Below are 72089 nucleotides of genomic sequence, written 5' to 3' on the forward strand. Positions count from 1 at the left end.
CCAGAGGTCAGCATCCCAGCCTCCGGATGCCGCGGATGGCGATGGGACTCGTCGCTCAGAGGCAGGGCAATGAGATCAGCACCACCTGGGCAAAGGAAGAGCCCCGAGCCCCTCTCCCCCTCTATGGGGAGCAACTCAAGGCAGCCCTTCAAACAAAGGATGGGTCCTCTTGCATAAAGAAGCAGGAGGAGAACAGAACAAGCCGATCTGTGGCCAGGACGGGGTGTTCATTCCAGCTTTCTGGCCCAGCACTCTTAAGGTGTTTGTCCCTTGGGAACGAAGAAAGGACAGATCTCTAAAGGCTTGGGAGGGAAGCGCACACAGTGCCCTGTGGTGAGACCAGGAGACCACTTGTAGCCCCAGAACTTGTCACACAGGAAGTCCCAAGGGCAGCTGCTGGACTCAGTTTGTCCTTACAGTTCTACCGATGTCACCATTTTTTCTCCTCCATCTTCGCCCCTGCGGTGTCAACTCCACCGTATAGTCAGAAGGGCGCTTGGGCTCCGGGATCAAACTGAACCGGACCAAACAAGGCCAGAGCCCTGCCATGTAACATCTCTGTGGCCTTGAGAAAGTGATTCGATCTCTCTGGTCCTCACCTCTAACATGAGGACAAGAACACTTCACTCAGAAGGTTCTTGCCTGGACTGTATGAAGTATTAGCTACAAAGCACCGGCTCAGAACCAGACACTTAGTAGACTCTCAGAAAATGAGGAGTCTGTTGTTACAATCAGGTAGAATTCGTGAGCATTTAAAAACAAAGACAAAAACAAAAATGCAGAAGGCGATAACCTCCGGAATGACTAAAATCAAAAAGACCAACAATGCCTAACAGTGGTGAGAATGAGAGCAGCCAGAATTCTCATAAACCCTGGTGCAAGAGTGAATTTGTCCCAACAACCTTGGGAAGCTGCTCGGCAGAATCTACGAAAGCTGAACAACGCACCCCCTGTAGCTCAATGATCGCGCTCCCAGGCAGACCATATACCCGACAGAATACACACTTGCGTGCCCCCAAAATATAGGAATGGTTGTAGCAGCATTTTTCATCATACCCAGAAACTGGAAGTTAACCAAATATCCATCAGCAATAGAACAAATAAATAAAAGCAGGCAAGCCTCGTCCGTGGAGTTCGTTGGTAGTCAGGAAACTTTAGTTATTCCTGGGGCGGAGGCAATGGGTTGGTGGCTGGGAAGGGATAACAGGGAGACTTCTGGAGGTCTGCAATATTTTACTTTTTGATCTGGGTAATGGTAACAGGGGTGGTTTCTGGATTGCTCAATTTGTGGTAACTCAGTAAGCTACACAGTTCTTATACGTACATTTTTCTAGGGGTACTGTACTTCATTTTTGACTAAAGATTAAAAAGAAAGAAGGGCTCAAAAGTCAAGCAATTAGATCCTAATGCACCCTGAGTTATAAGCTCCATCCCATATAATCAACTGTGCATCTTTTCCTAAAGTCTCCAGGAAGATTCTATCGCTTCTTAACGGTAATAACTAGTCTTTACTGAGCACTAATGTGTGTCAGGCATGCCTCTAAGTAAGTTACATGCATTAATTTCTTTAATCCTTTTAACACTTCATGAGTAGAATGACCTACCTCTTCCTGTGTGGGGTGTAGTACCAATTTACTCCTATTATCCCAGCAAAAATTATTGATAGTTCCCCCACGCTTTGTTCTCAAAAGTGTCTAGGGTGAAATAATAAATTACATATTCACCCTGCCTATGATGTGGGTGCCATTATTATCCTCTTTCTCTCTCCTTTATTTTTTTATAACGTTTATTTATTTATTTTTGGGAGAGACAGAGAGAGAGGCAAAGTGTGAGCAGGGGAAGGGCAGAGAGCAAGGGAGACACAGAATCCAAAGCAGGCTCTAGGCTCTGAGCTGTCAGTGCAGAACCCGATATGGGGCTTGAACCCACAAACCATGAGATCATGACCTGAGCTGAAGTAGGACGCTTAACCAACTGAGCCACCCAGGAGCCTCTCTCTCTCTCTCTCTCTCTCTCTCTCTCTCTCTCTCTCTCTCTCTCCCTCTCTCTCTTTTAATGACACACAGAGAAGATAGGTAATTTGCCCAAGGTCACAGAGCTAGTAAGCAGTAAAGTAAGACTTTGAACCCAATGTCTGACTCCTCACCACTAGGACATGCTGCCTTTCTTGTCCAAATTTCATTATTCTCGAAATTCAGAAAATTGTTCATGTCCAACTTTTCTTCTTTTTATGCAGTTGTAACCCATCTTCCAACACCTGGCATTTCTGGAAAAGGGGAGAGCTGCTCATCTCCTACAGTGAACCCCACAGCTGGCCCAACTCGCGTACAACGGCCTCTCAACATGTTCAGGCAATGAGTGGAACCCATCTTCTCCCTTCTTTTTAAAAATGACATAAACATGCTCCGCTTCACATTTACATTTGCCTCATTCAATATGTTTTCCACCATTTCAATAGTATCCAGGGGCCTTCTTTCCATTTTTTCCATTTACTCATTCAGCAGATTATTCAGCGAAGCCCTACTCTGTGCTGGGCACTGCAGGCCTAGCTGGCAATAAAGTGGTAATCAACAGGACGAGCACAGCCCATGATCTCAGGAGCTTACGGTCTGGTGGGAAAAACGACCCTAAAGAAATGAGGACGGGAACAGCTACCCATCCACAACACGGTAGGGGCTGGGAAGGGAGCCTGGTCTGAGGAGCCAGCCAAGGCTTCTCCGAAAGAGTGACATTTGAGTCCAGCCTTGTAGGATGATGACTGGCGCCGGACTGGTAAAGCTGGCAGGGCAGGGTGTTCCAGGCAGGGGGAGGAGTGTATGCCGACAGCCTTGAGGATGAACGGAGTCTGGGCAGTTGTTGGCGCCAAGGAATAGCCCACGTGGCCGAAGCCTAGTGAACAGGGAAGTGACTGTGGCGGGGAAGGCAGGTAAAAAGGTGGGGACAGCTGGACCGTGCAGCTCACAGGAGCCCAAGTAAGGCACTCTACCTGCAATGGGAAGCATTTGGACTCATTTGGCAGGAGAATGTCCCGATCCTGTCCCCCTGCCGTGTTCCAATTCCTGGCTTTCAAGTCATCGAATACTCTAAGCTAAGTGAAGAAGGAGGCCACCTCCATTCATCCATGTATCCCGAGAGTGTAGAACATTTTTGGAATGTTTTAAGAACAGTTTTACAAATGAACAGCCTACCCCAAATGCCCTTGGTTACTAGAAACTTCTTCATCATTTTTCGGTAACGCATTGCCAACTAGTCTACAGAGACTAAATTTGTCCAAAGTCCTGGACCACAGCCACCGTTGCATAATTTCACTATTCACCTTGTGCTCTGTTGGTGCTCAAAGAGCACTATTTACATAAACAATAAGAATAGCATCCCCCACAGTTGTGCAATGCAATGGCCCCCACGTAGGTTTAGCCTGTGCCTACTGAGATTTATATTTACTTGCTTTCATAGTTAGGTCTTTATTTATGAATCTGTGCCCTACCCTATTCTAAAAATGGTTTTAAAAGGCTTATAAGGATAGAGAAAACAGAACAAGATAACATAACAGAGAGAGAACACAGATTCAAAGAAAGGGGGAAATAGAAGGAAAAAACGAGAGCAGGACCATAGAAATGATCCAGGAACAAGGTTATTACAAAAACGCACTCTTAGACTTTCATACGCTTGGCTGTATGTTTCCCAACAATCAGCATTGTTAGGATTTGAGGGGACTAATTAATTAAATCCTTCTTCAGAAATTGTGGAACCAATTAAGAAATAGGGCCGGGAAAAAAATTAAATTGCTATTTCCGTTCTGATGCTGGTGAAGCTGGCTTGGAGAACTGGACTTGGGTCTAAGATCCAAAATATTCCTCCGTGCGAAGCATACTAACGTGCCCCCTGTCACAGGTGAAACAGTAGACAACTTCCCACTAACCCCTTTCAAGGAACAGAACCCGCCTGTCAATCCACCCATCACCTGGGGGAGGCAAGTAAAGAGAATAAAACACCCGCCCAAGGGCGGGTGATCCCAAGGGGAGACCGAGAAGCTATACATACCAGCAGTAGCCATTGTCCAATGTCACCAATCAATGAAATTATCCCCCACCCTGGGGTGGAAGTTACAAAAAGCAGAGAGAACGGTAGGAAACACACCTACAATCATACCTTTTTGATACTGATCAACTACTCAGCTCTTAGCTGGTCTGACCCAAGCAGGCTTGGTCAAGTTTTTGTTTTGCCTTGCCTCTCAAATCATTATGTGCACACAGATTACCCGGAGATCTTGTTGAAGAACAGACTGCGATGCGTGGGTCTGGGGTGGGGGTGACATTCTCTTTCGACAAGCTTCCAGGTGATGCTGATTCTGCTGGTCCACATCTAGAGTGTCCAGAACCGCGGTCCTTGACCTGGAGTCCACACAGAGTTCTTGAATTTAGAGGAGACCTGTGTATTTGGATGATAGAAAATATACATTCTCATTTTTACTAATTTCTCACTGCAATTTGCCCTTTCCTTCTAGTATGAACGCAGACAACAACCCATAACCGTGCGAGAAGTGCCTGTGACTTTGTCACCAACAGAAATCTCAGGCATCTTCAGTATCGCTTTATCGTTATTGCGAATGTCTCCAAATTTCACTTCGTGATCTCTCCAAATACTACTGATGACTGGGAACCACAGTAGCTATTAAACCTACTGCTAGCTCTTGTCATTTCACATGTTAATAAAGAGGTGCGTATATTATCATCTTGCAAATGAACACATTAGGATATTTTTAATATCTCAATAGCTGTATTTCACTATAATTGGTTTCCTTTGTAATCCTACGCATTTTATGTTTTTAACGTCGTTAAAAGCGGCATTCCAGGAAAGAGCACATAGACGTCACCAGAATGCAGGAGGTTATATAAAAGGTTAAGAATCCTCGGTGAGAAAGGGAAGCATTGCCAAAAGTGACCACTGACCCCAGGGTGGCGACAGGATGTCCTGTGGCTGAATTCTGGAGCCAGATAGCCTGGGTCTGAATCCTCCTTCCGAGGAGGCATGAGGCCCTGGGTAAGCGCTGACCCTCCCGTGCCTTGAGAGCAGGGACTTCAAAGGGGGCAGTTAGAGAATTAAATGAGTTATTATTCTTTTTTAATGTTTATTTTTGAGAGAGAGACACAGCATGAGCAGGGGAGGGGCAGAGAGAGAGGGAGACACAGAATCGGAAACAGGCTCCGGGCTCCGAGCTGTCAGCCCAGAGCCCAATGCGGGGCTCGAACTCACAGACCGCGAGATCGTGACCTGAGCCAAAGTCGGACGTTCAACCGACGGAGCCACCCAGGCGCCCCAATGAGTTACTAACTTTGAGGTGCACAGAACAGGGCCCGGCTCAGAGTGAACAAACATCTTAGAGTTAAGTGTTGGCTAATAGTATGAGACCTGTATTCAGAAACTCAAACGAACAAGCATGTATTCAGCACCCCCAAGGAGACGGAGACGGAAACTGCAAATCCCCTGCCGTCACGGCGTCCGCAGGTCCAGTGGGACAGACGGCCAGCAAGCCCAGTGAAACGTGAGCTCCGTCTCACAACCCAGGGAGGCACCGTCTGTGGGAGGAGGGAGCCCCTGGCTGGCTGGGAAGAAGGAAAGGAAGCTTCGCGAGAGGCTCGCGGAACACCTCCCCAAAGCGTTCCGAGGTAGGCAAACGCATCCCATTGCCTCCCGTCTACGGCCTCCGCTGGTGTCTTACTTACATTACCCCCAGGAGCTCAGAATGCCTCCTAGAAGCTCAGTGACCAGATTCCTTGCTAGCACCTTCCCACTTGGTCGGAGTTTTTCGCATCTGGGCACCACTCCCCAGATGCCGGCCGTCCACAGCACCGTAAATAACCTGACAGGCTTGCGCACGGCACCAGCTCTCTACCAGGACAGAGAGAGTCGCTCTGCTTCTCAATACCAAGCGCTGCCCCCTCTGCCTGTGCCCACAGACACCCCCCCCCCCCACCAGCCTTCAGGGCACAGCGGGAGAACGATCCCTGCAGGAAAGCAGCCCCGAGCCAGACGTGAAACACCACGATCTCCTCTCGGCCACCGCGATGAGTACTCGGGGCTTCCTGCATATTCTGTTCAAACAGTTAGTATAACAACAATGCTGACTCCCGTTTGCGGGGCTCAGCTGTGTGCCAGGCACTAGGCGCAGCGTCCCCGTCTCCATTAGTTGGCCGGGCCTGCCGTCACAAAGCCCACAGCCTGCGCGGCTTAGCCCACAGGAATGTATTTTCCCACAATTCCGGGGGCTAGCAAGTCCAAATTCAAGATGTTGGCAGGGCTGGCCTCTTCTGAGACCCCTGTCTTTGACTTGGGTTAGGGCCGCCTTCTCTCTGTGGCCTCCCATGGCCTCTCCTCTGTGCACACATCTGTGTGCTCTCCCCTCGTCTTCTCAGGAGGACACCAGTCACATGGGCTTCGGGCCCATCCCGGTGGCCTCATTTTAACTCGATCACCTCTTTAAAGATCTTACCTCCAAATAGGGTTGCATGCTGAGGTACTGGGGGTTAGGACTTCAAAACAGGAAGTGGCGGAGGGGGCTCACAATTCAGCCCCTCACGCTGTCTAACCCACAGGGAGCTATTGTCCATGACGACTAATGACTTGCCTGAGGGTCACACAGACAGGGGAGCCACGCTTGGAGCCAGGGCACTTTAGCCCACAGCCAGCCCTCTGCCCAGTCTACCAGCGTCCTCCTGGCACAGCCCCTGGCCGCACCCCAGGGGCATGGAGATGCCCCGACTCAGTCCCAGGGAAGGGGCCTTGGGGTGCTGTACTTTGACAAATCCCTGAGGCAGCACCGAGAAGAACCTCTTCGTGACACCGCGTGGACTCCCTTTCGTGTCCCAGTCCTTGGAACGGCTGTCAAGGAGCATGGGCACTCGTGCGTGGTCTCCATTGCCAGGGGCACGAGCGCTCCCCCGGGGGAGCTTATCTGACACAGGATGCGATGCCGATGTTTGGTTCCGAGGCAGGTTGTAGGGGACCCCCCACCACGCCCTTCCCTGGCCCTCTTCTTCCTTTCCCTTGGGTGCAACCTCCCCGGGGGAAACCAAGCCCCACCAGTGACCGAGGTCAGTGGAAGGAGAGCTGGAGGCTGAGCTCGACCCACGTGATTCCCACCCCACCCGCCCCGACCACTGCCCTCAGCCTCCAGCCCCGGGGTCCCCTCAATGCACAGTTTAGAAAGCACTGGTAGGAGCTCTGCACAAGCTGGATTGATCCTGGATTAGTCTGTTTTGCTGGCGGACAGTTCGATCCAAGTATGAACGAAATGCCACCCACTGCATAAAGAGGGCAGTTTGCTAAGTTTTGACATATGTAGACACTTATGGAACCATCACCACAATCGAGGGAACGAACATGTCTGTCTCATCCAAAGGTTCCTCCTGCCCCCTTGTAACCCCTCTCTTGCCCCTCTCAGCCCATACCCACCCCCCATGAGATGGGAATTAATGTTCTCGTCTAATAAGTAAGAAGTAAGAAAACTAAGGCTTAAGGAGGCTAAGTGATGGGAGAGAGGGTCTGGCTTCCAAGCCTTGCCCTTAACCTTGCGCCGTTTCCCGGGCAGTGTCGTCCAGTGGTCAGGAGCGCAGACCCGCAAGTTTGTCCACGCGGTTTCAGTCCTGGCTCCACCATCAGCTGTGTGATCCGGCACAGGTCACCAATTACCTATGTTCCCAGGCCCTCCTCTGTAAAACGAGGGTAATGAAATCTGCCCCCTATGGTGGTTGTAGGATTGAATGAGTTAAAAGACACGAGGCATCCACGACGGTGCCTGGCACACAGCTGGGTCTGATACGTGTTTCCTATTTTGTACCCTGTTCCTCATTCCCACCCTGAACTCTTTTGTGCCACACCCCAGCGTCACAGACACAGAAGCATATGTCCTGAATAATTCGACATTTCCTCCTTGCCTTAGCCCTTCTCTCAACATCTCCCGAGCCCCCTTGACGCACAGGACTCTCTGGGCTCTGCGCTGTATCCCATACAACGGTGAATGAGGTCCCCGTGGTTTCAGACTTGAAATTTCTGCTCAGACTTTTCCCTAGCGGTCCGTAAGTCACTTCCTCTTCTTTTTAAAGTGAAGACGAGATTATTTGACGAAACGGAAGCACAGAATCGTTTTTGCACTCCAGTGGATTTTTGCGAGAGTTAAATGGTGCCAGATTCATAATTTGTTCCTATTCTTCCCGTGCCTTTCTTCACTGTCTTTGAATGCTTCGTGTCCCAGTCAGAGCAAGAAAGCAGGGGCTTTCTCAAGGAAACTCGAATAACATATTATCACTGTAAGGATCATCATGACAGATGATGGTCGCAAGAATCATTAAGTCTTGGTGTAAAAATCCATTCAGGGAAACTTAGTTTGGGAAGAATAGACTCACAGAGGAATACAGACTTTGCCAGATGGAAGAATGCCTTTCTTAATAGACAAGACAGTAGGACCCATTCTCGGGGCTCTTTTGTCTGCTAGGGAACAATCTCTCTTCCTTTTCATCTCCACTCGCAGCCCCTTGCCCACACTCAACAGACTACAGAACCGGACAAGGAGTCCTTCTGGGCCTCGACCAGTATTGCAAGACATCAGACCACATTCTACAGCCAGAAAAAGCTCTGACAACACACATACGTAAGCACGTACGTGTACGTATGTCCACACTTGTGCATACATACAGACACTTCTTCAACTTACTTTCAAATTAGGTAGTTTCTATTCCAAAGTGACACAATTTTTACCCACCCTGACAATGTTAAGGACCCCTTCCTGGGGCGCCTGGTGGCTCAGTCAGTTAAGCTTCTGACATCAGCTCAAGTCACGACCTCACGGTTTGTGAGTTCGAGCCCCCGTCGGGCTCTGTGCTGACAGCTCAGAGCCTGGAGCCTGCTTCGGATTCTGTGTCTCCCTCTCTCTCTGCCCCTCCCCTGCTCTCGTTCTGTCTGTCTCTCTCTCAAAAATAAATAAACATTAAAAAAAAAAAAAAAAAGGACCCCTTCCTAATGACCCAAACAAACATTTTTGAATGTGAAAGCGAGAGAGACAGAGCATGACCGGGGGAAGGGCAGAGAGAGAGAGGGAGACACAGACCCCGAAGCAGGCTCTAGGCTCTGAGCTGTCAGCACATGAGATGGTGACCTGAGCTGAAGCCGGACGCTAACCCAGGCGTCCCCAAACCAACATTTTTTTTAATGGATAAGGTTTAGATCAGTCAAATCTTAGAATCTATCCCATGAGTATGGAAAAGTTTTCCTTAGGTACATATTGATCCTCAGAAACACAGTTTGATTTTCTCGGACAATTAAAGGGAGATTATGCCACTGGGCCTAAAAAGATGCTATCGTTTCTTATCACTTGGCATCCAGCAGATAGCTGTCTTAATTTAAAAGACCCTTAAGGTCAATGCTTATTTAGTTCCTTGCAATAATCTGTTTTGCCATAATTCTGCTTTCCTACTTATTTCCCTTATCTAAAGCAGCATTTTCCAATTTGTGTTTTGCAGGACAATAGATGCATGAGGTGTTAATAAGCATCCCTGGGGTGCTGAGAAATAAGTGGCTCTGTAAGCAAATAAATTTGGGGAATGCTGGGCTAAAGAAAATTAAACAAGTTTCTTTACTGCAGGACTTCTCAGGGCCTTTAATATGTTACTGTGTGTTATAACTGGGTGGGACAAACAGGATTAAAGAGGTGAGTTTGTAACGCATATGGCACGGAGGCTGACACCCAGTAACAACCAATCAATGTCAATTTTTATAATTATTAGCTGTCATGATTTGAGTTCGTCCCAAACTGATACGTTAAGAGTGCCCTCCTTCCATAGAGCAGCTCCCTGGATTTAATGTTCCATGGAATGCATGCCAGGAAAGGCCAACCTAGCTCATTCCCTATTAATATTTAATAAGTATTTTACTCATTTCTGTGAGCAAAGAAATAAGGTAAAATGTAGTGCCATGGAGAAGTGCACAGTATAAAAAAGAATGTTACTACTGATTTGGAAGCAGTTAGTCCTATTACTTTATATCTCCTGAAAAGTGGTCACATCCATGCACATGGATTATTTATTAAGGGAAGAATTTTTGTAACACAGAAAAAAAATCCGCAGGTTACATTTAGTAACCCATTCATCTATTAAAATACACACACACACACACACACACACACACACACACACACACATATATATAACATAACAGGAGGGTTTGTTCTGTATTACATATTGTTCTAAGTCCTAAGGATAAAACCAAGTATCACCTAGACTACATCCCTGCCCTCAGCGTGTTCTGCATTCTAGTGGAGAAGAGAGATAATACACAGATAAATAGGTAAGTACATAGTATATCAGTATTAGTGCCCTAGAGAAAAATTGCTCAGGGTAAGGGGACTAGGGAGTGCCAGACAAACCATGCAGGGGATGGAATGTGCCCGGAGCCTCTGGGTAATATTGAGAAGACTTTGGCTACAGTGGGGCCAGTGGCGGGGAAAGTTGGAGAAGATCCAGTTGGAACAGTAATGGGGCAGGAAAAGAGCAGGAGGGCAGATCATCTGGGGCCTTGGAGGCCTTTGTCAGATTTGGGTTTTTACTCTGAAGATCCTCTACAGGACCTTGAACAGAGGAATGATACCTTGATTTGTTTCGAAAGGATCACACTCTCTGCTGGATTGAGAAGGCAAAGGTGGGAGCAGGGACCCTAATCCAGGCACAAAGCACCATGGTGGCTGGGACCCAGTAGGTATTGGCAGAGGAGGCTCCAGGAATGAAACTCATTATGGGAAAAGTAACACCTGTCAGGCTGCTCATCCTTCAATATCCTGCAGAGAGGAGGGCTGACACATGAAGGAAGGCTATCTGTCTTTCTAGGATTGAGATGTTCAGCAGCCATGGTTGATCTTTGTTCACTGGATAAGTCAAACTTCAGCTCGTTAGCAACCTGCCATCTTCTTCCTATCCAAAGAGATTTGTGCAATCAAGATCTAAATCAAGATGCCTAGTGGATTACCATAGCTACAGGTGCCTGGCAACCAGGATTAGACTGATGGCCATTGATCTATGGGCTCCAGATTCTCCCCGGGGATGTAATGCACTGTAAAGGGCATCCAAATTCCCGAAATAGTCTGAAACAGAGAGAAAAACATTCAGTCATCATCTCGTTCTGATTGGCCTTTGCCTCCCACAGACAAGTGGCCAGCTCACAAACCCCACACCAGATTAAGGCTTTAGGGGTCATTCCTCAAATAGGGGGACTACTGGAACTAACCAGTAGCAGAAAGTTTCAAAAAATAGAGACAAAGAAACTGGTTGTAAGGACAAAGGAAATGAAGGTAATCAAAAAGATATTTGACAGACCAACGCTGGAGCAGAGAAGGGAGCAAAGAGTGAGCAAGAAACTGAGGGACAGGGTGTAATTCGGGGGTCAGCAGACCATGATCCATGGGCCAGATTGGCCTACTACCCATTTTTCGTAAATAATTTTCAGTGGAAAAGAACCATGCTCCATTCATTTCCATATGGTCTACAGCTGCTTTCAAGGTGTGATGGCAGAGTTGAGTAGTTACAAGAGACTACGTGGCTCATAGATACTTACATACCTACTATGTGGCCATTGGCAAAACTTCGTGTCTAGGTTGTTCCCATATGGGCTGGAGGACTTAAGGTTGCTCTCTTTTTGCTCACCAGAGTACTTGGCCTGGCTTATGGCACTGAACTCTGGTGGGCCATGCTAAAGAAACACTGAGACGTTTCAAAGAGATAGCCAACATCGCTTTCATAATGAGGAAAGATGAGAAGTCATACAGCAACAGCCTCAGTGTTTTACCTTAGCTAACAAGGTACCAGACAGTATCTATGCCTCGGGACCTAACACCACACACAGAAGAACAAAAAACAGACGGGAAATGTGGGAGAGAAGGAAGGATGAGAAATGGAGCATGGCATCAGGACCTCGAACTTGTTTCAATCAATTTCACTGCTGTGGACTGAGTTGTGTCCAAAATTCATGTCAAAGCCCTAACCCCCAGTGTGATGGTATTTGGAGACGGGCCTTGGGGAGGGGGCGTACATAATTAGGCTCAGAGGATGTCATTAGGGCGGGGCCCTCATGATGGAATTAGATCCCCTATAAGAAAAGACGCCAGAGAGCTCCTCCCACCTCCCTCTCCCATGTGAGGACACAGTGAGAAGACAGCCATCCGCAAACCAGGAAGAGGGCTCTCACCGGAATCTGACCATTCTGGCACCCTGATCTCAGACTTCCAGCCTTCAAAACAGGAAGAGAATAAGTTTCTAGGTTTTGGGGTTTTTTTTAATTTTATTTCTTTGTTTTGAGAGGGAGAGAGTGAGAGAATCCCAAACAGGCATCACACTGTCAGCACAGAGCCTGACACAGGGCTTGAACTCACGAACCGTGAGATCACGATCTGAGCCAAAATCAAGAGTCAGAGGCTTAACTGACTGGGCCACCCAGGCGCCCCAAGTTTCTATTGTTTAAGCTACCTAGTCTATGATATTTGTTATGGTGGCTCAAGCAGACTAAGACACTGAACTGCCTGACCCTGTAGAATGTGACTCTGGGAGCAGCCGAACAACCATGGCTGCTGAGAGAAGATCACAGAAATACCATATTTCTTCTCCCATTCCATGACTAGTGCTCTCCCTTCCCAATCTCCAGGAAAGCCAAATTTCAATTTTTTCTCTTCCAAGCACCCAACCGGGAGACAACCAGGAAAATGGAACAGGTACAAGAGGCTGGTTCCAGTTTTCCAAGAAACTCTTCCTAGTTAATTGTCCATGGACATCATCCAATGTCCTCCAGGCTTTCCTGCAGTGTTTCCATTTGCTGCTAATTATTTTCTGGAAACAGAGCCCTTAGAAACAGGCTCCAAAAGGCTTAAAATAACCAAGGTACAAAACTTCAAGGATTCTGGTTTCTTTCTTTCTTGCAACCTAGCTTATTAGAGAATAATAGTGACCACCTAAGCTGCATCTCTGTTGGGTTGGGAGGGTTTTGAGAGCTATTAGACCTTCAATAACTCCAAGAGCTGCCCAAGGTTCGGGGCGGGGGGTAGGTAAAATAAGAACCATATTGTACCCTCTCCCGCTGCCATATTGCATTGACTGTGAGACACCTGCTATTCCCATGACCTTTCTTATCCTTTGTTGAGAGAGGGAGTTGAGCTTGGTTTGATGGCAAAATAATGTCAGATCTTTCTCTAAAAGTGTTGGGCCAGGGCCGGAAAATGCTGTTGACAATGCTAAAATTGTTTCTTTGATGCCCTGAGGTGATACGAATAATTCACCCCTAAAAGGCTGGAGCAGTGGGCTCTGGGGTCCACAGAATGACCATCTGTCCCACCTCCGCTCCTAAGGCCACAATGCAAAAGGATGAGCAGATCCCACAGGCAGCTGGGTGACGGTGGTATTTTTGTATTATAGGTTTTGCTTTTTTTCTTGAGAGCTTTCTGTCTGTAGATTGTTTATTTCTCACACTTACTGTTGTTCTGTTACACCTGAAAAGGGTCTAGCGGGAGGAGAATGTTCATGGGCTCTGATTTCCCTGTGGGAAAAGTATATGCAGGGCTCACAAGGTTGTCCTTTTGCTGAGCTGTAAATCAGTGCTGTTTGGAACATTGCCTCTCCTTTTGAAGACTGGAACAGGTGAAAACATATATTTAAATTTAACTGGTCTGAAAGTGGCTAATAGAAAACTTGGCAAACCACAAAGAGGTCAAGAGCCAAGGGAGAACTACAGTGGTCAGTAAACATCCTAATAAATGTTAAATTTCACAATAACCAAAATTACAAATGCAAAATCAAATAGTAAAATACCAGTTTTTGACTATCACATTAGCAAATCCTTTTTTTTTTTTAAAGATAGTACCTAAGGTTCATAAAAATAATATCCAGGGGTCATGAAGGTATGGAGAATTGTAGAATCATGTAGTCTCATACAGTAGAGTGAATTTGTAAATTTTCTTTTTTAAAGAAAACTTCCTAGGAGGTACTTGGGCTTTATATTTAAAGATCTTATAATTTTACATAAACTTTTCACTTTAGAAACGTGTCCTATGAGATTTCACTTCCATAAATGTAACCTAAAGCAATAATATGGATACACAGGACTCAGAGTAGTGTGATGGTTAATTCTGTGTCAACTTGACTGGGCCATGGTGCCCAGATATTTGCTCAAACAACATTCTGAATGTTTCTGTGAGGGTGTTTCGGGGTGAGATTGACATTTAAATCAGTGGAATTTGAGTAACGCAGATATCCCTCCATAACGTGGGTGGGCCTCATCTAATCAGTCAAAGGGGGTTGACGGAAATAGAAAAGCTGATCTTCCCAGAGCAAGAAGTTCTGCCAGCAGATGTCCTTTAGACTTGAGCTGCAATATCAGCTCTTCCCTGGGTCTCCAGGCTGCCAGCCCACCCTGAAGATTTTGGACTTGCCAGCCTCTATAATCATGAGAACCAATTTATTTTAAAATCACAATAGATGGTAGATGATAGATAGATAGATAGATAGATGACAAATAGGTATCCTATTGGTTCTATTTCTCTAGAGAACCCTGACTAATTCAGGGGGCAATGAGAAAAGAGCTTTATCCTCTCCTTCAACGCTGCACCTTTCAAACCACTTTATGGGGCTGATTCATCCCGTCCTTCCAAGGAAACTTGAGTGAATTCCATGATATCTGTGGTCATTTTCACATAATAAAAAGTCCTCCCATCACTCCTAGTCACCAAATAGACTAACTTCCATTTTGTGTTGACTCTCACGTCAGAAGAATAAAAGCTCAGATTTCGTCTAAAATTCCAATTCCTTTCCTCCTCCACCTGGCCCGCTACGGTCTCGAAACCTGTAGTGTGTCGGGGCTGTGGTCGGCTTTTTCTGTCTTCCCGGTCCAGGTATTCTCACCTCCTCCCCTCTCGCGAGGCTATCTCCTCCTCCGGAGTTGGTGTGGGAGGAAGGGGAAGGAGAGGTGGGGTGAGCGAAAGAGCTCAGCTGCTGGGCCTGGGCACAATGGCGCATCGTTTCCACGTTATGGAAGCTATTGAGATCGTCTTCCTCGTGGAGGCAAGTTCGTGGATTCTTCAGGAACTGGACCACCACTCCTTCACCCCAGCCCGTCACCGGGATCATGTGCCCTCTTTTCCTCAGCATGGACCGTGCTTCCCCGCCTCACCCCCTCCCCGCGTGACCCCTACAGCTCCCTAGCCTTCCGCAGGCCATTCCACGTGGACTTCCTCTTTCCCTTGCTGCTGCCCCCTCCCTCCCTCCCCACACAGCCTTTGGCTGCTTCTTTGAGGCACAGGAGGCCGACATCATTCCTGCCCCCAGAGCAGCTAGGCAGCCTTCACCTCTGACCTTTAGGTGTCTCCAGGTGAGGTTCTGCGGGAGGCACACACATTTCTAAGCTCACTCTCTTGGGTAGATCTGCATCTCCTTGAAAGTCCCGCTTAGGCCGCCTAGCTAGTACCTCCCTCTGGAACGCACCCACCTCAGCTGAAACGCAGAGAAGACCAGCATAGGAGCCCTGGGAGAGCAGAGCTCCAGTGCAGCCCAGAAGCCCCCAGCTCAGCAGTTCCCCATCGTCTCAGAGCCGCGAATGGCACAGTCCACACACTTCGCTCTCCCGATGGATGCAAGGGAAGCACAGCGTGAGCACCGAACGTTAGTACGCGTCTATGAAAGTCATTATCAACATCACGGGGAAGGAGAGAAAAACAAAGCATCTCTATTTACAGTGAGGGAAAGACAAAAAAAAAACACTCTTCCAAGCACATGCTTAATCACACTTCTGTACAGGGAGGGGGAAATTACCTGAAATCTTTCCTCCTGATGGATCTTCCCTTTGAGGGTGGATGCTTCTAACTCCCTAATGGCTGCAGGAGAGAGCGGGCCACGCATTCAGGTGCCAGCCTGCTGGGGAGCACATCAAAGCACCTTTGTTTTTTAAGTGGGACACACCCGCCCAGCTGACCCAACCCCACGCCCTTCTGGATCCTCTTTCTTTTCTTTGTGGAATCTGCAGTAAGCTCTGCAGCTGACCCCAGAGGTCACCCCGCAAGCACTTTCCTGTTTGAAACTTGTTCCGCTGGCTGGCCGCATTTCCACTGGCTCTGAGTCATTATCCGCCCCCCCCGCCCCCCCCCCCCCACATCTACACCCCCATGAGATGAAAGAGCTCTACTCTCCGCCATCCGAAGCACAAAGGCAGCAGGGTGCTGCTGTTGTTGTTGTTGTTGTTTAGATTTGCCTTCAGTTTTTAAAAATAAAAACCCATGTTGCACTTTTTTCTTATTACAAAAGCAATACACGCTTGTCATGAAAATATTCAGTGCCGAGAAGCAGAACGAAGAAATAAAAAGCACCCGTTATCCCACCGAACAAAGAACAAGCATGGTGAGTCTTGTTGGAATACATCTTTCCAGACTTTTTCTCTGCAGAGAGCTATCCGTTTCGTGTTGCAAAAGGAGACCACACTGAACACCCTGGTCGTGAACTTGCTTTTTCCATTTGGCACTACGTTGACATTTTTTTGTTCCGTCACTAAATATTCTGCACGATTTTAAAAATATTTTGCAAGATGAATAATGTTTAGCAGTTTTTGTCTGAATATACAAGCAATTCACACTTAAAATTTCACATCCTTTGCTCCTCCACTGGTCCCCTGGGGGCACTGCAGAAATATTATGGGTCAATCAGAACAATGCACCCTTGATTTTTGTCCATTGGAAAAACAGGGACATTGCTAATGTTCTCTTAAACACCTCCTAGAGGTTATGACTGTTACTGGTTTGGAGAGCTTCATAACACTCAAGTCCAAATAATTTTCCCATCTCTCTTCTGTCTTCAAGTCCAATTAGAAGAGGCCCAAGCCCTTGCCACCCTCCCCGCCTGCCCCCACTACCACATCGGAAGCGATTCTGATTATCTCCTCCCGCCCCCACCTCGAGAACCTGCCTCCCCGTGAACTATTATACAAAACACAAACCCCGAGGTCAGAAACCTTAGACGACAAGAGCGAGCCCAACTTTCGTACCAACCCAGAGAGCACGAGGGTCTACCCACCCATCTACCACCCCTGGTATCTTACCTCTTCACCATGACCTTCGGTACTCCAGCGCCAATAGATGCTACTGGCCAATTGGTGGTGACACCACCCTGAGGCATGGGCTAGCTCCCAGCACGGCGGCTTCCAAGAAAGGAAGCCTCTGTTCTCCGTCCTGCACCTCCACCTCCAGACGCCCCTCCTGCACCCTTTGACTCCTGTAGGGAACCGTTCCTCCCGTGACTCCGGCCAGGGGAACCAGGTCAGAAATGGCTTCAGGCACCCATCACTTGCCAACCAGAACCATCATTGATTCCATTTTCTTCCTGCAAGGAGCCACAGCTACACATCCGGAATCCCCCGTCATCTTTCTTTTCGACACTGGAGGTACAAAAATTATACTCCGCTCCCCTTCTGTTCAACAGGACACAGGGGTAGTGACTGAGGGATTCAGGCCCCCAAAACAAAGAACTCCACAGGCAGCTTCGCCTCTTTGACCCTGGAATATGAACTTGCTGGCTTTCTGCCTTCAAAACAATAGGGAATGCTAACCTCGAAGGAGAGACCAGACCTCCTTTAAGAGTCTGGGAGGAAGAAAAGGCTGTCTATTCACGATGGAGAAAGGAATAATTACCCCACCTCACTTTTGATTCTGCAACCCAAACACAAGGAAGGGAACCACTTAAAGCTTCTTGCTAAAACAGTGAAAACCAAAACCCTAGCTGAAGTTTTAAATGGGTCACCCTGCTGTAGAGCAAAATTAATCTTCAATGGACCGCTCCTCCTTGCTTTAAATGAACAATTACTGATTGTCTTTAGAAAAACAACCTGGTTCCATGAAAAATCCCCCCCGGGGTTGGAGTCAGAAAACCCAAGTTATTCTTTCCCTGTCCCTTACCACCCGCATGACTGCAAGCCAAGTACTAAACTCTCTGAAACCTGATTTCTCTCTCTGCCTAAGATTGGACTTGACAGTGAACCTCAATATCCAAAGTCCGTTGGCCAAGAGTCTCTGCTTCCCTGGATGGTGCTTAACAGTTTACTACCAACACTGACCAGATCAATTTATTTTTCTGTGCATTTTTATTTTATAATTTCCAGGAAAACCTGAATATCCCACACTTGCTCAATAATGTGGGACTCGGAAAAGTACCCTAGTTAGGTGACACAGTTGATATACTATAATTTACTAATCGCGTGACTCTGGGGAAGCCGTTAGCCTCGCTGAAATTCAGCTTCCTCCACTATAATAATAGCTAGCCCAAATTCTATAGGCCAGGCACTCGCCTGAATGTTTAGGTATATTCACTCATTAAAACTTCACAGTTGTTGGAGCTCAGTCTTTTCAGCATCCGACTTTGGCTCAGGTCATGATCTTATAGCTCGTGAGTTCAAGCCCTGCATGGGGCTCTGTGCTGACAGCTCAGAGCCTGGAGCCGGCTTCGGATTTCGTGTCTCCCACTCTCTCCACTCCTCCCCCACTCACGCTGTGTCTCTCTCTCAAAAATAAATGAACATCAAAAAAAAAAAAAAAAAACACTTCACAGTTGCAAACCTATAAGGTACATACTATTATTATCATCAGTCTTACAGGTGAAGAAACGGGCATGAAAAGTTCAGTGACTTTCCCAAGGTCACTCAGCCAAGAAGTGGAAGAGACAGGATTCAGCCCAGGCATCTGGTCTCAGAGTTCATCTTCCTAAATGTGTGTCACAGCACCTGTGGCTTTGAGACAAGGGGTGGGAAGTTAGGCTGACCTTGTAGGATTGTTGAAAGGGTTAAATGTATATAAGATATTGTACCTGACACACAATATATAAGTTAATATTACTCAATGTACAAGTTAATATTACTATATTGTTATTTTCTAGATGAATCTGCTAAAGTATCTGGCTGCCAGGTGAAATTTATTAAAACTCTGTGTCAACATAGAGAAACCCAACGATGATACAACGTGCAGTGAATTAAAGGTGAATATAAAGTGGTATTACGTTCAGACCGTGCCTACGTACAAATTATGCTCACATTTCCTTCCGTTGGCTATTGCTGTGCAGTAGATAATAAGTACATATTTCTCATGTGTTTGTTACTTGGCTACGAATCCTCACGTTGAGACAGGGCTGACCTGGGCACTTTGCCATCAGGCCGCAATCCACAGACGCAGATCGGACACAGGTCTGCCCCACGCGTGCCCATTCTGAGGCCCAGGTTGGAAGGGGAGCGGGGCTCTTCTCGTGCCAATGACGGTGGCACGAGTGGGCAAGCCCCACTGCACGAGAGGCTGCCAGCCTCAGGACAACCCATCAGTTGAAGTCATCATATGGCTGAGCCCAAAGGAAAAGAATGAGAAAGAAGACTCCGGGGGCGCCGGGGTGGCTCAGTCGGTTAAGCTTCTGAGCTTGGCTCAGGTCTTGATCTCATGAGTTCGAGCCCTGCATCAGGCTCTCTGCTGTCAGCACAGAGCCTGCTTCAGATCCTCTGTCCTGCTCTCTCTGACCCTCCCCTGCTTGTGTGCTCTCTCTCTCTCTCAAAAATAATCGTTAAAAAAAATAATAATAAAAATTTTTTTTTAAAGGAAGAAGCCTCCACACCCTGTGAGGTCTGCTGTCTTTAAGATCAAAGGAGGAAGACAAAAGGGAACATCAAGAATCTGTCCAAAAAGAAAAGGCTAGAAGGAAAGACTATACTAAGTAGCATCTGTTCACTCATTCAGCAAGCATTTCGGCACCTGCTGTGCTCCGGGTAAGTCAGGGCCCCAGTCCTCAAGCAGCTCACGGTCCAGTCAATGAGGGAAGATGGTAATGACCATGATGTTAATTGTAATAATAGGCAACATTTATTAAGTGTGCCATATCCCAGGTGCTGGGCTAAGTCATTTACACAGTGTAACCTCTTGTAATCCCATTACAAAAAGTCTATTAAAGGAGCACCTGGGGGGCTCAGTCAGTTAAGCATAACATTCTTGGTTTCAGCTCTGGTCACCATCTCATGGTTTGTGAGTTTCGAGCCCCGCATCGGGCTCTGTGCTGACAGCTCAGCCTGCTTTGGATCCTCTGTCTTTCTCTCTCTCTCTCTCTCTCAAAAATAGACACTTTTTAAAAAGTCAGTTAAAAATTCTGTTATCATCCCTTTTGTTGCACAGAGGCACGGAGGCACAGAGAGGTCAATAATTTAGGCAAGGTCGCCCAGCTAGCAGCTGGGCAGCCCAGCTGCAGACCTTGCACCTAACTTACCTCTCTGCTCATTCACACACATTGCCCTGACCCGCCCCGGCGAGCCCCCTCCCTGGCCTCGAATTAGAAGATTACTGACACCAAGCGTCCCTCCTCTGGGAGGGTCGGCAAACACAAAGCCTCCCCTTTGAAATGTGTACCTAACGAATCAGGTCTCCCAGGCAGACGTGGGCAAAGGATGCCAGGCTTCAGTAAAGAAAACTGGGAAGCTTGGAGAAGACGACAACGTTCATTTTCTAAGGGAGGCTGAGTAAATGCTCCGTGAGGGCGATGATGAGCGTTCCTCCACCTCAAACGGAACCAGTAAAAATAAGGGTCTGCGCCACCGCACGGGGGAACTGAGGCAAAAGTTAACCTCTCCAGGTAACAGAGACTTTTGCGTGGAAAGAGCCTACCAAGGGGGGCAGCGGGGCCACAGATCCCTTTCACGGAGGCAGCGTGGGGAAGCAGGTCAACCAGGGGGGCAAGGGGCAGATGGATGAGACACCCTCTCAAGATAACGGAATTCCAAAACTATTTTACTCAGGTTCTTCACCCACCTCACTTCCACCAAGCAGCAGAGGTCTGAGCAAACCACCGTTCAGAGCACCAAATTATGCCTTCCTTCTTGACTTCCCAACTCTGCCCAGACCACCCTGGAGTCTGCTTCTGCAAGGCCTTGATCTGTGGCGGCAGTTTCTCCCACCCCTACCCCCCAGAACCAAAACAAAACCCCGGAAAACGGGGAGCCATATAAACACTGGCGTTGAACTCAGCTATTTCAAACACAGTGAGAATATTTCATCGCTCGGTAGCTAAGACTGGCAATGCAAATAAAAACCAACGGCCAGCAAGGAGAGTGTTTGATGAAGCAAGGAGGAAAGAGCTTATTTGTTTGTTAAGAGTCCGATTCAACTCCTCGCAAATGACCTGACAAGTAACTCATGAAAGAAATGGCCACATTTAAGCTGCAGACAGCCCTTCCAGAGACATCCTACGACGAGGCGGCCAGCAGTACCTTTCTCTTAGAAATAATGGCCAATCATATCGAGGACAGTAACAGAAAAATCAGAGTCCAACTCTCCCATTAAAACTGGGTCACTCTTAGCCTGAGCAGGCCCCTCGAAACAGCTCTCTCCCAGCCAGCGCACCTGATTAACCACCCGTAGGGGCTGGCAAAAATCCCATTTAGCCCCGGACCGGTGGGTTTCCAGCTCTATCAGCCCTCGCATTACTGACGGGAAGAAAACGAAGAGATTAAAGAAGTAATATTTGTAATAGAGTTTTCTAATGCTTCTCCCCCCGCACCGGCTCAGGGCCTACACGCAGCCGGCTCCAGCCGCTCGCTCCCCCATCCTTCCTGCTGTTTTCCCCTAAAGACCTCAGGAAGGCACCGATATTTCTGCGGCTCTGGTTCTGTTGTTTCCTGATGTGGGAAGCCCTGGCCAATTCCGCAAAGGTAGGAAAGGAACGCTCGCTGGCTCTGGGAGGTGGGAGAGGCGTCAGAGGGACCCCCCCCCCCCCCCGGCCCCCATGGTACCTGGCATATGGGAGGTCGAATGGAGCCCTGGAAAGGGCTGCGGGAGGGGGCGCCCTAAAGACATCAGGTTTCAATTAAAGTCAGGGGGTGGCCCTGGGACTACCTTCCTCTTGTCTCCTAGTCTCTTTGTTTTACAGCCTCCTCTCTTCTTTCTTGATCATCTTGTCATAACTCCTGTCAGGATGTGACCTTGCAGTCAATTCTTGCGAAGGTACCACTTGGAAAGAATGTGATCTGGGGTCCCGGCTCTAGGCTAAGGGTCCGGTGGAAGATGGCGACCACTTTCTGCCACTGGTTTAAGGGTCTGGTTTACCTGAGAAGGAGGGTCACGGACAGCACATGGAACAAGGAGTAGGGGTGGTGGGGGGGGGGGGAGGGGAGAGGGGTGAGAGGGGAGGGCGCTGAGCCCGTGGCAACGGGAACAAAAACTAAAGAGGCACACGTGCCCCTTGAAGACACCATGCGAAGTGAGGTGAGCCAGTTACAAGAGGACAAGCACCGTAGATGCAATTTCCTGTTACGTACATCTTATCACACATGCAATTTTTTAAGGCATGGTGTGTGTGTGGGGGGGGGGGGGGTAGTTTGCTTGTGTGGAAGACCTAGTCTGACAGGAAGCAGATTCAGGGTCACTCTGAAATTCAGGGGCCAGAGGACAGGAGGCAGAAGGGGGAGGGTGCCCTGGGCCACCAGGACGGCCCGGGAAATGCCCTTCTCAGTGGTATCCAAACTCGGGAAACTGGAATCGTCCCCGACTGACTGAGGGAGGATGAGGCCTTTACTCTGAACCATCCTGAGTGTGCAAAAGACCGCCTCCATGCCTTCTCACCCCGGAGGAGGGATCAGGAACAAGTGGGAGTCCCCTTCCCTAGAAGAACCGCCTCCAGGCCATTCTAGGAATTCTGGGAGTAAACACGGAAAGCGTTAAGGGTCAGTTGTGGTTACGCTCAGTCTCTCAGATCAGGAGTGAGATGGCTCGCAAACCTGACCCACGGAGGTCACTGAAACTCGGCAAGAAAGCCGACCAGATCGTGGTCCCCAGCACCCCAGCTGCGGACGAACCGTGATGGGTTAGGCCAGGCAGGGTGTGCGGGGCGGTCGGCCGGGCCTGCCCCGTTCTGGCGTCGTTCGAGAGGGAAACCTTCCCAGACTTAGCCTGGGAACCCCTGTCCAGGGAGGCCCAGCCTCGAAAAGCACTCCGGGCTCGCGGCTCACCGTGGCATCCTGTTTGCTACGGGCAAGCATCTCTTCTGTGGGTTATTTTTGTCTCCGGCCTTGGCTTGTTTTTTCCCAGTGCTGTTCCTTGGCTCGTAGCATTTCTTCCCTGGTTTGTTAAAAACTGAGATAGATCGCCTAATAAATCTCTGCTCGGTTTTTCCCTTCACAGCTCTTCAACAATTGCCAAAGTCACAGAGTTGCGTCTTTCCCACAGCGGGAGGCTAACACAATAGCTGGTGTGTTCGTGGAAACGTATAGATCAAGGAAACAAAGAGAAAAGCCTTTAATTATTCAGAAGCCTCCCACCCCTGGTACTAGATTTACTTGCCTGGGTTTGACTTAAAGAGCCAGAGCAACACCTGAGAAACCAGCAAGCTGCGACCACAGCCGGCCACGCGGGAAGGCGGGCCTGCCTCGCTTTGCTGGATGAACGTGGACCGGACGGTTGCTGGGGGCACTCCTAGCGCCTCATTTTTTAACGAATTTTTAAAGCGTATTTATTTATTTTGAGGGGAGGGGGAGGGGCAGAGAGAGAGGGAGAGAGAGAGAGAATCCCAAGCAGGCGTATACCTTAAACTTACACAGGGTTGTAGATCATTTGTATCTCAGTAAGCTGGAAAAAAAGTGAGTCCTTCCAATAAATAAATAAATCAACAAACATTTGAGAAATACATACATATATATACATATATGGATTATAATTATATAGTTATAATCTTTAAATCGAATTAGAAACCGTGGCCCCTCGTTTTTTTTCCATTTTGTGAGTTTGGGTGTGCTGCATTTCATTTGGTTGAAACGCAGTCCATTTGTACACATGCTCTGAAAGCTTTACAAATTCTTAGAGACAGAAGATTCATTCATTCCTCCTCCTCCACTGCCCATGTTATTGGAAGGTCAGAACACTGAAATGTTCTCTTTCAGGAGTGTTTTGTTTCAAACATCTGGCAATGGCTGCCTTGTTAGACCAGAAAATGAAATCAAACACAAAAAGCCCCCTCCCTCTCCAGGGAGCGTTTTGGAGCGGGAATGGCCCTTCAGAGCAGTCCCAAGTATGGATAAAGGGCCCAGGCTTTTAGACTCCCATGTGATCAGTCGTTAGACGTGCCCCAGCCCTAGGGGAGAGAATGTCCTTGGGCAAGGTGGCCCTCTTCAGTAGAGGTAATTCCAGCTGGAGGCCATCTGCCAGTGACGTTCCCAGAAGCTGGAGGAATAGTCCTTCATTCCTGAAGGGGGTCCTGCTCATCAGAGGCGTTTTGCCTGAAATGACAGGCAGGTTTTCTCCCCAGCTTGACCAGATGCTACCCCTAATCCTGGCTCCTTTCCATTTGGGACAGACCATGGCAGTACTTTAAGATGTTAACCCTAAAGTGACAACAGCTGCATACCCTCCCGCCACACCTCTTCCGGGCTCCAGGTGGAGCATTCGCCCTGCTTCCAGGGCACAGACAGCCAACAAAGAGATGCGGCATCCAAAGCAGTGGACGAGCTATAGGAAATCGCGCCTGGAGATCAAGCTTCAATCCATGGCTGCAGCTTTAAGGTGGTACCATGTCAAAAGCCAAAGAACAACGTGGCCATGTGGGGAAACGGCCACCCAGACGTTCAATCTCCCCATCACAGGACTCTGAGAGTGGCAGATAGTGTCCCATGTCCTCCGAGAGCTGGCCGTTCCCAAAACAAACACTCCCATAAAACAGGCCACCTGGCCTTGATTCTGGGCCAGACGTGGTGCCCAAGCGTGGAAGGACTATGCTAGAAGGACAGGGTGGGGAGATGTCTAGGAGAGTACAGCCCCTATCAACTTAGACTCGCGAGCGAGAAATCTTCGTACAAGATGGCTCTCAAAATCATTTTTTCTTTGTTTTATTTGGAGTCTGTTGCTGTCACTGTTGTTCTAACCATGTAATGATGGGAAGATAAGTATTTAACCGCACCCCGGGAAGGAGCCAGAGCCCCACCTCAGGCTTCCATGGAGAGGGTTTAAGTGGGTGCTCAAAGTCGCCTCTGTCTTCCTGTGTTCCCGAGGATTATCTCAAAGCTCTTGACCAGACTGACCCACACATGAATTTAGCCTCCCCCTCGATGTCCATAAGTTAAAAATCTCACACGAGACCTTGTAGCTTCTTACAAACAAGACAAACTCTGGGAGAAAGATGAGGGGAAAGATGACATTTCAGGGACCCAAACGATTTGATGGAACCCCGTGAAAGTGTGCTAGGGCCACCATAACAAAACACCACAGACCGGATGGTGTTAAGCAACAGAAATTTGTTTTCTCCTAATTGTGGAGGCCAGGAGTCCAAGATCAAGGTGTCAGCAGGGTTTGCCTCTCCCGAGCCTCTCTCCTTGACTTGCGGACGACTGACTCCTCTGTGCGTCCTCACAGGGTCTCCCTCTGTCTGTGTGTCTGTGTTCTTATGTCCTTATAGGACACCGGTTGTATTGGATTAGGGGCCACCCTAGTGACCACATTTTCCACTTAATTACCTCTTTAAAGGACCTATCTCCAGATACAGTCACACTCGGAGGTACCAAGGGTCTGCGCTTCAACATATGAATTTGGGGGGACACCAGTCAGTCCAGGACAAACCCTGAGCTTGTCCATTTTTATTTTTTTTTTTATTTTTTTTAACGTTTATTTATTTTTGAGACAGAGAGAGACAGAGCATGAACGGGGGAGGGGCAGAGAGAGAGGGAGACACAGAATCGGAAGCAGGCTCCAGGCTCTGCGCCATCAGCCCAGAGCCCGACACGGGGCTCGAAATCACGGACCACGAGATCGTGACCTGAGCTGAAGTCGGACGCTTAACCGACTGAGCCACCCAGGCGCCCCGAGCTTGTCCATTTTTAAACGGTCCTCTGGCCACTCCAGCACCAGGGGACGGCTGCCCCTCCCACACTCTTCAGCCTGACCACATCTCGCTTTTTTCCAAGGTCACGAACTTTGTCTATAAAAGGCCAGACAATAAATATTTTAAGCTCACAGGCCATACGGTCTCTGCCCAACTGCTCAAATCTGCCATCACAGCAGAAAAGAAACCCTAGAGAATATGAATAGATGGATGTGGCTGCATTCCAATAAAACTTTATTTATGAACACTGGAATTTGAATTTCATAGAATTTTCACAAGTCATGAAATATTATTATTTTGATTTTTTTCAACATTCAGAAAGTTTAAAACCATTCTTGGCTCACAGGCCCTAGAAAAAACAGACAAGGGGCCGTATACTTTTGGCCAGCAGGCGGTGGCCAACTGCTTCATTTGGTGGCCCCAGGAGCTCATAGGTGGCCCGCCCAATGCTCTCTGTTCCCACATCACTCTTCTCCAAGGTCTTCTGCAGGGCCTCACTCTCCAGATGCACCCGGGCCCCCACCGGGCTCAGCAAGTTCGTTTCCGGCACAAAGAAAGTTTCCTTCCGACTAGGAATTCTGGTGCCAGCTGCTAGTAATCAATTCTCTAGGTCTGATACCCCCTCTTGGTCAAAAACATGTCTTTTTCTCACCATTGTGGAACGAGACTATGACCCACATTTTGCCACTCAATAAGTCACTTCATGCACTTTTCCAGAGACCTTTCTCGAGTGATTGCTGGGTGCCACGCACTGGGCTAAGGGCTCTGCAGAGCCACTAAATTTGCACCGAAACCCCGAGATATGAAATTTTATCCTCCACGTTTTGTGGAGAAGAAAACCTGGGCTCAATACAGTTGAGTAAATTCTTCGAGGTCACATGGACAGTAGGTGATGGAGGCAAATCTGAAACCAGGGCTCTCTGTCTCCAGATCCAGACTCTTAGCCAGGGATGCTACCCTGTTTCCAAATGATACGTCTCTCCTCCGAGGACTGGGTGTGGTGACATGGGGGCATCAGAGCACAAGAAGCCAATGGCAGAGACAACAAACTGCCCACCCCCTCCTGTCCATTGCTAATAGAACCCCAATTCTGTTTAGAGTCAATAATATGTGCCAGAAAGTCACATCTACCAGCCCTCCTTGTCCGGGGACAGAAGTCATTAGATGGTGTTTTCTGAGAAATTCCTTAAAGGGGAATGACTCCGCTGGTAAGCACCCTCTCCCATTCTTCCTGCTTGAGATACCGACACGATGGCTGGTATCCTGGCAACTAGCTTGAGCTCCAATGCAAAGCGGGAGAAGCATCACACCAGAACGATAGATAAAGTGGATTTCTAGGAGTCTGAGTCTCTGTTCATGGAATTACCACATCAGCCCTCAACTGCCCACCTTTGCACTTCTCTTCGGGTGAGAAAAATAAAACCTTTAACAATGATATACGCCACTACTTTTCAATTCTACGTTGCTCATGGACAAAGGCCATTCCTATCTGACATAAGCCCTCTCTAAATATCACTCCCATAACTACCCTTAGAGGACTCATCAACACTGCTCTCTATTGGTCTTACTTCAGAAGAGTCAGGGAACCATGCTAGCTATTATCCTGCCCCATACCCTAATATTTCCACTACATGGACTCCACATCTCTACCTGCCAGCCTCATATGGTCAGGCCAGTGGTTACTGGTTCCCGACCGGGCCTGAGAATTTATTTCTCAGTAAACCACCTGACCACGGGCTTGAGCTAACTTCTTATCTCCTCCTGGCCTTTCCTAAAAGAAAGTTCAATATCTTAGCACCGGTCATTACTCCTCTGCTCTTGTACGGTTCTTTACATTTTGCAAAGCATGTCCACGAGCAGTATTTCTTTTGACTATCACAACTTTGACCAATGAACAGGGATGGTATTTGTTGTGTCCTCATTTAAGAGCTCAGGAGACTTGAGCTTGGAGAGGCTGAGTAATTCACTTACTGCACCGAGCCAGGATACAAACTCGGCTCTTTGACTCCAAGGTTCCCATTTTTTCCATTACGCCAATCGCTCCCAGGAGACTTCTCAGATGCTGATGAGAGAAGCCGGAGACACAGCTCGGTTCAGATAACCTCCTTTAAAGCAAGTTTGTCTGGCCACCAACTGCCTGTCTCCACCCAATATCTGAATTGTTCGTCATCATCAAAAGGCTGATGTACTCACCTGAATCAAGCGAACGACTACGTGCTGTTCGAAAAATCAATTAAATCAACACCATCTGTGTCCACCGTGCACTCGGGCTCTATAGTAGGCGATATTGACACGAACAAACACTGACAACTCTGTAAACCCCTGACAGATGAATCACCTATGTGAGAACAGCGGCAGTTGTCCCGCTGCTGCTCTGAGGATGGTGGAAGGCAGTGACAAGTAAGGCTGAGAAGTTGCTGGCACCCGAGATAGGAGAAGAAATTGGCACTTCCCAATTAGTCAGGAGAGGCTTTTCGAGGAAGACGGAGTGTCAGACGCTATTTAATTTGTGAATGAAACAAGTTTAGGAAGATAAGTGCCAGTTCAAACAGAAACAGAAATGGGAGAATAATAATAAGAGCCAGCACTACACTTGCACCCTACTAGACAGAGTTCTTAAGTGTAGGAACCAGAAATGGGCTGTGGCTGATGCAGGCACAAAGGGAATTTGCTGAGAAGGTCCTGGGTAACTCTCATAATTGCCAAGAATTCTGGAGGACCAGGCTCTGAAAATAGACACGGACAAAGATGGCGGACGGAACTACTCAAACTCCCACCACACAACTAGTCTAGCACTGGACACAGTGTATCAGTTAGCTGTGTCTGCAGTAAGGCTAACAAACAACCCCGAACACCCAGGCACGTATGACAACGTATGTTCGTTGCACACGTGCCTGGCGTCATTCGGAGGCTCATAGGCAGCGTTGTAATCTTGGCAGGGCCACTGGTGAGGCTCCACATTGGCCAACTATTGGCTTTCCTAGGCTGGCCTCACCAGGAACGACTGTGGTGACTCTGCTCGGCTCCACATGTCCCTCATCCTCCACCATGTCTAGACCAGGTGGGTTCTCATGGAGAGGAGCAAAGGAATTGCAAGGCATGTAATGTCTCTTGAGACCGAGGCTCAGAACTGGGAGCACCATCAAAAATTCGGCCAAAGCAAATCACAAGACCAGCCTCAGTTTAAGGAGTAGGGAAATAGATTCTGCCTCTTTGGTAAGGGAACTGCAAAACCACACAATAAACGCCCTGATACTGGGGCGGGGGGGGGGGGGGGGGAGGGTGACAAATTAGGACCATTGATGCAATCATTCTGCCATCACTCATAGGAAACCACCACTAACACATCTGTCCTGAAACTGTATGTGGCCTCCACCACCACCACCTTCCTTGTATCCCAGCTCCAGATTCAGGGCTCCAGACAAAGATACCGGGGTAGCTGGGACTAGATCATGGAGTTGTGCACTAAAGGCCAGAAACACTGGGAAACCAGGTATCTCCAGTTGTTTTCATTTCCTTCAGAGGAGAGGGTTCTGCCTCTCACCAAGACCTATATACCAATACCCCACACGTAGGGAAGAAGTTCAGGTGCTGGATAGCACCTTTCTTTTTTAAAGTTTTATTTATTATTTTGAGAGCAAGAGGGTGTGAGTGGGGGAGGGGCAGAGAGAGAGAGGGAGAGAGAGAATCCCAAGCAGGCTCCACACTGTCAGCGCAGAGCCCAATCGGGGCTCGACCCCACAAACCATGAGATCATGACCCGACTCACTCAACCGACTGAGCCACCCAGGTGCCCCTGCCAGCTGTTCTTTAAAACCATCCAGTGTTTGTTGGGGTATATTACAGAATGTCCCTAAATCTTTACCCCTCATTGTATCCATGCCTCTTGCCATATAGCTCGCTTGGGAGCCTTTGCCTTCCTCCGTGGGCAGGGTGACCCATCTCACTCTTTGATGCTAAACTCAATCAAAATCATCCACGTGCTCATGTTGGCTCTTGCCTTATGGGATGTTAGCAGATGTCTCATAAGCAGACACTTGCAATGGGCTTGCACATTAAAGCTTGTTCTCTTGTACCTCTGCTGCCTCCACGGGAATGTGCCCAAGCTGGCCAGACAGAGAAAGAGAGACATGCGGGCTCGAGCGGAAGTTCCCCGGATGTCTCAGCCTAGATCGGCCAGCTGACAGCTAGGCAAGCCGCGGAAATGTGCTCAAGCCCAGCCTAGATCAGCCAAACCATCTCGCCAACCCCCAGCGGACCCAAACACATGAACAATAAACACTTACTGTCACATGCCCTTGAGGTTTTGTGGTCACTTGTTACAAGGCATTATTTTGACAACGGAGAACGGATACCATCTGCCAGCAGTGTGCAGATTAATAAACTCGTTTCACTCTCAACTGCCAAGTTAGATACCAGAATTTTCACTTACGTGGAGAGGTTAGGTAACTGTGTAAACTTACTCAGGATGGACGTGATATTGGTTTTCTTACAACAGAAGCCACTCACTGGATAACTTTAGCCTGGAACATATTAGAAAGAAGAAAGTCCATGACCCTGTGCTGAACTTCTGGGGCAGGGCTTGTCCTCACCTTGCATGGGCCAAACGCCACTCTAAAATGAGCCAGGAAGGCTTGGATAATAACCAAGAAACTATTCCAAGGCTAATCCCATTAGCATGGACCCTGGGAACAATGCAAGGTCATTCCCTGCCCTGGAAAGTTCTTGAAATAAAGGAACCACCAAGAAGCACCTAGAAATACTTCAATTGTGTGTGGTTTCTCCTTCTAACTGGCTTAACCGTAATGGGATTTGGTCTGTTCCTGGTTTTTAAAGGTCTACGAGTATTTAATGAATACAGATAACTCCGTAGACCCTGAGCCAGCACCACAGACATAGTGTGGCATCACTACAACAATCAGAATGCCCGGCACACAGAAGGTGCTTACGAGACAGTGGGGCCCTCCCTTGTCTTCTCATTCCTCATATTTAAGGAATCATACCCCCAAGACTTTTCACTTCTGTAAGTCACAATTCTTGGGGCCTGACAGACCTATATATACTGTAGGCCTACTATGTGCTAGATGCCAGGAAGACAGAGACCTGGGGCTGACCTTGAGAAACTTAGAATCTAGTGAGAACCTAAATTTCTCAGAACCAGATTTAATTACTAACCGAAGGTAATATCCTCTTAGTGCCAAGTGAACTGTCACAAGCACCACATTTAGAGAAAAATAATGAAAGTGTCAAATTTATGTTATGTTAGAAGCTTATTTTATTTATTTAATCTCTATTACAAGATATAATGACTGGTTTTCAATTTTTATAAAGATAAAGATACCATTTTAATTTCCCAAGTTGATGAATATGTTATAAATTTTCCATTTTTAATACATAAAAGCTGAAATCTATATTAGCTTGGATGCACATCTACTTTTGCCTAAGTCCACAAAACCATAAAAATCCCACTTTACAGCTGAAATTATAAACTCCAAATAACATAAATGCTAAATCTATTCATTCATTTAAACTCTATTAAAGCTATCACAAATTATTATTTTAGTGTCTTCGAAGATAAGTAGCCTTAAAAGGTAAAGGATCTTTTTCCAGGCAACTCCCATCTGTGATGCCACATTCTGAGGAAACACTTGGCAGAAAGTTCAAGGAAAACGTGAGAAGGCCAAATCTAGGGAAAGAGTTGTTATAATCACAAAGTTGGATTGCCAGGAAGACCTTAACATTATTGCTTACATGCACCAACCAGCATTTAACAGTGAGACGCAGTCATATGATCCCTATCATCTCTTTCCAGGGGCAATTTTGAAACCATTTGAAGAGCTATCCAACTTCATTCTTGCTTTCAAAGTCTTTTCTTTGAAGAGGGAGTTCTGTTTGTACAGGCATGTGCTCCCAACACACACCTTACCTTAGAGATTCATGGATTGGCATCCACAGGACCGATTCTTCATCAAAATGGCCATCTTCTCTACAGCGAAAAGGAAGCAGGGTTCAGAGGGAATGAAACAGGAAAAACTAATTTTGAATTAAAGAAAAGTTCTGAGCAAGAAGGAGAGTGAATATGGGACAATGGAGCGGGGAAGGAGGCCCTGAATGCGATTCCATCCATCAGCTGGGGATGTGCCCTCGGGTACTCATAGGACTCATAGGTCCTGAGTGTGCATGAACTGGGAGTCGGGGTAAGAAGGAGACCATGTCTGGCCCATCACGAGGGCTCATCAGATGACCAGGCAATGAAAGGCCCGTTTTACTGCAGTGGACTAACAGCTTTCTCTTTGACTTTTCTGTCCATAAGGTGAAACTCACAAAGTCAAAATTAGCCTTAAATTTTCATCAAATTGCCCATAAACTATAGGAGTTTTTCTCTCTTGCATCTCGATGGCTAGATTTGTTGCGGCCAAGTTTACTTGCTCCATATTGGAAATCAACAAACTGGTACCTCTCACTGAGCCCATCACAGGCAGATTTTCCTCCAGTGATAGAACTCATGAGTATTTTTCAAATGAATGCCATATGAAGCAGCTGGCTTGCGTTAGAGGTTATGCTGTAAGAAATAATAAATATCTTTAAGCGCTAGGAACACACTAAATGTAGCATGACAAGCATATCATAAGAGGCAGATGGGGACTCAGGTCAGGTAGGAGAGAGCAAATTTACCTCTGTGAAAGCACACCCAGGATAGAAACTTACAGAGCAGAATGTTGGGGCACCTGGGTGGCTCAGTCAGTTAAGCATCCGACTTTGATCTCGGCTCAGGTCATGATCTCATTGTTCAAGAGATAGAGCCCCACACCAGGCTCTATGCTGACAGCGTGGAGCCTACTTGGGATTCGATCTCTCTCTCTCTCTCTCTCTCTCTCTCTCTCTCTCTCTCTGTCCCCTCCTGCTTATTCTCTGTCTCTCAAAATAAATAAAACTTGAAAGAAAGAAAGAAAGAAAGAAAGAAAGAAAGAAAGAAAGAAAGAAAGAAAGAAAGAAACTCACAGAGCGGAATATAAACTGAGCAGTCCACACTACTTAAATGACTTGTTCTTTTTTCTAGGGAAATGGGGAGCGGATGCTCATACATTTGAATTTGCGTAAGTTAAATTGGCATATGATGCCATTGAGCTATGTTTTTTCAAATACCTGGATGTGTGCTGTCCAATACTACAAACTGGAATATGCTATAAACCTCAAAAATACACACTGGATTCAAAGACTTCATCCACAAACGTAAAACACCTCGTTAACAACTTTTCTTATTGATGACATTTGGAAATTATATTTTAGGTATATTGGATTAAATTTTATCTTGGTAAAAGTAATTTCACCTGTTTCTTCTCACTTTGTTTAAACATGGCTACTAGAAAATTTTAAGTGACCTATGGCTCCTATTATATTGCCATTGGATAGCACTGGCCTTGACAAAAGGCCTAGATTGAATGGAATTACACTAGACTGAAATTTTGAATTGCTAACACACGTTAAACTTGATAACGTTATTTGAAAACTGTCCCTTTCTTTAACAATCCTACAAGATTTGGCTTCAACTATTGTCTACATGTAAGCTGATAATCCAGGACTCCCCAGTCAATCTTGTTTTAGCAGGATTGGGCCAAGTCCCAGAAGTTATCTGTAAACCTACATACAGCATTTATGCTGCATTTATATAATCCTCTATTGATCTTTAAGTCTGAACCCTTTGAGTTCAATAGAATTACATTAATTTTTAAAGTTTTAATTCCTTTTTTTTTGCTAGATGAAATATATTTTATTCATATATGTAGAAATTACTTTTGCCCCAACATTTTATTACTTAAAAAAATCAGAAACATACAATTAACATGCACGCAATAAGAAGAGGAAAGACCTAGACGTTGGGCTCTGACCAATTGGTTATATCATTTGAAGTGAAGACAGGGAGGTCCAAACCATAGACTGGCCCCTCTGCTTCCTTGTCCCATTGTTCAAATACAAGGTGTACAGAGTAGAATATGCAGCGAGGAGGAAAGGCTAGAAGAGAGGTTGGGGGTATCCAGTGCCAGTTCCTACTCACCCTACACAAAGCACCTTGAATCTTCATTGTGTTACTTCTCAACAAGCAAAGGAAGGGTTCCTGGCTGATATGTGAGCCATATCTCCTGGGAAAAAAACAGTAAGTTGAAAAATATTAGATAGATGAAACAAACAATTCATCAGATAACCTTAACCAATGTGTTGTTGAACCACCTCTATAACGCAGTTTTCATTAAGGTTTTTATAAGTGAGTTAATAATAGAATTTTTATCTGGCAACTTTATTATAGGAATTAAGATAAACTCATGAAAAGTTTTCAGTTCTTAAATACAAAGGAGAGAACATTATTTTGAGAGGAAAGATACGATCAAAGGCCGTTGGGAGGAAAAATATAGGTTCTAGCAAAAAAGATTTACTGGGGGCCATTGGGTCAGCTATGCCAGCTGGACAACATTGTGTCAGTTCCCTTGTCCCCAACACGGCCTTTCCAGAAAGATGTCTTTTGATTCCAAACTTCATTATAGCAGACACCATTAGTGTCCCCCCCAAACCAGGTCTCTTCAAATCAGATCCATTTTTACCACTTGATAATCTTGCCTTCAATGTGTTTTTTTGTTTAGTTTGTTTTGTGTGTGTTTGTTTGTTTTTTTCCCCAAACGGCAGCACCTGGAAACCGTTTTTTTTGGAAGACTGCCCTCAGGCTACTGGAGTCTACTTTGTCCCTGTGCACAGAAAGTTGGAAGCTCCTGGAAATTTATGTGCCCCCATCTTTGGCTCCTACCCAACGACTCTGGGGCGTGGGAGCCTTGGCTAAGGACAGCTCTGGGACAGAACTTCTGTCCCGGAGCTTCCTGCAGGACTAGCCTGAACTCCACTCTGCGGGCCTCTGTCCGATTCTCCCCTGTCCCCTCATCCTCACCCCCTGGCTGATTTCTCCGTGGAGCATTTCCTTATTCATCACTTGGCGGCCAGATCCGCAGCTCAGGATCTGCTTCTGGAAAACCTGAGCTACTTATCAGCCTGGGTCCTCTCACCACAGCGGCCCTTAAATCATAAACTAATTTCCCACTCATCCTCGTATTCTTCCTAAACTCCAACTACACCCTGAAGTACTCATACCTATCCCAAACTCCATCCATCTTTTCCCATCTTCTTGCTGTTGCAACTATTGTCTTCGCCATGTAGAATTCTCAGAGCCTGAGGTCTCCCTTTTTTTTTTTTTTTTAAGTTTAATTATGTATTTTGAGTGAGAGAGGGAGCACGCGCACTCACACGTGCAAACAGGGGAGTGGCAGAGAAAGAGGGAGAGAGAGAGAGACGGACTCCACACTGTCAGCACAGAGCCCGACACGGGGCTTAATCCCACAAACTGCAAGATCATGACCTGAGACAAAATCAAGAGCTGGACGCTTGGGGCAGCTGGGTGGCTCAGTCGGTTAAGCGCCCAACTTCAGCTCGGGTCACGATCTCACGGTTCATGAGTTCGAGCCCGGCATCCGGCTCTGTGCTGACAGCTCGGCGCCTGGGTCCTGCTTCAGATTCTGTGTCTCCCTCTCTCTCTGCTCCTCCCCAACTTACACTCTTATCTCTCTCTCTCTCTCTCTCTCAAAAATAAATAAAAAATTTTAAAAAAATCATTCAAAAGAGTTCGACACTTAACTGACTGAAGGCACCCAAGCACTCCTGAGCGCCCCCCTTTCTGAGCAGGCCTTCCTCGGCTCTCCCAATTTGTCCTTGAGTCACCTGTTCTCTCCTGGGCCTGTGCATACTTTGCTACTAGAACCCGGCTTCAAAGCTCCAGTGTCTGGGTTCTGAATCCTGGCTGCACCAAAGCCAGCTGGGTTACTTCATCTCTCTCTCTCTCAGTTTCCACATCTGTAGAATGGATACAAAAGTCAAATCCACTTCCAATCATTCCTGTGAAACCGGATGAGATGATTGGCAGGCAAAGCACCTGCAGATGACTGGTTTATAGTAAATGTTAGCTGTTGTTTCTGAACCGTGATCATTCGTTTATGAGCCTGTTTTTACTGTAAGTTCCTCAAGGGCAAAAGTCGTATCACACTCATCTTGATAAATGTGTGCTAAATAAACACACGCGCTCCATCGAAGAGCGGTTCTCTTGAAAAGGGGAACATTTTAGACTGAGTGTTGAATCCCTTAGGACTCCGCAATTTGCATACCACCCTTGTGATACTTTTCCCTCACAGCCTATACTCCCATTTACTCGTGATGCGTCTCTAAGTTGACTTTCCATCAATCATTTGGTTTTAACCTGGATGACCTTATACTAAGAAATAGAACCTGGCAGGTCTCAAGTTGCATATGTTCATTGTGGGTTTTTTTTTTCTAACATTCATTACAATAAAGACGTAACCCCTAAAATAAAGCCTGTGCCTCTGCATGCGCTTCTGAATGATCTCAGATACCCCTGTGGGTATCCCCGGCTCACTTGGGAAAACAGCCTCAGGAAATTGGCAACAAGTCAACAGACGCCCAAGAATGTCCATGGCGTTTGGATAAATATCAGAACAGCAATAAATCACTTACCCAGACCTTGGACCAGACAGCTCTCTGTTCTGAACCTATATTCACTCACTCTGTGATCTTTGACACTCAGCTTCTTTTAGCTGTTCTCGGGCACAGGAGACATTTTCTACATTCTGCCTCACACAGCAAAGGAGGGCCCCTGTACCCCAAAAACCCAGGACCCCAAACACTGAAAAGTGAGTCAAAACACAGGTAGATGGGCCTCAGGATAAGCACATTAGAACATGAGTCCACACCTATCCCTACCTTGCCTGAACATGTTTCCTGAAGGAGGTGAGTTTGAAACTGAAGCAAGAAAGAATTTACCAGATAGAGAAAGAACACCAGGCATTTCAGTAGCACAGGGACCGGGCCTGGTGAAGCCTAAATATGGAAGACGCAGGCACCATTCCTCCCTCCAATGTAGGAATGTCGGTCATGAGCATACACTGAACTTGTCTTTCCATTGCTCTAAGATGACTGCACATCCTAGCATTCTCCTGGGATATTTGTCTCTGGAAAAATTCCAGGAAGGTTCCCCTGGGGTTTTCTTACCACCACCATCGCCCCCCACCCCACCCCCAACAAAGCCCCACTATCTAAGCTATGTGGAGTTCAATTACATTTAAAATTAGCTAAACTTAGGGCGCCTGGGTGGCTGAGTCGGTTGAGCATCCAACCTCGGCTCAGGTCATCATCTCACGGCTCTTGAGTTCGAGCCCTGCATCAGGCTCTGCGCTGACAGCTCAGAGCCTGGAGCCTGCTTCGGATTCTGTGTCTCCCTCTCTTTCTGCCCCTCCCCCGCTCACACTCTGTCTCTCTCTCTCCTTCAAAAATAATTAAACAGGGGCGCCTGGGTGGCTCAGTCAGTTAAGCGTCCGACTTCAGCTCGGGTCATGATCTCACGGTTTGTGGGTTCGAGCCCTGCATCGGGCTCTGTGCTGACAGCTCAGAGCCCGGAGCCTGTTTCAGATTCTGTGTCTCCCTCTCTCTATGCCCCTCCCCAACTCATGTTCTGTCTCCCTCTGTCTCAAAAATATATAAACATTTAAAAAATTTTTTAAAAAAAACAAAAATAATTAAACATTAAAAAAATTTTTTCTAAGTAAAAGAAAATCAGATTTGCTAAGCTTTAACAAAAAGAGATTTCAGAACTTCGGTCACCAACTGCACTTGGGGCCAGAGATGAGTAAAACTAAGATAAACTAAGAATGTTTAAGCCTGAGAAAGTACAGTTACCCTTCCGAAGGGAAGAATGGCTGTGTGATTTATGTTCCAAACAACCTGGACTGGGGACTGGGCGATCAGGAGTTGAGAGGGAAAGGAGAATTGACAGATTTGGCCTTTGTATGTGCTGTGTTTTCTGTCTAGAGCACTGTTCAGTTGGCTAACACACCTCTTCCACCCGGTCTCAGAGATGTTTTTCCCACCCCTCAATCTAACGCAGATCCCCTTCCATTCTTTCTGTGGCGCACGGTTCTTCTTCTACATAGTAGTCACTACGATTATAATTACAAATGAGTTGCTGTTGTTCAGGGAGGACCGTGTAGATTTGTTCACTGCTATGCACCCAGCGCCTCTACAAAGCCTGAGTCAGAATAGGTGGTCAATAAACGCTGTTTGAATAAATAAATAATTGAAATCAGTTTCTTTACTGCAAGACTCTTGGATTCTAATGAGCATCATCAGTCTCTAAAAGAATGATAAAGTATCCGGTGTTTCCCAAACTAATTTGCCTCTCTGCGAAAAACCAATAATGTTCTAGGGAATCGGGTTCTACAGAACATGGTTTGGAAAATCCGGGGATAAAGACAAGGGGGAGAAGAGAGTGTTCCTCAAAGTCAGAGCCTCACATAATTCTCAGTAAGATAAAAAATAGGAATACTTACTTCTAAAGGTTCTTGGGAAACAAGCACCATGAAAGATCACACTGGTAAATTTGGGTGAATTGTGTAAATCCAAACCTTGTGAAGATTCATTCATCTGTGAAAATGGCCAGGGGGGAAATTACAGACTCAAGAACAGTCAACTGAAAAACCAAAGGAGCCAGGAATCCTCAGCTCTGAAAAAGCAGCATTTTTGGAGAGTCTGTATCACAACTATCTGGAAATTAATTTCCTGAGTCATCTTTCCCTGAGATCACTGCACAGTACAATATAATGGAATTATCCGTCATATCAGTCCTTAAAGGGACAGAAATACATTCTCTTTAGGGAGGCCACAAAGTGAAGGTGCTTTAGCTGCTATTGCTGAGTAACAAATAGTCCCAAAATGTAGTGGCTTAAAATAGCAATAGTCATTGTCTACAATATGTAGAGGACTCCGTGAGGAAGGCTCATCTCTATTTCATGTGGCATCAGCCTGAGCAGTCAGACTGTGGCCTGAAGGAATCCTTTCAAGATAGCTCACTTCCATGGTTGGCAAGTGGGAGTGGGGTTGGAGCCCTACCGGGGGCATGGGCCCAGGGCCTCAGCCCCTCTCCACATAAGCCTCTCCATGGGATGCTTGGACTTCCTCACAGTATGGTGGCTGGGTTCCAACTGTGAGTGTCCCAAAAGACACAAGAAACTGCAGGTCTTAATGTAATCTAGCCTCGAAAATCACAAACAATCACTTTTGCTACTTCCTATCGATGGGAGCAATTACAAGCCCACCCAGGTGCTAAGGGGAGTGAACTAGACTCCATTTTCAATGGAAGAATGGCAAGATTCTTGAAGAGCATAAAGAATGAGAGAGATTATTATAGCCATCTTTGGAGAAAATGCCAGAGAAGGAAAGAGACAGAGAAGAATAATTTTTTAAAGAAATACTTGTTAAAAACTTGTTAAAAATAAAAGTCCTCTCTGAATCTTTCTTTATTATGGAGGGAGGAAAGATAGATGTCAATATGTGTCTAGATAGAGTAAGGAATTTGTTCCTAAAAATGTGGAGACTTGATCCAGGACAGGCCACAGGTGTCTAATGGGACACCTTGCCCCAGTGAGCTATGAATTTGATGAAGGTGAAAAAGAGTCACTGTTAAGACCAAACAAAAACAAAAATTAAAGAAAAAAAAATTCTTCTACCTACAGAAAAGCCACAAGGCTGGCCAGCACTGGTCATTTGAAGGCACAGGCTTTCAAATAAGTCCCTGGCTTTCTGGGAGAGTCCCAATTTCAAATATTTTGTCACATGACAATCCTGATCTGAGCCTTGAAAGATACGTAGGAGTTAAATATTCTGCCAAGCAAGACAGCCAGACAATAGACAACAAGGAGACAAGGAGCGGGGAAGGAAACAACAATAACAAAAAAGTCATCTCCTCTCTCTCTTTTCTTCTTTTGCTCAAAGTGTCAGAACACACATGCTTTGTAAAAGCAGCCAGCACAAAGTAGGCCCTGAGTAAATAATTTATAAACACTAAAGATTTCTCCCTCCTCCGCCCACCTTAAATGCCTTAAAGTGTCCACATTATACAGTCTTTCCTTTGGTTAAGGCAGCCGAGGCAGACAGAGATGCATCACTCAGAGCCCTCTCTGAGAAAGAACTCACTGTCCGGCTTCAAGGAGCACGGGCCACCGACAGCCTTCAGCTGATAATGTCTTCAGGCAAAGGTCTCCCCTTTCAGGCAAAGGTCGTGCTCTTCTCAGAGTGGTTCCCAGGCAATGACCGAGCAAGACAGTGGTACAGGAGCTAGCCATTCCCACCCAACACAGTGCTCCTAAAATGGGCAGTCTTTCCTCTGGGGTTCTCCACGGGGTTGGCACAGGCTTTATCCCACCTGCACTGCTGCCTGAATGTTCCCACTGTGCAATCTGCCTCATATTCTTTTGCTTTCACAGGTATCACTCCCCAGTAAACTCTTGCCTTTCCTAACTTTATCTCGGCATCTGCTTCTCTGAGAAGCCAATCCAGGAAAGGCAGCATCCTCAAGGGTTCTCCACGAAAAGGGCAAAATGCCAGTATAGGAAAGTTCAGAAGCCACTGAGCACCTTAGACAAGCACCATGGTAATGGGACACTGCACAGGTACATTTTGATGGGGGAAGAGAATACATAAGGGAGGATTGGAATGTTTTCTTGGTGTCATGTTCATCAGTGGCCAAGAAATACTATCTTTACGGTAGATAAAGCTTATAGGACATTTTCATTGTATTAATTTGGACGACACTCTCTTTGAAGGGGTCCTGGGCAACTCCTACCCCTGCCAAACAAACACCACATTGGATCAAGACTTCCTTCGGTCCTCAAACTCTCCCCTAAAGTAGTTGAAATTTACAGACCTTAAGTATAAAGCTGAATGACGCACCTTGACAATAATATAACTGTTTACTTTTAGAAACCAATTTCACTCTTAAAATGTAAAACTATGACTTATTTTAGCTAGGTATTTTTAAAGGATCGGTGGCTTACTTGGGCCTGGGATGTGTGGGTTTTGAATGCTCAGCCATCCTTGGTAAGAGATCCACACCCACCTGGCCCCAAAGAGAGCAAGGACTTCCTAGCAGTCTTGCCGGGCAGCCTACCCAATAGGACACACACCAGGGCTATGGTGTTGCTGCTACACCTGCTGAGACTGCTGGGAAAAGGCTCTTTCTCCCTCGTTAGCAAAGGCAGGGCACCAGTGAGCCTCACACCCCAGCACCAAGGCAGGAATGGGGAGAAACCATAACCACCTTACGCTCCCTTTTTGGGCAAGCGTTCCTCGTTCTTCCCCGCTGGGTCTCCGAAACTCAGAAGGAGGTATTAATGCTTCTTATGTGTCACCCACGCCCCGAGAATCTGCATTAAAAGCGATTTATTTGTGGGGGGGTGGGGGGGGAGGGAATCTATTTCTAGTTTCTATCCTACCCTTGGAACTAGGGATTTAATCTCTAGTCAGAGTGATACAAAGTTCAGTAAGAAATTTTATCTACTAAGAAGCACTGATGTTGCCTTGCAAGGTAGAGGATGGAGAAGGAAATAAGGGTCAATGCCCCTCTGCAGAAATAGCTACTCCCGATCTCTGGGTAAATAGTCCAATGATTAACCAACCAATGAACTCACTAGCCCCTCAATATGTATGTTTTCTCTGCCTCAGGTCTTCTACCTCCCAGCTTCTTGCTCATAGTATCAGCTTCTTGATATTTTTTGCTCACTTACAGCACCTTCTGTTTCATGCTTTTCTCTGTCTTTTCTATTCCTTTTCCTGTTCCTCTCCTTAGAAGTCTTTGCGGATGCTGTCAACCTTAAGTTGACCGCAGCTGTGGTAGAAAATTTCCGGCAGGCTGAGCTTCCCAGTTCAAGCAACTTTCAACTTCTCCACCTGAGATCCATGGGAACTTGCTCGGCTGTGGCAGCTGCAACCCAGAAGAGTAAAGGAGTTAATGCTTTTGAAGTAGGAACTGATGAGGGACAGCACTCAGTGAGTAAATTGTCTAGCTTCTGTGTCCAGCAGGATGGTTTCTACATGAGTCTCCTATGGTTTCTCCAAAGTTCTCAATAGGGCTGAGCTTCAGGTGCCCCACACTGGTAGCCACTCATTAACTCTTTACTAATTTTTCTCTCCTAAATGTCCCACTTTCCCTAGTCTCTACTAGTGATCACCTCTTGTGTTATTCAGGGTTCTGCAGAGAAAGAGAACCAATGGGATGGATAGGTAGGTAGGTAAGTAGATAGATGAAAGAAAGAAAAGAGAGAAAGAAAGAAAGAAAGAGAAAGAAAGAAAAGGAAAAAGAAAAGAAAAGAAAAGAAAAGAAAAGAAAAAGAAAAAGAAATTTATTATAGGAATTGTTCATGCAGTTATGGAGGCCAAGAAGTCCCACAGTCTGTCATCTGTAAGCTAGAGAACAAGAAAGCCAGTGATATAATTCAGTCAGATTCCAGAGGCCTGAGAACCAGGGGTTTCAATGTCTAAGGGCAGGAGAAGATGAATATCCCAGCCCCAGAAGAAAGAATTTGACCTTCTTTTGTCTTTTTGTTCTGTTTGAGCCCCCAAGGAACCATATGATGCCCACCCCTATTGCTGAGGGTGGATCTCTTCACTCAGTCTATTGAATCAAATGCTAACCTCATCCAGACAACCCCTCACAGAAACACCCAGAAATAATGTTTGATCAGCTATCCAGGCATCCCTTAGGCCAGTCAGGTTAACACAAAATCAATCATCACACCTTCCGAATAAACTTTTTATACCCAAGTTACTGTCTCAGCATCTGCTCCTGGGGGAGCGTAAACTAAGGCAAGTTCTAGTTTAAATCCCAAGATAAATGATTTTTCCCCATCCCCGCCATCACTGTTGCATGTATTTCGACACAGCTTTTTACACAACATCACTGCATAGGCTATTGGCAGTCTGTTATTGGCTGCTTTTTGATCTAGACCTCTGGTCCACGTGCCTTTAGGCAGAGGTGCAGTTACGTGGTGCAACACATGGCTGTTAAGAGTTACTTCCTTAGCAGGAGGCCATGACGGGGGCCATTATCTGTAGAAGAAATATGAACAGGACAGGCACTCTGCACAACTGATTTGGTACAGAATCGAAATATCTGTGTCTATATCTAGACATATCCTAATAGTACATAGGACATACCCCCCCCCCCCATATCCATATCTGGATATAGATATTATTCCAGACACCCACATTTATTTATAAACACAAGTGATTCAAACAATGCCAGAGATTCATGAGCCACTCAACACCTTTGTTCTTCCTCCTAAGTTTCTTCTTCCAGTAGAGTGTTCTGTGATGGACTCTGCCGAGCAACAACGAAAAGTTCAAGGGCTTGATTAGGCAAAATGTCTGTGTGAAAGGAAACAGAGAGTGAGCTAGAGAAGGCTGAGAGCGGTATCGGACTGCGATGCAAGGGTGACCCCAAGGAAAGGAGAGAGGGAGGGATTTGGGGATGGAAGCATTCTAGATCACCGTGCGGTCAAAGGAAGGTTTGGCAAGGCTGTCCAGGAGTCCTTGAGCCAAGCTGGCTAGCAAAGGAGTCCCCTGACTCCCAGGGACAGATCTGCCTTAGTATCCCCACCACACACAGCCCTTGGTGGGGAGCAGCCCACGGGAAGTATAGCCTTGGCACAAAACACAGGCCAGATTTCAAAGTGCATCAGCTGGAGCCCCTGTCAATCACCCACCCCATTCTACAAGCTCTGGGAGGCCATTCTCATGATTACTCATGGACTATATAATGGTCACTCTTTGAATAGACACTTCTCCAAGAAGACATCCAGATGGCCAACCGACACATGAAAAAATGCTCACCATCTCTCATCATCAGGGAAATACAAATCCAAACCACAATGAGATACCACCTCACACCTGTCAGAATGGCTCACATGAACAACTCAGGCAACAACAGACGTTGGCGAGGATGCAGAGAAAGAGGATCCCTTTTGCATTGTTGGTGGGAATGCAAGCTGCTGCAGTCACTCTGGAAAACAGTATGGAGGTTCCTAAAAAACTAAAAATAGAACTACCCTACGACCCAGCAATTGCACTATTAGGCATTTATCCAAGGGATACAGGTGTGCTGTTTCGAAGGGACACATGCACCCCCATGTTTATAGCAGCACTATCGACAATAGCCAAAGTATGGAAAGAGCCCAAATGTCCCTCGACGGATGAATGGATAAAGAAGATGTGGTGTATATATACAATGGAGTATTACTCAGCAATCAAAAAGGATGAAATCTTGCCATTTGCAACTACGTGGATGGAACTGGAGGGTATTATGCTAAGCAAAATTAGTCAGAGGAAGACAAAATCCTATGACTTCACTCAAATGAGGTCTTTAAGAGACAAAACAGATGAACGTAGGGAAGGGAACAAAAATAATATAAAAACAGGGAGGGGGACAAAACAGAAGAGACTCCTAAATATGGAGGACAAACTGAGGGTTACTGGAAGGGTTGTGGGAGGGGGGATGGGCTAAATGGGTCAGGGGCACTAAGGAATCTACTCCTGAAATCATTGTTGCACTATATGCGAACTAATTTGGATGTAAATTTTAAAAAATAAAAAATAAAATTGAAAAAATAATAATGGTCACTCTTACTTGGGACCTTCCCTGCTAAGGGCCATATACCCTATTATCTCTGGCATGGCCAAATTATCTGCTTTGGACAGTGAAATGCAGACAGAAGGGAAAGGCGTCACATGCAGAGAGAAGCTTTAAGAGTCGGTATGGAATTCACCATGTTCTCTTTCTCCTCTTCTTCAACAACCAGCAACGTCTCACGTAGAAGCTGTTTGTTCAGCCTGAATTCCAAGGCAAGGATGACACGGCACAGAGCCACAGCCGTGGTCATGGTCACGTTGCACAAACAAAACGAAATCTTGGCTGTTGTAAACCATTGAGATGTTGGGTCCTTTGTTACTGCAGCATAACCTAGCCTACCCCCACCAATACCAAGGTCTGCCTCTCTCTGAGTCCTCTCCTCCACTCATATAAAAAAGCCAGATTATCCTGATGCAGGATCTAAGAAAATAATTTTCTCCACCTGCCTTTCTCTATACCCCCACCGGCACAGGCAATAAGTTGGGCTTTTTTTTTTTTATTATTATTATTGTTTGTTAGTTTTCTCATCAGCTAGCGCTATTAAGAAAAATGCTTGTGGTTTTATGTCCTGAATAGAATATTTTTTAAAGGAGAAAAAAAAAATAGGCATCTTGATTTTACAGTCTAGAACTTCTGTGATAGAGTATACACTTTACAGTTCTGCCATGATGGATTCCTCTTTGGAAACCTTTTTCTTAAAATATATATCCTGCATGGCTCTATGTTTTCATCAATCGTTTTCTGCTATGTACCATAATTCTTTTTTTTTTCTCTTTTGCAAACCCTATACAGTAGATCCAAGGGAATAAGACGACATTTAAGAACTTAATGTTCTAGATGAATTTATACAACTTCAGATGAACAGGAAAATAATCCTGACAAGTGACAAAAGATTCATAAATACAAATCCATTTTGGCCTCTGTTTTCTCTATTATAAAATAAGATGGGGAAAAAAAGGAAGCATCCAGCAGATGCTGGTTTAGAGCAGCTCAACTGGTCACCCACTTTCCCATTGGATGGTGCAGCAGTGTGGTGCTAAGGGACTGTCTGCATTTGATGTATGACCTTCTCTGCTTGCCAGAGATACAAGGGGCTTGGGAACAGTGTGGGAGATTCCTCTTGATTTAATCACAGATTAAAATGGACTTTGCAAACTTTTGGCAAGAAAGAGAACACAGAAATTTGTGGAAAAGATGTTTGCGAGGATGCTGGTCTTCAGATAAAAATAGAACAAGGCAGAATGCTGACTAACTAACGTACCTAATTATAGGGATTTCTTACAGACAAATGCTCGTGTCAGCTTTTCTCTCATCATAATGGTCATTGCTGGTTTCCCAGTCAGAAGAAATAAGAAAATTACACATGGGGAGCCTGCGAATTACTGTCAAAAGGGTGAAGCTGTGAACCCACCTGGAGGTTTCTTGTGCCTGGGTAACGTGCCATCCAATTTCAAGTTGACGCCCTCCCCCCACCCCCCATCCCCTGACTCTCCTCAAACCTGCAGACAGGCTCCTTGGTCACTCTGGATACCAAATACATTTGGTTTCTAACAGGATCACTGGAGTGAGTTCCATTGCAGGCTTCCAGCTACAGTAAGATATTCCAACTGGTGGAAATCAATCCAATTGAAGCACCCTTGAGCACAAATCAAATGAGACTAGACTGCAATTGAAGAAAATTATAGTCATAACTTTGCTTTAGAGGCGAAGTCGGCTTTCTCTCTGCATGATCTCTGAAAATGGTGTGGCTGATCTCAGCTATCAGCAACGACACAGGTGCCAGGACACATTTTTGCTAAAGAGAGTTATTAAAATGTCTTTGTCTATCTGTGGTGTGTCATCATTATTAAAAACAAAAACAGAGAGGAAAAATAATAAAGTCGGATCATATTCAAGGGGTTCCAGTCCTGACATGTGCTAGCGATGCTGCTAATGCCAGCATTTAGTGGGTTCCCGAAGCATTCTGTCAATCAATACAAACATGCCAGGGTGCAGAATAGCTAAAAAGGTTACTTTTCACAAGCGAGCCCTCCTACTGGGTTTGCACCGTCCATTTCGTACTTTACTGTCTTGTAATTGTGCATATCAGACAAGGTTTCTGACACGTCCGTGCTCAGGATCGTAGAATGTGGTACCGGAGGGAACCGTAGGCATCACCTCATCCATATCTAGCCACCCACCCATCCCCCACTGGGACATGCTCAGCCCTCCATTACACAGATGAGGAACACCGAGGCCCGTGAAGGTCAAATGAGTTGCCCAAGGTCACACGGGGAGTTGGAGACAACCAGAATTAAAATACAGGGCCAGAACAGTTTTTTCTTTAAAATACTATCTCATTGTTCAGCAGCAGCTTCAGGTTTTGGGGTGTGTGTGTGTGTGTGTGTGTGTGTGTGTGTGTCAGAAGGGAGTAGGCGATGAATTATAAATAAATCAATAGTACTCCACACCAAATTCCCCAAAGGTAACTCCGTACAGGACGCCTCCGCTCTTAAGATGCAATTAAAATGCACTACATTCCAGGAAACAGATGTTATAGAGCTGATCGTCCTTCGGCAGACCAGGCAAGGCTCCGCAAATGTGGGTAGCACGGGCAGAAACCGTCACACAAACCAAAGACTGTGGAACGAGGGGACAAAGAAGGCAAGAAGCAAAGCCTGAGGGCCCATTAGGAAATATCAAATAAAGAAGAAAAATGTAGCAGGTTGGAGAGTAGAAGCTGCCGCTGCATGTAAATGAAGCCCATTAATCTTGGAGATAGGCAGATCAGAAATCCTTCGTGGTCCCGAGTTCTGTTTCCTTTTATTTGAATTCAGCTTAGCGAACATTTACTGAAACACGGGCTACGTGCCAAGCGGGGGGTTAGACGCGGGAACATTCCGAGAGGTGGACCAGACGGCCATGGCCCCGGCCTTCGAGGAGTTTAGAGTCTAATGAGACAGGCAGGCCAGGAAGCAAGTAATTCAGTAAGTGTCTTCTGTACTGTCCTCTCGATGCTCTGGAGGTACAAGACGGCCCATCTGAAGATGCCCCTTCCACATCACTTCGGGCTGCCTTACTGAACTAACAGCCCAGCAGCGTGGGAATGACCCCGCCCGCCACCTCCGGGGGAATCAGAGGATCAGAATCAAAGCTGGAGGGAAAGAGAACAGGAATTCCATCCCCTGACAAAACTCTAAAAAGAACAAGAAACTCCTCGAGTTGCAAGTTTCAGTAAAAAGCCACTAACCTGGTTCTCCTTGCACCCAAGTCAAGTGAGGGGGACTCCTGGGGACCCCTCACAGAGATTGGGAGTGCCCTCACGGTGGGGGGGAGGGGGCAGCGGGGCCACATTTCACTCCGTGGCTGGATGCCCCCTGGACTGCAGAAACCCACGCACCCAGACTCGCATCCCTGCTGGCCAGGGTATGGGGACGGAGGGGATTCCTGGGTGACACTGATAACCTCCCCAGGAAATAAGCATAGAAACCAGCGCCTTCTTGTCTGGAGGGCTCTCGGGTTGGGAGGCCGCAGAAGTTTCTGTGACTCCACGTGATTGTCACTGGGGTTAGAGAGTAGACAGAGCCCTGAGGCTCACAGGCAGCTGCCGGCACAACCCATCTGGAGAGGGCTGGAGTGTAGACTACAGAAAGCAACGACGAAAGAAGACGCAGTGGCCGTGTCTGAGTGAGGGCTTTTCACCAGTGTGGGGGCGGCATGAAGGTAGACAGCATCCCAAGAGAACCTGATCGCCATCAACATAGGTCACCAGGAACAACCCTCACCGCCAATGGCAGCCAGAGAACAGAGACCACTCTGCCACTGCCCCGGCCCCTCCACCCAGTGGTACACACAGAGCATTCTAGAACCCGAAAGGAGGTGGTGGGGACAGAGAGGCAAAGGAGTGCCCCTTGCCCTCTCTCTGCTGCATGTACCTCAACCCCAGTTTCAGCCGCACCGGGGGTACAGGGAGACAGGAAGAGATCTTAACAGTGCACGTGCTTTCAAAAACCACTTAATGCTGGTCAATGAACGCGTATAGGGAGTTTAGTGAGCTGGGTGGGAAATTGTTGCACATGAGTGAGGCAGATGCTATTTTTCAAAACATGACTAGAGCACTTTCAGTCCCACACGCTCTTCTAGAACCTTGGCCACATTCCATCAAGAGGCGAAGTCTATCCCCACCCCCACACACGCACACCTTGAAACTGGGCAAGCCTTTGTGACCGCCCAAGAGAATCCAGTGGAAGTGATCATGTCTTATTGCCAAAGCTAAGTTAGAAAAGGCGGTATAACTTCTGCCCGGCTCTCTCTCAGGACATTTGCCCTTGGATCCCAGCCACCGTGCTGTAAGAAAGCCCAAGCCACATGCAGAGGCCATGCATAGGCGCTCCAGCCAATGGCACCAGCCAAGGTCTAAGCTGGTTAGTCATCATCAACCAGCAGACATGAGATTAGGTCAGACGGTAGGTGATTCCAGCCCCTGGCCTCCAAGCTGCCCCAGCTAATGCCAAGAGGAGCAGAAGAGAACCGTGCCCACCAAGCCCCGTTCAAAATGCGTGTGTGTGAGAAAAGATAATTACTGTCGATGTTTAATTCACTACACACCGGGGTGATTTGTTACACGGGCTCGGGAACTGAAATAGTGAGCCTGGCCGGCGGGCAGGAGCTAGCTGGTAGAGAGCCTTGCATGCCATTGGAGATGTTTGGATTTAGTCCTCCACATATGGAGGAGCCTTTGATGAGACATAATCCAGTCAGTTTCAGAAGACGACTCCACCACAGGGAGAGTATAGGTGGGGAGACTGGTTGGAAGGCTAGGATAGTAGTTCAAGCAAGAGACGATGGTGGCTTGGCTTGGCCGGTCGCCATGCCAACAGCAGGAAGCTGACAGATCTACGATAATTCACCCCTCAACTGCAGCTCTCAGGTGTGGCATCATCACTGTTAAATAGCCTTTCCGTAGACTGGAGACAGTGGCTGTCTGGTGGTCGGTACAAAGAAGATGGATAAATGCAGGTTCTGGAAAGGGGGCGGGGGGAGCGTTCCAGGCAGAGGATACACCATGAGTAAAAACACAGCAGCCTCGGGTGCTGGAACAAGTAGAAATAAGGCCAGGACCAGCAACCCTGCCTGCATCTGCACCCGTCCTTGTGAACGTTCGCGAAGTGCCAGTGCCAGTGACGGATTGGCTCCTATAATGGGGCCTCGTTCCTAAAAGCCCTGGTGATGTAGCTGTAAGCGCCTCAGGGATCCTGGCAGGAAGGGGCTGTCTCAGCCTTCACTTTTATAGGATGTGTATTTAACATCATTGCTGTAGTAGACAGTGGCAGTGTTTTCCTTTCTGCGGCGGGGAACTTGCACTTGATTTTATCTTTGCCTTCTTTTCCTAAAAAAAGAGGTAGTAAGAATCTGCAGGAGAGACAGAAACGTGGTTGGGGGAAGGAAAAGGAATCAGCACTCCGTGAAAGAGGAGAAAATCAAAAGAAATCCAAGGAGAGAAGAGCTGGGGGATGGGGAGGGCTTTGTGAGGTTTTGCATTTGGCAAAAACGCAAATAAGGCTGGGAGCCTGGGGCCGTTACACAATATTTCATTAAATCCCATAAAAGGTTGTGAAGGGTCAAGGCAGCTTCCATAGGAAGATTTAGCCCCCAAATTAGTCCTTTGTCTCACTTTCTGACCTTACCCATCTCTGGTCTGAATCTTCTTGGGACCGTGTTTCAGGAGAGGACCAGCCTGTGCAAAACTTCTTCTCAAATTCTGATTAAAGAAGTACAAGCTAATGTCCGCAGGACAGGACAGCAAATTGGCAAAGAGCATGGCACAAAAACAAGCTTTGTTTGTTCAAATCTCAGATCTGCCTCTTCCTAACGATGCAGTCCTGGATAAATACCTTGTCCTCTCTGGGCCTTAGTTTTTTCATTAGTAAAAATAAAGATAAAGCCATTCTACGTTCCCAGGAGTGTTATGAGCATCAAATGAGATGACAGTTTAGCCCTTGATATAGTAACTGACAACGTAGTAAATGCAGCATAAATTCTAGTTTGGCTCGCTTTTGTGTGACTCCCGCTAAATGAATATAGTGTTGTGGTTTTACATTAAATAAATATAATGAATATAATGTATATGTCCCTGTGGAGAGAGGAGAGAGTCATCCTTGGAAGGCAAAGTTATTGGTAGTGACGAACTAAAGTGGTAGACATGTAATCCAACAGTGGTGACCCTACGTACCGCATCCCAAAGGTGGGAGAACACTCCGGGGGCTGCAAGGCCAGAGGGAGGCAGCATCCAGTCAGACTGAGAGCACTAGGAAAATTTCCCTGACAAGGGGGGGGTCTCAAAATGAACGGAAAGGACAAGGAGTGTGGTTGCCAGCTTCCAAGATGGCCCCACTTCCTCATGCTAACATCCGTGTATGGTTGCCTCCTACAATGTACCTCTGTGATAAATACTGCAGCTTCCATCTTGGACAAGCCACTCTCTCTCATTCTCTTGGATCACTGTGCTCTGAGGAAGCCAAATACCATGTCATGAAAACATTCAAGCGGTCCCGTGGAGAGGTGCATGTGTTAAAAACTCATACATCAGGTCAACAGTCAGCAAAGAAGGGAGCCCTTGCAGCAACCATGTAAGTGGAAGCATTTCTCCAGTTGCTGTGGAGCCTTGACATGACTGCAGTCCCCACCGACGACTTGACCAGAGCCTCAGAGAGACCCTGGACCGGGCTTCTCAGCCAGGCTGTTTCCACATTCCTGATCCTCAGTAACTCAGATAATAAATGTGTAATACTTTAAGCCCCTGAATTGTAGAGTAATTTTTTGCACGGCAGTGGATAACTGATACAAATAGGAATACTCTGGATTGGGGCACTGGGCTGGCTCAGTTGGTAGAGCAGACTACTCTTGATCTCAGGGTCGTGAATTTGAGCCCCCTGTTGGATGTGGAGCCTACTTTAAAGAAGGAATACGCTGGATGAAGAAGTGAGGAGGATATTCCAAGCGGAAGGAAAAGCATGTGCAAACGTAACGAGCTCTGAAATAATCTGGGTCCTAGTTCAAGCATTCTGGTGACAAAGACCAGGTGTCCCAGGGAACCGGGATGCACTTACACCTATTCTTTGTCCCCCTAACTACTTTCGGTCCCCACTTAATTGACATTCTCAGAGTGCCCCTTCTCCCCATTCTGTCCGTTCTTGTTATCTATTGCTGTGTAACGAACTACCCCAAAACTTAGTGGCCTAAGATGACACTCATGTATTATATCACACAGTTTTGTGGGTCAAGAGTCGGGCAGGACTCATCCGGTGATTCTTTGGCCCCTTGTAGCATCACCTAAGGTCACTCAGTTGTACTCGGCTGGTGGATGGGCTGGTCTAGAAGGCCAGATACAGTTTCCCTCACATGTTTGATGCCTTGGTGGGAATGACCCGGAGTCTGGACTTAATGGGACCAAAATGGCTATACATGATGAGGATGGAGTGGTCATCCACTTTATGTGATAGCCCAGAGTCCCAGGGAGAGTCTTCCAAGAGGCCTGAGTGACAGCTGCAATGCTTCTTATGAATTGACCTCATAGGTCCCAGAATATCACTTCCACTCCTACCACTGATGAAGGAAATAATTAGGGATATCCAGCTTTGGGGAAGAGGTTCTATTCTACATCTCAATGGGAGGAGTAGCAAAGAATCTTCATTCATCTGAATCTGCCTATCTGGAGTAGGTCTGCCCTCATAAGTTACGATAGTACCATGTACTTTTTAAATCATAATTTGCAATTTTACATGTATTTGTGTACATATTTATTCAATGTATTTCTTTCCAAGTGGATCTAAGCTCCGTGAAGTCAGGGCATATCTGTTTACTCACTACCATGTACAGCTTCTCGCCCACAAGTCTTGTCCATACAAAGTGCCCAACAAATATTGGTTTAATAAATGAGTGAACGTTGGGGTGCCTGGGTAGCTCAGTCGGTTAAGTGTTTGACTCTTGATTTCAGCTGAGGTCATGATCTCACAGTTTGTGAGATCGAGCCCTGTGCCAGGCTCTGCACTGACAGCACAGAGCCTACTTAGGCTTCTCTTTCTCCTTCTCTCTGTGCCCTTCCCTTGCTCGTATACTCTCTCTCAAAATAACTTAAAAATAAACTAAAAAAAACCCCAAAAAACAAAAATAAAGAGTGAATGTCTTCCCTTCCTGAAAGTAAATTCCAATAAGGCAGGAATGTGTCCATTTTGTTTACCTCTCTGCTATAGGACCTAACACATAAATAGGTGCTCAATAAATTGCTCTTCACGAAATTGGAATTGGATGCAGAAAGGACAATTTAGGAGGCTCTTGAAGTCATCCAGGATCTGATCAAAGTTCATGAGAGTGGAGCTACAGAAACAAGGATGGACTGGAAAGACAGTGGATAGTATTATCAGTCAAGTGCTGGGCACAGGCGTGAAGAGACAGCAGGAATCTAGAACGGAAGTGGCTGCCCCTCAGTGAGTACAAGGAAACAGGAGAAAAGGAAGGTTTGGGGAAGGAACTGGGAGGTCAGTCTGACGTGTTCATGGGACAAACAACCATGGAGTGAGACCATTGCCCCTTCCCCCAGGCCTGGGTGAAGTGTAAAGGGCACGTTGTTGTCCCAGTTTGAAGTACAAACTTGCCATGATGCACATCTCGCAGCTCCAACTGGGTGAGGCTTTATTAAGATGGGACCTTCCGCAGAGAGGCAAAGCCAGGAGTAGTGCACGGGACCCAGGCAAGTGTGAGCCACATGCTGCCTCCCTGCACACGTGAGGATGTGAAACTCCCTCAGGCCGCCGTTGGTGGAATCAAAAGCCTACAATTCACGTGCTGGATTATTTTATATTTTATATATTCTAAGTATTTTTTCCCTTACCTAAATTATTTAGTGAAATCGTTTCAAAGTTGGAGCCATCTCTAGGAAAATGTAGACAACAGCTTTTCTGTGCGATTGAGAGCTGGAAGGGTGACCCGTTCACTCTCAGAATCATCATGGAGGTATCATTGGTACAAAGCAGAAGAGATCCTCAAAGATAAGTCAAAATTCAGGGATACTAATCCAACCCCCATTCTCTCCACAGAGTTCTTTCCCGTGTTAAACCTTGTTGGTTATGAATTTAAGGTTGTCAAGGAAAGCTGCGTTTCTCCCTAACATGATATATTCCGCAAGCATACAAGGAAACCTTTGTAAGTTTCTCAGTATAATGTGGCTCCTAAGAAAAACATGGGACCGAGCACCTGTTCCGGCAAAAACTGGACAACCCTTAAAAGGAAACCTACAGAAACATTAAACAATGTTGCGCTGACTTTGAAATACCACGTTGGATGTTTTTAGCTGAAGCTGCCCCTAATTTGGGGTAGCAAGTAAAGAAAGGACTTGTAAACCTACTATCTGGGTGCCTGGGGGGTTCAGTCAGTTAAGTGTCTTGACTCTTGATTTGGGCTCAGGTCATGATCTCAAGGTCCTGATACAGAGCTATGTGTCAGGTTCCACACTGGGCGTGCAGCCTGCTTAAGAGTCTCTGCCTTTCTCTCTCTCAAAAAATAAAAGAAAATAAAATGGTAACTTTCTAGGCACGAAACCAAAACCAAAAAGAGATTGATTGCTTAATTTGGTTGCATAAACTTTGAAATCTTCTATACCTCAAAAACTAATTGAAAAGGCAAAGCGAGAAAAAGATTTTTCTGCCACTAACTTAAGGCACAATATATAAAGGCAGCCTAACACCACGATTAGCATCCTGGTTTTGGCATCACCCAGTCTTGTGTTCAAATCCTGGCTCACTCTGCAGATGTACGAGTTTAGAAAAGTCAACGTAAACACCACCTAAGCTTCAATTTCTTCATGTGCAAAAGAGACAAAATAATTCCCACGACGAGGTATTGTAAGAATCCAGAACCTCATGTACAGTTATATAGATTGTTCACTGCACAAGGCAGCGTAGCTGAGGGAACAAGTAGGAGGTAAAATCCAGCTCACTTTCCATTCACCACGTCATGGAGCCTGGAGCATGACTGTAGTTTCCTATCTGAGGTGATGGATACATGTTCTCATTTGTATTAAGGAGTCATATGAGCCGGTCTGATCGTAATTGCATAAAATACATGAAAATTATGTAAAATCATTATTACATTAAAGTTGTATAAAACAACACACATAAAGCACATAGCTCCATGCCCCGTACTTTATAGAAGTTTATTAAATGGAACTATTACCATTAGGGACAAATAGAAGAAAAATGGACCTTCAGACTAGTGAGTGATGACATGTACAGACAGTTGACAAGAAAAGTAATGAAAATATCTAATAAGCAGGAGAAAAATATCCAACCTAAAAGTATAATCAAAGAAAATTAAATTAAACCTAGAAACCACCTTAATCTAAAAGTGGTAAACTCTTTTAAACACCAACACTCGAGAACAGCCGAGTTGTGAAACGGGCCTATCTCATGACGTTCGGATTACAGAGCAAGTTGTGAGCCCCTTTCTGGAGAAATTTGACAATATGTACTGGGAGTTTGATTTAAAAAAAAAAGGTGGAGATCTTGCCATCTGCAACAACCTGGATGGGACCTAGAGAGTATATGGCTAAGTTAAATAAGTCACACAGAGAAAGACAAATACCATACGATCTCCCCCAAATGTGGAATTGAAGAAACAAAACAAATGAACAAAGAAAAAAGAAAAGAGAGACAAACAAAAAACCAGATGATTAACTATAGAGAAAAAACAGGTCCTCACCAGAGGAGAGGTGGGTGAGGGGCAGGTGAAGCAGATAAAGGGGACTAGGAGCACACCTACTTGTCTTGAGCATTCAGTACTGTAGGCAAGAGTTCGATCACTATATTGTACACCTGAAACTAATATAACACTATGTCAATTATACTTCAGGAATTTATTTATCGATTTAAAAAATTTTTTTAACATTTATTCATTCTTGAGAGACAGAGAGAGACAGAAAGAGACAGAGCACGAGCATGGGAGGGGCAGAGAGAGGGAGAGACACGGAATCCGAAGCAGGCTCCAGGCTCTGAGCTGTCAGCCCAGAGCCCGATGCAGGGCTCGAACCCACGAGCAGTGAGATCATGACCTGAGCCGAAGTCGGATGCCTAACGGACTGAACCACCCAGGCGCCCCATACTTCAATAATTTAAAAAAACAATGGCAAGCACAGAAAAAAAGTTTGAAAACCACCCATACCCTTCATGTTTTACCAATTTCCCCTGTTCATATCTAGGCAAAAATAAATTTTTTAAAGAATCAGAGCTGAGATGCAAATGCATATTGGTAATGCAGAGTATTCATTGCAGCCTTATTTTTACCGGCCAAAAGTAAAACAGCTAAAATATCCAACAGTGAGGGATCAGTTGCTCAAAAATGGCTGATCAGCTGAATAAAAATAAGAGGGGAAAAGTGAGGAAGCGTTGCCCTGATCCTTCATCATCTCTGTGGTTTCCCTTAGATTAGTTGGCCCCACCACTTTAAGCTTTGGGGGACTGTCTTCCTTCTTCTGGTGGAGAGTATACGATTGGTATGTTGGGTCAGGTTCTCGAAAGATGGGGCCTGAGCCAGAGCCATCTTGAAAGATGGGGGTTCCCGTGGTTGAGGGAGAGGGTGCTCCCAGGAGAAAGGGAATGAAGGAAGCAGGATGGGGCAGGGGAAGAAGTCAAGCAAGGACATGGTGTCCACTTCATCCTGCTTCAGTCTGATCCCGGGGCGGGGGGTGGGGGGGCCGGAGCATGAGATGTACCACAGAGTCGGTCCCCGCCTGAAGTGAGGGGGCCGCTCTTCTATACCTCCTTGTCAGTCAATCATGGGATGACAGATGGGTGGGTGGAGGCCAGCGGATGTCACTCCTGTTCCACCAGGAGCCATTCTCTGAAGCGGGGACAGCTGTAAGCCAACTGGTGGCCAACCCTGATAACCAGCCTGGGTGGGCACTGCCTCAGGGATATGCCACAGGGACAGGGTGCATATCCTGCCTCAGGTCTCTGCCTGCGAGGGATGGTGAGCACTTTCACCGCATGGCAATTACAGGTTATCTCAGTTACCTGTGGAAGTCGGCCTGCCACTGCCCTGGGTTGCCACTGAGTAATTAGGTACCTTGTTCATTAAACTATATCTCATGGGGAAAGAGGGCCGGCAATTTGCTTCGGTGAAGTGCAAGTTTATGGATGCTGTCCACAGCCTGAAACCTGATATTTTAAAACTGTTTCCCATATATTTTGCAAACCTTCTACATAGGAAATAAAAGGCAGATTGAAAAGCAAGTCACGGAAAATGCAAGGGATGCCACTTTAAGGTTTGGGAAGGGGACAACATTTAAACAAATTGGCCGGTTTACGGAGAGCAAAAAAAAAAAAAAAAGGATACGGGGCAAGACTGAGCTTTCAGCCTTAATTTCTGGATTGTGAACAAACACTTCCGTCTCCCTTAGGAAGTCCAGAAGCCACCCAGGAAGGCTCTCGGAGGAGGACACCCAAGTCATACCAACCCTCCCATCACTCCCTGGAGGGAACAGAGTGTGTGGGGTCCTGAGGAAAAGTGAAGCTCCCCGGGCTGTCCTTGGCTTGGCCAAGGAAAGAAGCTGCCAGAAGCTAAGGGACAGCTTGTTGGCTGCTGGCAAGGCCACCTCAGGCCTGTCCACTGCATCGAATTAGTATTAGCCAGGACCCCATGCTCCAGTTCACTGTTATGTCCACGGCCAAGGATAATTTCCCTCCTACACGACGAGGAGGAATAAACAATTTGAGTGAGTCCTGCTCAGCTTTATCCAGATTCTTCTTTGCCGGCCCCAGAGCTGACCCACTGCAAAGGATCCAGCTTGCACTCCTGTCTGAGGTGCTTGAATTCCCACAGTCAGAGCAGTCCGGTTTGGGTCTCTCCCTCCCTCCCTCCGCAGCCCCTTTTCCTAGCGGCCTATCTCAGTACTAATCCAACCTTCCCTGAAAGGGGAAAAACAAGTTTCTCCAGGATTCTCTCACTGCCCCAGGTCAGGAGCTCTTGAGCAGTGAGGTAGGAAATGTCCATCAAGACTCTGCGTTTACTGACCATCTACTATGTTCCAGGCCCTGAGCTGGACCCAAGGGTCACACAGATGAGTCAGACCGAGACCCTCAGGGCCTCGTCATCAAGTGAAGACAAGCGTACAGAAACACCCAGCGCAGTGTTTGAATCTCAGGTGTGTGAGAATTCTACATGTTTCTTCCCTAACTCAAGACTATTCTATTTCTAGCCCACGTTCTGCTTCAGCAACAGAAACACGATTCACCTGCAGTTAGTTCCCCGCTGGTTTGTGTGGGGTGTTAGCATATTTAACCTCCTCATTTCCAGGAGGTTAGCATACGGTCAAGGACGGGAAACCCAGCGTCTTTGGTCACCGTCTAATCATAGTGCCCAATACAACCTCCCCTCTGCCTGTCTGGTGCCTGGTCTCTGGTCTGTGGCGGGGGGTGGGGTGCGTGCAGGAGGGACAAGGGGCCGTTTTCGAAAGGTAACTGTGACATAGGGTGGAAGATGGAGCCGGGGACAGACAAAGCCTTTGGCAGGAAGTTGAATCTGGTCTGGATTGGGGAGTGATGGTGGAAGTCCGGAGGCGGGAAGAGAAAGGAGAGGAGTTTGTGAGGCAGAGTTGATGGGACACGTGACTGATGAAAGATGGAGTAAAGGACACGGTGACAGGGAGGATGACTCCCGGGATTTGGCCTTGGGTGACTACGTGGCTGGTCGTGCCACTTTCACCAGCAGCCCGCATGTGGCGCAGGGTCCTGCCCGGTGAGCTCAGGGGCACTGGTGAGTCCCACTCAGGCACATACATGGCTTGTACACGACGGGGCCACCCGGGTAGAACGCAGCGTCCGCACAGAGAAGAGGCAGAAGACAGAGGCCTGCGGAGCAATGACACGGAAGGGGTGGACAGAGGAAGTGAAAACCAGGAGGAGACAGGAACAGGTAAGCGGTGGCCGTCAAACGCACCAAAGGGACAGTTTCCAGAAGGACGTTTTCCAGCAGGATCGGTTGCTGGGGTGGGGCAGCGGATAACAGAAGAGAAGCCCTTGGATTAGGCTCTGTCCCCTGCTAGTTAGTCTGCCACCATCATTCGTCCACTGAGGAGCCGAGGAGAAATGAAAGAAAAGGAATGGAAAGCAACTAGTTTCGTAGAATAAACGGAGAGAGCTGCATCGGATTTGTCTGGGTTCAGAGTGAGCACACACTGAAAAAGCCTGTCTGGCCAAGCTCGGCAGAGACACCAGAGTATGGTTTGATGGGGTGCCCGGAGGCACGAGTGTGGAACAGATGACTTTTCAAAATCCTCTGCAGAACAATCTAGAGTTACAACATGCCCGAGACTGCTAGTTATAAGATGGCAGGGTACAAAAAACTTTCTGACCCCCTTTTCTCTTGGGAATCACCCAAAACAACACGCAGAGAGACAGAACATGAACTCCACTGCTGACAGAAGCAGGGAGCATCTGTAAAGCTGAACCACAGTATATGAGGAAGAGTGGCCAAATGCAGAGAAAATTAAACAGAGTTCTGGAAGATGCTGGAAACACAAAGTGCACGGTGAACCCAGAGGGATGAGGTTAACAATCTTTTCTCTGGATCAGGGATGCGGTACAGGAGCTGGCTAGGGAACTTCCCTGTGTTTTGTAGGATGACAGAGGTAATGGGGCCAAATATCCTGAAGTGGAAATTCTATGGGTAACCTTCTCTGATTACAATGCATTTAAACCAGAAATGAATGACAAAGGTTTTGAAATCACTACATGCCAGAATCTATGTGCTACAGCTAAAGAGTTCTCAGGAAAAAAAAAATCATAATCTTTAAAAAAAAATTTTTTTAATGTTTATTTATTTTTGAGAGAGGCAGAGACAGAATGTGAGTGGGTTAGGGGCAGAGAGAGAGGGAGACACAGAATCTGAAGCAAGCTCCTGGCTCTGAGCTGTCAGCACAGAGCCCTATGCGGGGCTTGAACTCACGAGCTATGAGATCATGACCTGAGCCAAAGTCGGACGCTCAACCAACTGAGCCACCCAGGCGCCCAAAAAATTCATAATCTTAAGCACATTATAAATAAGAAAGGAGGAAGAGAAATGAATCACACATACACTCTCAAGGGGTTAAAAAATAAGCCTAAGTAAAGCAGAAGGAAACAACTAATCCATAAAAATAGAAATCAATTAATTATATAATAGGAAACAGAAAAACTATATAAAGATAAATATGGATGAGAGAAACAGTCAGGCATTTGTTTGAGGGGAAGGAAAAAAACCCTCTAATACAACAGAAAATAACAGGTTAAGTTAAAGGATAAAGGCACAAAGCATAACAAATGAAAAAATGAAAAAATATCCAGGTATAGAGTATATTAAAAGAATCATAGGAAATTCCTTTGATCCATTTTATTCAAATATTTGTAAAAACCTAAATATGAAATAATTTGAAAATCTGAATGGATGATTGTCCAACAAGACATAAATTACCAAAACTGAACCCCGAAGAGATAGACAATTTAAACAGACCAATTGCTTTAGGGGGAAGGAAAAAAAAAACTAGAAAAAACTTGTCAAATAGCTACCATCACAAAAACACCAACTCCAGATGGTTTTACAAGGAAAACCTACCAAAACTTTAAGGAATAGCAAAACCAGTGTTACTTAAAATGTTGCAGAATATAGAAAAAGAAATAAAGATTCCAAATCCTTTTTATGCAATCACAACACTGGTACCCAAACCCAACTAAGATAACACAAAAAAGAAAACCACAGACCAATCTCACTTATAACTATTGACATAAATACCTAACAAAAAATATTAGCAAGTAGAATCCAGAAATCAGGGAAGTTATCCAGCGGGATTAATTGGACTTCATGCCAAGGGGAAAAGACAGCTCTATATAAAACATACAAACACAATCGTATCAATCGGTCAAATTGAAAAATCACAAGGAATCCACATGAAGGCTGAAAAGTGGTCATGTAAGATTCACATCCATTCATGTAGGTGAAGGGGATAAAGAGGTACAAACTTCCAGTCATAACATAAATAAGTCACAGAGAAGAAAAGCACAGCATAGGGAACAGAGCCAAGAATGCTGTGATAATACTGTATGGCGATGACACTTACCATGGTGAGCACTGAATAACGTACAGAAGTACCAAATCACTATGTTGTATACCGGAAACGAAGAGCATTGGATATCACCTATATGTCAATAATGACAAAATAAACATGAATAAATACCTATGCCTTGCACATAGGGGCAATTAAAAACAAAACAGAACAAAACAAAACTTCACATCCATTCTTGATTTCAAGAATGAAATCAATTCAAGTGACCAGAGTTCCCCGGGACGCTGAGCCTTCTTCAGTGCTAACACTGGGAAGTCCCAGGCAAAGGGACAAGTTGGTTACCCTAATTTCCACAGAAATAGATGAATACTTCCTTAAAAACAGAGATAGAGACAAGCATGTCTATTGATAGACATACATCTCAGTCCAAACGGCGGCATCAGTGAGACACTACAGATATTATCAATAAAGTTGGGACTCGGTCAGTGATGTTCCCTGGGACCACGCTATTTAACATAGTGTTGCAGAGGTGCTAGCCAATTCAATTTTTTAAGAGAATGAAATCAAAGGTGTAAAAAATTAGAAAGGAGCAGGGGAAATTACCATTATCTGCAGATAATATGATTGTATGCCATCAAAGCCTAAGAGAATCAGCTAAATCATGGCTTCAATGAAAAGCAGGAAAGGCGGTTGAATGTCTAATAATGATACCAAAAAACCAGACAGTATTGTTAGGGAGAAACAACCAGCGTTAGAAGATATCACAGAAGAAAAGACACCTTTTACAAGAGCCACAGAAATACGAGACATCAAGAAATAAATGTGTATCGAATTGATTCAAATTAACAAGAAATATGCAAGCTGTGGGAAGGAGACTTCAACTGAGGTGTATGGAAAAGTTGAAGAAATGAATATGCATACTCCATCCTGGTATGGGAAGACTGTCAATTCTTCCAAAAGTAATCTATATGTGTAATGTAATGTGATAAGAATAAAAATGCCGACAGGATATTTTTTTAGAACAAGACAAACTGAATTTTGAAATGTCTCTTGAGAAGCTGGAGACTAGGGCTTTACATGGCACAACACAGCAGAACTTCCAAAAAATAATTGTTATTCATCTCTCCCCAAAGCTACCCAACGTGGTATCTTTTTCCCTTCCTTTTCCTCTCCCTCTCTCTCCCTCTCTCTCCGCCTCTGCCCACTCCCCCGCCTCCCAAAGCCTGCTGGTTTCCTCATCTTCTCAGATTATCCCTCCCAGTCTCATCCTTTTCTACTTAAAGGAATTTGACCTGCTTAAAATTCCATTCCTCTCTTATTCAGCACCCTCCCCCATCCCAACGGAAGGCACATAACCAGCTAAGCTCTAAAGGCTCCTTACAAGGGAGCGGAGGAAACTAAGGAGCAGGGGAGCGAGGAGACGGAAGAGAGGAAAGCAGGGGAGGATTGCAAATAATCCCCCAGTCCCACCCTTAACTACAGCAAAATGCATTTTGCTATGACAATTTAATAAGTAATGTGTATTAATTAGCTTCACAGATAGCAACCGTTACACAGATCGTGATAATAGCCATAACTTACCAATCAACAGAAACGAACAGTCATGTGTGCAGGAAATCATTTACCATTCATAAGGCACTTCGATAAAACTATAATGTGGTGGGACAGGCGATATTATTCCCATTTTGCAGGTAAGGAACTGAAGCCTTTAAAGATAAATGACTTACTAAGTAGGCACATTATAGAGTCTGCACTAGCCTATCGTCTATGGAAGGTACTCTGAAAATGAGGCGCGGGTTTTTTATTCATGGGTCCAAAATATTTAAGACTGAATCACTCCTTTTGTACAATAATCAGCACTGGAAAAGATGGATCTCATACTTGTGTCTGTGTGACGTATGTTTAGCATTAATGTCCCACATGGAAGGGCAAAAAGGGCTAGAAATAATACAGGAATCTTCTAAGAGAAATTAAGAAAAATAGACGCAGATCTTTCTTTCCACGTTGGTTTGCTGTGGCCACAGAGAGCTCAGAGTATCTGCCTGAATCTCATTGGAAACTTTTTACCTGCAGATGCTGTAGGTGCCCAGTTGAAAAACCCACGGAGCAACGGATACATAAACCTAATTTTTTCTACGACAGGACTACGTTGCCACTCTCCATCAGTCTTTCAGTTTTTTCTCAAGGCTAACATTTTTTCTACATCTTTTCTTTCCTCTTTCCTTTGAAAATTGCAAACACGTCTAAAACACTGGCCATCTTTAAGGTATGTGCCGTCTGTAAATTAGTTCCAGTGAGCGACAACAGCCATATTCCATAACTCCACCCTTCAGCCAATGTTATCAGTCAGGATTTGCTTGGTTAAGCGGTGGCAACAGATAAGGTCAAGATCTCTATGCCTTAAAGCAATAAAGTTTCTTTCTCACACATACAACGCGTCGCATGTGGGCGGGCCACAGTTCTGCTCACCGTAATCTCTCAGGAAGCCAGGCTGATGGAGGCCCTATCTCAGTTTCCATTTCCATGATTCTGTCCAGAAGTAACACACATCACTTCCGCTCATATTCTACTGGCCAAAGCCAATCACACGGGCCTGCCTGAATCCAACAGACTGGGAATCCCTCCCCCCAAGGGATGGGCACTGAATGCTTTTGAATCCGAAGACAGTCTGCCACGATCCCGTTGGTCCTGTGGGGTCTGTGGTCACACGAAAAGCCAGACTGGGCTATGCAAAAGAACACCACCAAACAGATAACCCAGTGCCTTGACCTCATTCGCCCTTGGATTTCGAATCAGGTGGAAGTGAGTAGGAATGCTTGCTGTAATTAAGAACTCCTGACCTCTTGCAAAGGAGGTGAGAGGGAGGCAAATACATAAGAGTTCAATATTGCGGGCAGAACTCAAACAAAGACCTTATTTTGGTACGAAAGGCCATATTTTGTGAGGGAGAAAGAAGCAAATGAACATATTGTGTCATTACATTTCTCAAACTTCTGGATACAATGAGTGGGCCAAGTCTAAATATCTCAAAAATGTCTTGCCTGCAGATACACAGATATCAGTAGTCTGGTTATTCACTCAGCCGAGTCAAATTGTAAAAATGATTATGGCCCCGGAAGCTTAGCTCTTTATTTTAAATCTCTAGGTACTAATCCATTCCCACATTCAAGATTCTGTTCAAAATTAATCTTTGAGAAGCCATCCAGCCAACTGTACCTTCAGGAACTTCATCTACCCTTCCCATTGCCCTCTAGGTTCGTGTATATTTTATCCTGTTTCTATATATTGTGTTCTTAATTTCTCAAATTCTTTGTTACAGGCTCACATAGAAAATAATTTGCTTTTCTCCTGAGTTTGTTGGGCTTAATGTGTGTGTTAAACACACAGATTTGGAGAGGCATAGGAGGGGTGGGGGTGAAGACGGGCAAGGATGCTGAACGTTTATACCCTTCCTGCAGCAAGTAGAAATCCTGCCCCAAACTGAATTAAGTAATGAGGAAATCTATTATAACTCTATACTTATTATAACTATATGGACCTTTAATATAACTAGAGAGCCTAGAGGTAGGATGTACTTCAAGTTTAATCAAATCAGAGGTCCAATGAGGTCATCAGGAATACAAATGCTTTCTATCATTCCACTCTGCCTTCCTGGGTGCCAGCATCATTCTCAAGCTAATGGAAATATGGCTGCCTTCTCTCCTTGTAGTTCTTTAAGGGTCAGTGAAATTGTTCCTGGAAGCCCAGTAGTACATTTCACTAGCCCTAATCATCCCTTCTTGAATCCATAATGGGTGATGGGGAAGGAATTACTAACGTTGTCCTAAAATGGAAGGTGAATATCCAATTGCAATGAGCATTACCATGTGCAACCCACAGTAAGATTCTACTTCAAGTCATTTCCCTTCCCTGTGCCTCAGTTTCCTCATCTGTAAAACTGGATGGTTTCTGAATTGCATTCTGACTCTAACACTCAGTGACTCATGAGTCTTGGGGAGAAACAGTGAGTGATGAAAATAACAATACCTCTGACGCTCAAATTTGTCATCTGTAAAACAGGGGTAATAATGCCTGCCTCACACAGTGGTTGACAGAACTGACTGAGGTAATGCAATTAAAGAGTCCAGCACTATGCCTGTCACCTTGTGGTTCCTCAACAAATGACATAATAATGTTGATAATAATTTGTGGAGAAAATGCTGATATTCCTAAGAAAACTTAAGAACTCATAGAGAGCAAGGAGTTCCTTTTCCAAAGAAAACAAATTAATTCTCTCTGTTTGGCTGGGCTTGCTTTGGTTTTGGTAGCCCCTTAACTTAATTCTTTTAAAATCATCTTTTGAGCTGAAAATAGCTTCATCATTTTCAAGACACATTTCCAGAAGGAAATTACATTAGGATTACTATGCCCTTGTCACCCTTAACTGTTATTTGCATCTGAAGAGGAAACATAGCATTTAAATTCCAGATGCTGACTGTATAATTTATCTTTCTGTGGGCACAGGCATGTTTCCTTATTGTTCAGTTCTACTCTTCCTGCATTTCACAAATCATGGGTGCATAAAACTATTAACACTTAAATGATTTTCAATTCGGTCTTCATGCCGTCTTTGGGGAAGGATGCGATGGCTAATGGTTCAAATGATCCACTATACCCACTGTACTCTCTACGTGAAAGGTCTTTGCCCCTTTACACACGGGGTGCAGGGAATGCTTTACTCAAAAGTAGGAAGCAATCAAACTTATAAACTCCTGTTGGGACACACTGCCATTCTGGTAAGAACCATTTATACAGCAACATAGGGTCAAACCCTTTTCAAGAGGAAATACAAGTGTCAAATTATTTCTGACTGAGCAGAAACAAAATAGACTACTTCACCCATTGAAAGATACTTGACTCACTTAGGCTGTGAAAACTTCAGTGGTTTTGAAAAGCGGAAAACGAAGTCTTCTCTGTCCCAGGATTCTATCGTCACCTTAGCTCAACCCCGGTGGATTTAAGTAATTCAGGTCAGATTTCAATAATCACCACCACGCGAACGGTGCAGATCCTAATTGTGAGAACAGTTAGAGAAAAGATATTTGCGAATGGCTTGGGTTATAATTTTAGAGTCTCCAAAAGACCTGCCAGGTTTTCCGCCTACCCTGAGAACCGAAAGCAGCAGGCTTTCCTGGCCTTGCTCTAAACAATTCTGGGACAGGGCAAAAAGATTTAATTACCTGATTCAGGAAACAGTTGCACCTAGGAGATAATACTGTGAAACAGTTAGTTTACTTTTGAAAACTTAGAACTGACACAGCAACGCGCACACCTCAAGACCTTCTCCTCTATATTATGTAAAATACAATGTCAGAAACTCTAGCCAATACCGATTAGTTCTTTGCCTTGTAAGACTCTCCTTAAAATCATCCACCCCAGGGGGCGCCTGGGTGGCGCAGTCGGTTAAGCGTCCGACTTCAGCAAGGTCATGATCTCGCGGTCCGTGAGTTGGAGCCCTGCGTCGGGCTCTGGGCTGATGGCTCGGAGCCTGGAGCCTGCTTCCGATTCTGTGTCTCCCTCTCTCTCTGCCCCTCCCCCGTTCATGCTCTGTCTCTCTCTGTCCCAAAAATAAATAAAAAACGTTGAAAAAAAAAAAATTTAAAATCATCCAGCCCAGGTCTAAACCCAACAAATGCCCTCCCTGACTGCCCCTTCTATGATGTCACTAAGATTCGGTCAAGGCAGTGTTCACCCCAACTCCAGTAGGCCTATTACACTTAGTTTGCCTTGACCCACAGGCTTTTCTACTGATCTTTCTGGAGTGATGACAGCCCAAAATTCTTTCCTGCAGAAAAACCTCTCAGAGGACACCACAGAGATGGGTAAAACATTTCCAATCCTCCTTTCCCATAAACCTCCTTTTCGTGGTCAGTCATAACAAATATATAGTTTATGTTCTCTACCTATTGGTCTGGACATCAGGAATTGTACCAGAGTGTCACATATAGAACATGTGGGCCTATAGATAGCTTAGAGTCAGATAAAGGACTGAGAAGCTCCCCAACATGAGCAGTCACTACTTGCTTGACACAGGACGACGGGTACAGACACCAAGGCCAGGAGGCCTCAGAGGAGAGATACCCCCTGGGGCCTGGAAGGACCAGCTGCTGGAACCAGTTGCTTACCCTTTCCCTCCCCACTCAGAGCCTCCCAGGATGCTTCTCCTCGGCTCTCTCTTCCAGAGCCCTAACTGAAGCCAAAACAGGACCGTTCATAATTCATGAATATACTTGATGAGTTTGCTTCTCATTCAAACTGCAGAAGACAATAGAAGATGTCTGAAGGAAAATCCAATTAAGTAGTCACATGATTACAAGGGCCAGGAGAGACCTGAATCGCTTTCCCTCGGTCCTTCCTTGTTGCCATTTAAATTCTGCCCAATCACATGCAATAGTTGTTTATTCATTTGAAGGCTTATTTCCCCAAATGCCAAGGCATCATCAAAGCCTTTCCATGTGGCATGCAGAAATCCTTCTGAATAGAACTTCTGTATTTATTCTCAAAAAGCAACCAACAATTAAAAATCTCCACAATTTTATGGCTATAAAATACAAAATGTCCAAAGCGGATCCAGACACACTTCCACACTCTTTCCTTCTCTAAGCTTATAACTGAAAGGACAAAGCAATTGAATAAAACTAAACACAGTAGCAGAGTGTAAGAACCTCCCCACCCCTCGCTGAGCCTCAAGGTCCCAACTACCATCACCACCAAGACCTAGGTACCTTTCTCCTAATATGTGCCCAGCACTAGCAATATAGAGGTTAATAAAACAACCTCAGCTTCTGCTCCTACAGACCTTTACAGGCAAGAAAAGGAGACGTACATTAAAAACATACAAGTAAAAAAATACCTAATGGGCATATCATCGTAAACCGAGTAGTTTTCATGAAAAGAGGTAGACATTATGAAAAATAGTAACTGGTGGCTGTGAGGCTAAATTTTACCCCAAGATGTAATTTTGGGTTTTTTTTAGATCAAAGATTGCCTTACTTCTCCACCTTTGAAAAATCAGAACGTTCATAATAAACACCTAGATTTCTGGCTTCTCTTGAAATCTGTGAGATTTGGCCACTCAAGATCCCAAAGTCGTGCTGGCAGCTTCCCCTTTAGAGAAGCCTGTGTATTCCCCATTTGCCCCAGCCCCAGCCCAGTGGTCTTCACGAATTTGGGTCACCTGGCTTCCACGGGAATTTGAGCTGATCGCCCCTATTCTGAACCAAGCTGTTTGGGCACAGAGATTCCAATTTCATGGAGGTGAGGTGTGACCAGAGCATTAGGGATATTTTTTAACTCCTCAGGAGGTAATTCTCAATGTAGCTGAGGTTGAAAACCACTGTGGTGGAGGGTTTTAAATGGGGGAAGGATACTATTTGATTTTGAAAGTTCTGTAACACTAACTCTGTACTGATTATAAACATAGTTATCACGGTTCCCTCCTTCTAAGAATCAAGCCTTACCTGAAACTCTTTTACCATAAACAACATTGGAAGGGTGATAACGAATTCCATTACTGAGAACAAGGACGCCCACAGTGCCTGGGGAAATGGGCCAGTTTTTTCTTCAAATTCAGAACAGAACACCTGTTGTGGTACATATCGAGTCCACCTGGAAGATTAAATGCCAAGCAGTTCATAGCTCGTCCTACCCAAACGTGGGAGGGACGAGCTTGCATCCAATTTTCTGTCTTCTAGGGTCTCCGTGTGCTCACCCCTCTCTCAGGCTGAGGAAGAAGTCTAGCCCCATGGATCCCTGTCTCTTAAACCTTCTTCTCCAGCCTGCTCCTCACCAGGGTCCCACCTCCTCTTCCTCTCCACCTTCACTTTGGGTCGTTGGTCATTTATTTCAATCACCTGAGGACCCAGAGGAAGCTTTTGAACCACTCGGGTGGAAGGGGAAGGAGGGAGATGAGGAAAGCAGTTTCCATCGCTGATGTGATTCAAGCCCAGTGGTTCCTGAAATGTCAACCCAGACCAGGAGCATCAGCATCACCTGAGAAATTGGAAATGCAAATTCTTGGCCACCAACCCGGACCTACTGAATCAAACATTCTGGGGAGGGAGCCCAGCGATCTGTGTTTTAACAAATTGTTCAGTTGATTCTGATGCACGGAACAGTCGGTTGGGAACCACTATTCAAAACAATCACACATATCAACCCATCGAGAGAAATCTCCTCTTAACCACAATGCCTATGTGTTACGATGCTATGAGAATGTCTACCTCCTCTCAGCTTTGAGTTGCACCCCTTTCTGTCCTCTTACTCTGGTACATGTCTACCCCCAAAGGGTATGGCTGTGTAACATGACTGAGATAGAGAGTAAACTCAAAAGAAAAAAAAAAAAAACCCAGCACATAATAAGGCAAAAAGACATTAAATTGGGGGAAGTTTCTTATTACAAAACAAAATTATCCCGAACAAAAGTGCTGTGTCATTAGCCCCTGTACATCCCGAAGTAAACTCTCTGCAACTAAATATCACGTTAAAAAAAAAAATTCTCACGTGCTTCAACACACATGAAGAAAAGAGCATTCACGAGCTGGACACAATTGTGTTCAGTATAATTATTATAAATCTCTGAGAAAAAGGCCATACAGCCAAAGTGGTTCTTATGGTGTTTAGTTGTAATTACATTTTTATTTCATCAAGTTATTGCAACGAGTTGTTCACACACACACACACACACATAGTGCCTATAGAGGTTAATTTTATTTAGACATTTTTTAACAGATGTTTCAATTCCAACAAGCTGGATTTGGGGTACCAGTACAAACACCAACAAGGCCAATAATTCCTAACTGCTTCTTCCCACTCCAAGACTGAGATTTATTTGATCAGATAAGAATTGGTGTTTAAACAGATCCAGCCTGAGAAAGGCCATAGACTCAGGCCACACCAGTTCATGATCTTATTCTTAATGAAAGCCGTTTGGTCTCCACTACAGATGCCCCAAATCCTCACCTCCCCCAGGCAAGTAAATCTAGAAAGCCATCACTTACTTATGTTTTTGTTTCTTTCTTCTTACACTTAAAATCACACTCCGTGTGCGTGTACGTGTATGTGCGGGTGAATGTGCACATAATAGAGTTTAATACACATGATGTTACGTATCTATTGATCTAAGATATTACCATATATACATATACATATATATGTGCATAATAGATATAGGACTTATTTTATGCCATTAAATATTCTTCAAATCATAGTTTTTGATAGAGAAAAGATACCCCAACCTATGATATATTGTAATTTCTTGAGCCATTCCTATTATTGGACAGTTAGGCTGTTTTCAATTCTTTCACAATAATAAATAATGCAGCAACAGACATCCCTGCACATAAATCTTTGTCCACACCTTTGACTACTTTCTTAGGATAAATTGCTAGAGAATAAATAATTGGGTCAAAGGGAAGAAACATTTTTTAATGTTTGGTACTCAGTGCCAAAATGCTTTCCAGAAAGTTTATATTAATTTTTCATCCCACAAAGAGTAAGAAATTACTCTTTTACTGACACATGAAAATTGGGCCTAAAAGCAACGGCCATAACAGTGCAACCTTAAAGCAATGCTCAATTTGGACACTTTTATCCCCAGGGGACATTTGGTGATGGCTAGAGATATTTTTCATTGTCATATCTGGTAGGATGCTACTGATACCTATCTGCCTACTGATCTCCAGTAGGTAGAAGCCAGGAATGCTGCTAAACAGCCTATGATGTTCCAGACATCCCTCACAACCGAGGATTATCCATCCCCAAATGTCAACAATGTGAAAGTTGAAAACTCCCTCACTAGAAGCATCCTCTTCAAGACCAGGACCCAAACAGGATGCTATCACCTGCATCGTTCTCCTGGAAGTCCTGACCTCTGTAATAGGGACAAAATATAAATAAAATACAGAATTGATGACAAAATTATTGCTATCTCATAATGCACAAGTGCAGATTTAAAAATGAAACAGAATTAACTGGAAAGAAGTATTGCGTGAATAGAAATTATTACCCTGCTCTTACTGATTCCCAGTAAAGAACTAAGCAGCTACCAGGTAAAGCTGACTGTATATCACTCCCATGGACTTACGTATTTATTGAGTCAAATATTAGGTCCCTGACGTTATTCTAGAGTTACACCCATGAATCAGAAACATCTCTTAGCTGATGGAGCTTACATGTAAGTATAAGACAGCAAAAAAAAAAAAAAGCATATAAACAAGAAAACGGGGTATTCATTGGTGATAAATTCTATGGAAAAAATAATAAGGCAGGGCACAGAAGAGGAAGAATTCTTAGAGGGGCAAAGGAATGAGCTCTAATAGATGTTTGTCCTATAAAGATTTGAGCTTCTCCTCTGGGGAGCTTCAGAGTCCACTGGAGGATTTTAAGCAGGACAGTGCCATGTTCTGATAGACATTTTCACGGGCAACACAGCCAGTGTGTAGAGAACAGACCGTCAGGAGTAACGATGGAACCTGGTAACAGAGAAAACAGAGGAGTAACCTCTAGATGGGAATCTGTAAGCCCCGGTGAGAATTTGGAATTTTACTCTGAGGGAAGTGGAAGGTCCCCCGGAGAGTTTTGAGCAAAGCTGTGACATGATAGGACTCACGTTTTCAAAGGAGCACTCTGGCTGTTGTGAGGAAAACACACTGTGTGGGGAGGAGAGGCAAATGCAAAACAGCAGCGAATAAAAGTCCTTTAATGCTAACAGGACGGGCCTAGCTCCTTCCCCCTTCCTCATTTGCCCAGTCCATTCCTAGATGGTTCAGATCCACAAGCAAGGAAACAACAATGTTTTTCTTTCTCTTGGCAGGCAAATATCAGTTTTAAAAAAAAAAAAAGGCTTTCAAAAAAATTAGGTTGGAAAATTTCCTGTTTCATCTTGGCTTCATTGGACCACCTGGAAGTTTCTTTTGCACGAGGGAGGAGAGAGTTCCTTGACCCTGGGACATTAGGGAGGAGTTAAATCTCACAGCCAGAGTCGGCTGCCAGATTCTGAAGTCGGCCCTAATCATTCTTGGGGATGATGTGTTAGATTTGCTGACAGGAGCCATCCGTACCTGGGGATTTTTAAGAAAGCAAAATGTTGGAAGTGCTCCCAGGTCTCATTGGTTCCCTTTCATGACTCCTTCGAACAACGTCAGGCTCTGCGCGTTCATGTCTGGTTCTGATAGGGAGGAATCATATGCTCCTCTAGACAGACGCCTTGTGGTGATTCCAAGGTTCGAGGTTTCTGTAATGAAGAGTGAAGCCAGACCACAAAAGGCTTCATCAGTTCTGACTCAAAGAAGAATGGGGACACATGACCACACTGAAACTAGCATTCCTTAATGATTCTTTCCAAGAACTTGAAATTTTCTTTAGCTTGACAGCCCACTTTGAGAAATGAAGACCAAGGTTATCGTTTCACTACGTTACACATTTTTGTTTAGTGGCTACCACCTCTGTGAGGGCTGTATTTGGTTAGCAGTGATGGGAGACATGGTTTTATGCACAGACAAGTTGTTATCACAAGTTAGGAACGAGG

The 72089-nt window shown here is 45.7% G+C and overlaps 1 long non-coding RNA gene across 1 annotated transcript; it reads right to left on the reverse strand.

The window, feature by feature from the left end:
- Positions 1-3795: 3795 nt before the first annotated feature.
- On the reverse strand, positions 3796-35770 carry LOC132682983 (uncharacterized). Its single transcript, XR_013557794.2, has 3 exons — positions 35649-35770; positions 33946-34030; positions 3796-4428 (listed from the first exon to the last, which is right to left on the reverse strand). It is a non-coding gene; the product is annotated as an uncharacterized LOC132682983 (long non-coding RNA).
- Between the last annotated feature and the right edge of the window lie 36319 nt (positions 35771-72089).

Source organism: Panthera onca, chromosome C2 (genome assembly GCF_046562875.1).
Source record: "Panthera onca isolate mPanOnc1 chromosome C2, mPanOnc1 haplotype 2, whole genome shotgun sequence".
Taxonomy (NCBI): Eukaryota; Metazoa; Chordata; class Mammalia; order Carnivora; family Felidae; genus Panthera; species Panthera onca.